Source organism: Arachis hypogaea, chromosome 6 (genome assembly GCF_003086295.3).
Source record: "Arachis hypogaea cultivar Tifrunner chromosome 6, arahy.Tifrunner.gnm2.J5K5, whole genome shotgun sequence".
Classification (NCBI taxonomy): domain Eukaryota; kingdom Viridiplantae; phylum Streptophyta; class Magnoliopsida; order Fabales; family Fabaceae; genus Arachis; species Arachis hypogaea.
This window is the reverse complement of record NC_092041.1, coordinates 99,806,450-99,878,538: the sequence shown is the minus strand read 5'-3', so window position 1 is coordinate 99,878,538 and position 72,089 is coordinate 99,806,450. Positions and strand designations below refer to the sequence as shown.

The 72,089-nt window shown below is 37.3% G+C and overlaps 1 protein-coding gene, 1 long non-coding RNA gene and 1 other non-coding gene across 3 annotated transcripts; all 3 read right to left on the bottom strand.

Annotated features, from left to right (window-relative positions):
• Nucleotides 1–16,212: 16,212 nt before the first annotated feature.
• Nucleotides 16,213–22,559, bottom strand: LOC140173371 (uncharacterized). The gene is made up of 3 exons (XR_011862000.1): nucleotides 22,404–22,559; nucleotides 22,052–22,180; nucleotides 16,213–16,367 (listed from the first exon to the last, which is right to left on the bottom strand). It is a non-coding gene; the product is annotated as an uncharacterized lncRNA (long non-coding RNA).
• A 1,941-nt stretch (nucleotides 22,560–24,500) lies between these two features.
• On the bottom strand, nucleotides 24,501–28,111 carry LOC112697132 (protein AUXIN SIGNALING F-BOX 2). The gene is made up of 3 exons (XM_025750169.3): nucleotides 26,431–28,111; nucleotides 25,460–25,955; nucleotides 24,501–25,373 (listed from the first exon to the last, which is right to left on the bottom strand). Exons 1-3 carry the CDS (start codon nucleotides 26,880–26,882, stop codon nucleotides 24,606–24,608), a joined length of 1,716 nt encoding a protein of 571 aa, XP_025605954.1. The 5' UTR covers nucleotides 26,883–28,111; the 3' UTR covers nucleotides 24,501–24,605.
• A 5,717-nt stretch (nucleotides 28,112–33,828) lies between these two features.
• On the bottom strand, nucleotides 33,829–33,936 carry LOC112700020 (small nucleolar RNA R71). The gene has a single exon (XR_003152946.1). It is a non-coding gene; the product is annotated as a small nucleolar RNA R71 (small nucleolar RNA).
• Between the last annotated feature and the right edge of the window lie 38,153 nt (nucleotides 33,937–72,089).

The window sequence follows — 72,089 nt, the reverse complement described above, 5'->3', positions numbered from 1 at the left end:
GAGGATTATTTAAGCTTCCTAATTTAGGAACCCAGTTATGATCCCAAAAACTGATTTATGACCTGTCTCCTATACGCCAAATAGAATTAGCCTGGACATCATTCCAGGACGAGCAGATTCTCTTCCACAAATTAGACTCATTCTTCCTCCTATTGATAAGAGGAACAATGTCATTTCCGCATCTGTATTTGGCCCTCAGAACCTTTGACCAGAGAGAATCTTTCTTCTTGATCAATCCCCAACCTACTTTCATCATGAACGCACGATTTAACTCTCTAGCATGTCTAATCCCAAGCCCACCAGAGGATTTCAGATTGCTCATTGTTTGCCAGTTCAACAAATGGACTTTTCTAGTTTCCGTAGTTTCTTCCCAGATAAAACTCCTGCATTTACGGTCAATAAAGTTACAAGTAGCAATAGGCAATAAAGCAGTCAGTATAGTATAAGAGAGAATGGTAGAAAGGAAAGATCTCACCAAAGTGGTTCTTCCAGCTAAGGAGAGAGAGGAAGCCTTCCAATTGTTAAGTCTCCTATTGATATTAGCTTTAATTTCCTTATATGTATCCTTCGTCACTCTGGAATGAATGATCAAAACTCCTAGATATTTACCTAGGTCGTCCGTTCTAGAAAAATTCACGAGATTTCCTATATCATTTCTTACTTGGTGCCCCCACATTCTTCGAGAAGAAGATTCTAGTTTTTTCAATGCTAACTTTCTGACCCGAGCTCGTACAGAAAGCTTCCAGAACTCTCTTAATGATGTTAGCCTGTTCCATACCAGCTTCAGAAAAAAAGGATCAAATCATCCACAAAACAGAGGTGAGATAAATCAGGAGCCTCCCGATTAAGGCGAATAGGCTTCCAAAACCCCATACTGACTGCAACATTAATAAGATGAGACAGTCTCTCCATGCGGAGGACAAAAATGTAAGGAGATATCGGATCACTGACATGCGAAAAATTGTCGATTAAGAATTTATATTGAACTAACATTGCATGTATAGTTCTTAACCAACAAAAATTTCGCATATCAATTTAAAAAGGGTTTGTCACGATTTTTAAGAATAAAATACTAGGAGTAGAAATCTCAGGTCGTCTCCCAACAAGTTGCTAAGAGAGTGCTATTTATTGATCAGGAGGTTTCTGAGAAATTTGGAGTTGGGGAGTGAAAACAAGCAATGAAAATTAACAAGAGATTTTGTTTAATTAAAATAAAAAGCCTTGACTAGGAGTAGATTAATCGAAAGTTCTATCCTTGTTGGATTTCCCAAGATTAATAATAATTGGGTGTTGTTTCTACTTAGTTAACCCTTACCGAATAAGGGAAATTCAAGTAGTTAAGCCAACTTCTATTCACAAGTCTTAATCCTCTCCCTTAGGAAGGACTAGCGTTAGTGCCTAGAGAGCCAGCCAACAACTTCCAATAACCAATTAATGCTTAAGTATTCCAACTCAAGAGTCTCCTATTAATCAACTCCCAAGTCAAGATGGGAGTCTACTCCATTGACATGGATGCCAATTCCACATACATATTCAAGGGGTAGAAAGAAGACATAATAATCAAATTAATTGGAAGCAAGCAAACAAACAATGAAATTAAATGGAAAATTGTTCTTTGCATTAATAAATCTCAAAATCAGAAATATTCATATGTAATCCGTGAATAAGACAAATGTAAATCAAAAGAGTAAGGAAATAGGAAACAAACTATAATGATAAAGACTCTACAGAGGTAGTAACTCTCTTCAATTATCCAATCCAAAATGTAGAACTAAAAAAGAAGGGTATGACTATGAAGAATCCTGGAGGAAGTAGTGTTTTATCCCAAGATTCAAAAATAAAAACTAAAAACTGAGAATGTGTGAATATGTGTTGAGTCTCTCCTATCCTCTGGCTCTAGTCTGTGTTTCTGGGCCAAAAACTGGGTCCAAACTCAGCCCAAAATTACCCCAGCGATTTCTACAGTTGCAAAATATTACGCACGTCACACGTACACGCCAGGTGCGCGTCTGCGTCGCTATGGAGTGCGCCACGTTGCACGTATGCGTGAGGCGTGCGTGCGCATCGGTCCTCGCTGGTTAGCTCCTTGGTTTCTTGTGTTCCTTCCATTTTTGCAAGCTTCCTTTCCATCCTCCAAGCCATTCCTTCCCTATAAAGCCTGAAAACACTTAGCGCACAGATCACGGCATCGAATGGTAAAAAGGGGAATTAGAGATTAATAATTTAAAGGCTTAGGAAGCAAGTTTTCAATCATAAAGTGGAACTAGGAAGATAAATGTAAAACATGCAAATTACATGCATAACTGTATGGAGAATTGATAGCAACCACTCAATTTAGCACAAAAATAACCATAAAATAGTGGTTTATCAATCACCTTGACAGATACCCCCCTCGAAGGCTGAAATTCATTTAAGGCATCGCCATTCCAAAGAATTCTCATCCTAGTAGTAGAAATGAAAGTACATATGAGCTCAATAATGTTCAAGAGGAGGCCGATGTCGTTCAAAGTCTCCTGAATAAAACTCCACTTCAACCTGTCATATGCTTTTTCTAGATCAATTTTAATAGCCAGCCATCCTTTAGAGCCCTTTTTTGTTTCTTATAGAGTGAATGACTTCCTAAGTGATGATTATATTGTCTGAACTTTTTCTCCCCAGAACAAAGCTACATTGGGTGGGACTGACAATCTTATCCATACTTCTTCTCAAACTTTTAGCCAGGGTCTTTGTAATCACCTTGTAGGAGACATTACATAAACTAATGGGTCGCATTTTCTTCAGACTTATGACTGGTTCCACTTTAGGAATAAGCGTGATAAGGGTCTCATTTACTTCCCCTACTTTTGCAGGGTTCATAAAGATTTCCTCAATAAACCTGTACAAATCAATACCCACTCTCTCCCATTGGTTCTGATAGAAAACAGCTTTAATACCGTCAATTTTGGGTGCTTTAAGGCTTCCCATCTTGAACACCGAATCCTTAATTTCAGAAAAAGAAAGCATGTTACGAATGATGTCCAGATCTTCTTGCGGAAGAATTGGAAAAGAATCCCTCAGAATAAACTCAGAATCAGGGGGTATCATTCAAATAAAGATTGATGTAGAAATTAGAAGCCATATTTTCTAGGGCAGTTTTATCACTAACCTAATTACCATTAGAGTCTTGTAGGCTTTCCACCTTATTCATTCTTCTTCTAGCTAAAGTAGTACCATGAAAAAACATGGTATTGCGATCCCCAATACCCTGTAATTGCCTCATAATTCTGTTTTTCCTTTTATGAATATTGCCAAACACATTGAGATTCCATGATTTAACAACATTCTGGAAATGAAAAATGCAATCAGACTAAGAACAAGCAAGGTTCCAACTATTGTTAACCACATTCGAGAAATCCGGGTAAGTCAGCCAAGCAGCCATAAACCAAAAGGGTCTACGGCCGTCATTCACATGGTTAGGAGGAGAAATTTGGAGAAAGAAAGGAGAATGATCCGACTTAAAGCTAGGAAGATGTTTGATATTTGCATTTGGAAACCAAATTTGCCACTCCAGGTTACAAATCCCACGATCTAAATGCTCTAACAAATGACCTCTTCTCCAAGTAAAAGGCCAACCTGAAATACACAGATAAAAAAGGCCAGACTCAGGGTTACAGGATTGGAATTCCTCACAAGCATGTCTATTACTACCTGCCCCTCCCCTGCGTTCATGATCATGAAGAGTAGCATTAAAATCACCAATCAGGAACCAGAGAAGCTCACTTTCAAAACTAAGATTACCAATAGTATGCCATAAATTCCTACGATTACTCCTTTGGGGACTACCATAAACAGCAGAGAGTAACCAAGGTTAAGAGTTACCATAACTAACTTTCATGTGAACAATTTTGTAGTTATGACTAAGGACCTCCACCTTCTAGAGACTAGAGTCCTAGAGGCACCACATACCTCCAGACTGATTGCCAGCCTCTTCAATAAATCAGCCATCTAGCCCAAATTTCTCCCATACCGCTCTACCACGGGTACCACTTATATGTGTCTCAACCAGAATTGAAAAACTAACTTTATACTCCTTTCGCAAGTTTCTGATGAGGCTAGAGAAAGCTTTTCCTCCTGTCCCTCTACAATTCGAAGCTAACAGATTCATTACAACCCACACAAAGAAAAGGGGTCATAAGACCAGAGACCATCAGCACATGGCTTTTGCCTTCTCACCCGAATCAGACGGGTTAGTCAGATTTTGATCATCCTCTCCATGGTAGAGGCTCCCTTTTGGCGGTAGAGGCACCCGTGGCTTATCCGGTGGAAAATATTCTTTGTAAGTTTAATGATTCCCCGCTCTTGAAGATGATTCCCCATGGTTGAAAAAAGTGTTCTTCATGACGTGTGCCTCCATGAACTTCTCGGATTGTGTATTGAAATCCACCAGCTGTAATTGCTCCCTTTGAAGCCTTCGCATGCTTTCAAGCATCTCTTGTTCCTTAGCCACCATCTAAGGGTTCCTCGAAGCGAACGCACTAGGTTGAGCCACGCCCAACGATTTCTTGATGCCAATAACCTTCTTCTCAGCCTCCTTTAATTTGGCCTTAGTAGTTTTCCCAGTTTTTAGAGGCCTAAGGTTAAAGGATAAGCCTTTTTTCTGAGCCTGGGGATTCTTCCCTGCACCTGTCTTCAGAACCCGTTTCTGGATTTGTAAAGATGGCCCACTACCTTTAGCTACAACCAGATTTTCTACCTGGATTGGGTTTGAGGGCTCACCTTCTTTCATATGAAGATCCATCCATGGCCCACTATGCATGGTGCTTATTTGCTCATTCTCTTCCACATTAATATCCTCCAAGGTTTCCTCTTCCTTATCATCATAAAGCACGTTATATCTTGACCCCATATCCATGCTTTGATTATTCTCAGATTTATTATCAATACTCAGATTATTCGTAATCGTCTCTTGCTTCCCATGATTGACGGCCTCCAAAACCCCCTCGGCCTCCACCTGTTTTCCTTCCTCCATCGCTGCCCGGTGAACCTCCTCCGTTGCTAAAATCTCCCCGCATGACTCTGACCGGTAACCATAGATCCTGTAATTGAAACCCTCATATTCGATATTGAGAATATTATCGAGTACCGATATTCTTGGAACCAGCTTCTTAGATAAGTCAATTTCCACACGGATACTGGTGAAACGTCCCCTTGAGTGAATAGACGTGGCTTTGTCAACTTTTAACATAGTGCCGATAGTCGACCCGACTCTCCATAGGAAATGGTGGTTGTATAACTCAATAGGTAAATTTGGGATGCGGATCCACGCCGTAATCTTTTTACATGTTGCTCTGATGATAAGAAAAAAGGTCTCCATTTCTAAACTATTAGATAATGTCCCGCCACCATTCATGGTCCTCCAAGGAGAGCATGAGAAAAATCTTCTTCTTCTGTAAAATGAACAAAAAAATAATCACGATCCATATCAATAACACTAATCTTACTTTTTTTAGCACAATCTCTGTTCAATCGTTGTTCCATGACTCCTAAATTGATTCTTTTCCCAAAGACTTTGACAATGAGAGCAGCATGCTAGGGCTTGCACCATTCTTCGAATTCTTCCTTTCAAACTTTAATCTTTGGACATGGATCAGATTCACCCTCAGTGATGGCTTCATTCAGAAAGTCGTCATCCTCGTCCATCGATCCTGGTGTAGCCAGAAGGGACTCTTTATATGATAACTTCGGTTCCGTGACCTTTTCCCCATCATTCTCAGCAAGAATTTCCATGTCAGCCCCCGACTGATTAAGATCGACGTTTCGCGCCTTAATTTTTTTTGTACTCTGTTGCACAAGATTGAGCACTTGGGTAGAAACCCTAGGAGAGCTATCGTGATTCTCCATCTCGTAATTCACATCCACAATAGTAGTTAAGACTGGGAATAGATCCTCTCAATTTTTTTCTCACATGAAAGACTTTTTGAAAAGAATTACTCGAATCAAAATCGAGCTCCTCCTAAGAAAACTAACTTTACCCACATTACATTAAGTTGGTCATAATATATGAGTAAATCTAATCATCCTTCAATAAAACAAAGTTCATTACCCTTCGTTGAACTCTCTATCAGTGAATACAACTCGAGATAGTATTTGATGGTTGTTGTGCATTGTAAACGATTATAGCAAAAGACAATCGCGTTGTAACGTTAGACAAAAAAAATAAGTTTGAATAAGAACAATTATCAAAAGAATAATAATAGAATGACTACATAAAAAAATCAAAAAAAATTATAATTTGTACCTTAAAAGGATCAACTTCGATGAAAAATGAAGAATACATTCTTATTCTATGAAGTAGTCAAGGAAGAATAATAAATTAAAAATTAAACAAAATGCTTTGGCTATCAAACTTTGACCCATGAAATACAAAAGAAATACTATATATAATCTTTAGTAGCACGAAATTAATTATAGAAATTTATTATTGATATCAATATTAATATGTCACTGATTATATTTGATTAAAAGTTATATTATAATAATTGACAATTAGAATAATTAATAATTAATATAATTAGAATGATTGACAATTAGAATTATTGACAATTAGTATAAGAGTCCTGCTAGGGAGCCAATGGAATATTTGTACAATGTGTACAATGGGTTATATGAGTTACAAAATGAACATCACCTAGAACTCTTGACCTTTCAGATCTAGATCTCTAATACCATGTCATGATACCACTCATTCCAAAAGTTTACGCTGATGAAAAAAAGGTAACACTAATGGTTATATCTCTAATACTCCATAAACTTCCATTGTACACATTGTACAAATATTCCATTGGCTCCCTATATTTTCTCTTAGTATAATTACTCATTAAATGCTAATTTTTATATAATTATAATAAAGATATTTTTTAAATAAATTTAGAAGAAAAAGGTATGCATCCTGACACCAGAACATGACACGTCAGCATTCTTAATACCAGAATACAACCTATTGTAGAATAATATAATGATATAATGATAATGATAATACAATATAATATAATGATATTATTTGTATATTTTATTCCTTAATGGATATTTAATGACTAATTAATTCAAATAATGAGATGTATGTATTTTATTTATAAATTATATTAATTAAGATTGATACACAATAAAAGAAATATATATTAGATTTATTAGAATGATTCGCAATTAGTAGAATTTTAGTCATTGAATGTTAATTTTTGTACAATTCTAAAGAATATTCTTAAAATATTCTGAGAAGTATGCATACTGGCACCAGAATGCGTCACGTAAGTATTTTTGGTGCAAGAATACTACGTGTTGTAAGATAATGATAATATAATGATAATATAATGATATTATTTATTCCTTAATTGATATTTGACTAATTAATTCAAACAATAAGATGTATATATTTTATTTAAAAATTATATTAATTAAGGTTAATACACAATAATAGAAAAAATATAAATTAGATTTATTAGAATAATTGATAATTAGTAGAATTTTAGTCATTAGCAGTCAATTTTCATATAATTCTAAAAAAGATATGTTTTTAAAAATATTCTTAGAAGAGAGAGGTATGCATACTGACATCAGAATGTGTCACGTCAATATTTTTAGTGTCATAATGTTATTCATTGTAAGATAATATAATATAATGATATTATTTATAGGTTTTATTCCTTAATGAATATTTGACTAATTAATTCAAATAATAAGATGTATATTTTTATTCATATACCATATTAATTAAGGTTGATACATAATAAAAAAATATATTAGATTTATTAAAATGATTAACAACTAGTAGAATTTTAGTCATTAAATGTCAATTTTTGTATAATTAATTCCAAAACAATATTTTCTTAAATATTCCGAAAATAGAGAGGTATGGATATTGGTATTAAAAAATGCGTTACGTTAGCATTTTTAACGCTAAAATACTACGTGTTTTAAGATAATAATAATAATGATAATGATGATTATTGATTATTGATGATTGACCCACTGAAATATAAAAAAGAATCATAATAATTACTAAAAAATATGAAATATAATATTAGAATTATTGACAAATTTTAATATAAATAATTATTAAATGTTAATTTGTGTATAATTGATTACATAATACTTTTTTAAAAAATAGTTAAAAAGAAAAATGTATGCAAACTATTATTAGAATGCGCTATATCATCATGCAAGATGTCAGAATATAACCTATTATAGAATAATATAATAATATGATTTTGAGAATTGAATCAAATCAGCAATTCAAGTAGATTAACCAATTTTTTTAACTAAAATATTTTCTAAAATAAATGTGTTTAATATATAAATATTTTATTTTATTTTATCTGATTCAATAATCAATCTAATTTTTAAAGGATTCGATATCAATATGCAATTATCCGTGTCAATAGCCAAAAATAATATGATAAGGTATAGCAAAACTTGATACTATTAGCTCAAAATTAAGGATGTATTTGGTAATGCTTCAAAAATTAAACCTAATTCAATAATTTTTATTTGTATAATCACTTTTAAAAATAATCGATTATATGACAATCAATTTATATTTGGATACTTTATTTAAAATATGATTTTAAGATAATAATATATTATGTTTGAAATCTATGAAAAAATTGCTTTTAAATAATATAATTACAAAAATGAGTATGAAATGATTACTTATTATTTGATACTTGAAGTTAAATCGGTAAAATCACTACAATTCAAAAATCATAAACATTTGCTTATAATCATAAGTTTCAGATATTACTTTCGCTTATAGCTATGAAGTACGGATATTTTGGTGAGTTGTCGTATTTGTGTATCAGAAAAATTTTTAACACAATACTCAATGACACTTATTTACACACGTATTTTCTATGTTCAATTATGTCTTAATAAAAAATACAAAATACTTCTTTGGACATACTTTGACACATATAAATAATACCATCACATGTCAGTTGTGTCCAACCTTATTTTTAATTTAGAGTAATACCCCAAATAGGTCTCCAAGGATTTTGCCACCCGAAATTGATAGATATATGCCACATACGTCCTTGCTTCAGGTTTAGCCTGTTAACCGAACACACTTTCTCTCTTACGTGGAGGTGATCAGTGTGACGTGTTAGATTAAAGGCTACGCATCGCTTCCAGGACACATTGGTCCCTGCACATGTGGCCAAAACGACATCGTTTAAGAGCTTCTTCAAACGACGTCGTTTTGAGTGGGACAAATTAGACCTCAAACTTTCTCATGTCAATGTTATAAAACGGCAGCGTTGTGAGAGGCGTAATACGTCGCTGTTTCAAAGGAGATCAACATAAAATTAGGTCTTCATCTTTAACCCCTATCTCTTTATCTTCAACTCATGTATCTTAGTATGTGAGAGAGAGTCTTTGGCTTCGAAGAAAGTGATGGCGAGTGGAGGCAGTACGTCAGTTGCAAGTCGGAGACGCGGTCGGAGAACTATCGATGATGTCTTTACTGTTGACAGCAGTTCGACTGGCTTCCGAAGGGGGCGACTTAGAAGAGAAGAACATCTTAAGTGCAAGGCAAGACATATGCCGTAATATCCAGGTTTCGCACAGTAGAGAACCCGAATAGGCTGTTCTTTGGCTGTCCTCACTTCAAGGTACTTTAGAGTGGTGGATTTTTGTGGTGCTATAGTTTTGATAATCGGGGACTAAGACTAATGTTATGATTTTTTTTTTGTTATTCTGATTGAGGAAAAGCAATATTATTGTGATTTTTTGTATGGTTTGATGAGATTTTTGGGTATCTGGTGGATGATGTAGTTGAAAGCAGTAGATTGGCCTCTGTGGAGACATGTGTGGGTAAAGAATTCGGTACAGGTTTGATTTATAGCTTGGATGAGAGAGTTCAACAATTAGAGGAGATATTAATAAAGAGGAATGTAGATAGTTCGAAACTCTAGAAAGATAGTGTTTTCAGGTTGTTTAGTAGTGTAATAATAGGTGCACTTGTAGTTGTAATTTCATTTTGTATCTATGTGGTGCTTATTTAAATAATTAGCATTGTACGTTTGTTGAAAAAATATTGTATTTGAATGGCTCATTTTAGTTAAATGAATATTAGAGGTTGTCAATGATGCTAAATTGAAGCTAGTCTATATCCAAATTAGAGTATGCAAAGTAACTTGGCCAAGTGGATATTACAAAATATAGTATATAATCCAAACCAAAATATTCAAATAGCATGCATCAAAATATTAATATAAAGTAGCATCAACATAGAGTATGTACATAAATTGTATCAAAATGTTAACAAACCAAAGAAGGTCTATTTCCTTCTACACATACTGATGTAAAGTGGTAACACAAAAAGTATTAAAGTGGAGGTCTATTTTCTTCAAAATAACAAAAAAGATCTTGTCCCTTTCACAATAAATTTCAAGAAAGCATAATTTCTTCTTAGAGAGGTTCAGTCCGCGAGTTGGAATGAATTTGAACATTCTGGAGGTTGTGCCACTACTTGCAGCTGCCATTGTCTCAGCACTCACACTTTCCTGACTCTTGGGCCTAATTATTGTCTGCTGTGGACATCTAAAAGGCTGCTGAAGCTGAGTTTGTCTTCCCTGATAGAATTGTACATAATTATGATATTCTAACATAAGATATTAGTATCTAGTGTTTAGGAATTAATAGTAAAACACATTATCAAGCATACTTACAGTTGCAACATTTACATTCATTCCAACATCTAGTACAGTAGCATTTGTGGGTGTCCCAAGTTGAATAACCTCATACACGAGCAAATATATTAGGACAATTAAATCCTTTATGATGTATATTATAAGTCAAATAAGTCCTTTAGAATTTATACTATAAATCAAACAGGTCCCTGAATAATAATATTATATGTCAAGTTGGTCCCTATAATAGAGCAAATAATTGTTGTCAAAAACCTGAATCCTAAACATATTATCACAGATCTCAAGCTGCACAATATATCACATTTAGTATAAGAAGGTAAGTGTTAATCATGAATACTTGAGTTATGGGTGCTGATTGAGAAACATGTACCTCTTCTTGTGTTATAGTTGACTTTTCCTTGGATTTTTCCTTGACTTTTCCTTTTAGGATTAGTCCCAGCCTTTGGAGCTCCCTTGCATGTCTTAGCATTGTGGCCAGACTCTCCACATTTTTCACATGTGACTCTGAAGATCTTTTTTGCCTTAGTACCCTTTGGTCCATCTTCCACTGGATCTGTTCTCCTTCTCTTTATTGGACACCCTATTGGCCTCTTAATCTTGGGAGGGATTGAGCTTATTTCTCTAGACTCTTCCCAATACTCTTCACTGTTGACAGGGCTAATGGAATGACCATATGTTTCTCTGAAAGCATCCATCTTTAGCCACTTGTGCACATATGTGTCTGCTCTGTCTCCCCTTTTAGCAATAGCAGCCATGGTATGCACACATGAAATACTTATAAGTGATTATTAACATCAATTAGATATACAATTTGCCACAATAACAACTAAAATGCATAAATTTAAGTGTTATACCTGTAAGTTGCCACATGTTACATGTACATGTACGGTTACCCAAGTGCACTCCCAGCTTCTTCATATGCATTTGTACCTCAAATACATGTCTGACATCATCGCCAGTCCATTGAGCAGTCCAGTGCTTGGTGTCATTCATAATGGCTTCCATCCTTTTTTGTTGTACATGAGCAACTACACCAATATACGTGCTTAGGGCCTTTTTGTGTTGTGCCATCCTCCACACCTCTATCATGTCATTAGTGATGCTATCTAGCTTAGGCCAGTGGCTGAATTTTGACTTAGTCCAGCATCCTAGATCCAATTTTGCAAGGTAAGCCCATGCATCCTCGTTCATCATCTTCAGCCTTTGCATGTTCTCATTAAACTCTACAAATGTTGAACTTTTGGCACAAGCCCAGACCACGTTCTTAAGTTGTGTGACCTTGTATTTAATTGTGAAATTCTTCCAAATGTGCCTAAAGCAGTTTCTATGATGTGCGTAAGGCATAACCTCCTTTAGTGCTGGCAAAAGACCCTACATCACAGTTCAAACAGACCAGAAAATATTAATGCATAAAAATGCTAAATATGAAAATAAAAAACATACTTAACAGTGATTACTACATCAAGAATACAAAACATTAAGATAGTAAACATAACAAACCCTATGAGTTAGAACATTAAACCTATGTGATATTCAGGGATACCTTCTGTTGATCGCTGATGAAGTTCCAACCATCGTCAGTGCATTGCCCAAGATCATCCTGTAACAATCCAAGAAACCATTTTTAACTTGCCTTTGTCTCACTATCAACTACTGCATATGCAATCACATAAAAATGATTGTTCGTATTTTATCCTACAGCTGACAATAATTGTCCCCCATAAAAATCCTTTAGAAAGCACCCATCTAAACCTATCAAAGGGCGACATCCAGTCTTAAACCCCTTTTTGCAGACATCTAAGTAAATATACGATTTATCAAATAACGGAGGAGATTGAGGTATGGGCTCCACTGTTAATAGTGCAGATGAACCTGCATTACTCCTGTGTAAACATATATCTTAGTATAACAAGAATTCACTTAAATACACTCTTAATACACACGAAGTAAACATTTGAGCATGCAATTTACTTTTTGCTTAAGAATCTAATGATTAAATTTTAACATGACAAATGTGCAGGCAATTATCGAATTTGTTTTACTCAAACAAGTATACTGCAATCTTATATTGAGTATTGTGTTGTATGTGAATGATCAGGAAAACAAACAGCTATAAAATTATTCTTGAATAACCAAAACGACATCTTATTTTTCCCGTTTGCCTTTTAGTTTGGGTTAATTGAAATTTCTAAACCCCCTAGATAAAAGCAAACATGCTTGAAATTCAGAATTAAATTTTTTTCCATTTTCTTATACTTTGTATCATTTATTCTCATAAGCAAAAACTGATAGAGTTCTAGACTACAACGACAAGTCAAGTTCTATTATTAGTATTTGGTGTAATGGTCCTTGCAACCACTTCACATATTCGCTCATCTAAATATAACAAATTAAAAATTTATCACAACTTAAACAAGTAATGAACACATTACAAGAACATTAAAACAAAATCCAATTTTTTAACACCAACGTTAGTAACGTTATTATGAAACGGCACAACCGAAATCACTTTACAACTCTGACTTAACCTACACTAGCAATACAGTATCTTTGATCTACTCTACACATGACATGCATGTTCATCATACTTCAATCTTCACCTCCAAATTAATTCAAAAAAAATTTACTAAACTTAGCTCCAACAATGGCGATATGCACAACACGCCACCGCTAACACCCAGTCGCCGTTTATAGACATGAGAAAAGGACGTGCGTTTTTATACCTGGTCCCCATTCACAACGATGCCGTTTTATAACATTGACATGAGAAAGCTTGGGGACTAATCTGTCCCACCCAAAATGACGTTTAAACGACGTCGTTTTGACCACGTGTGCAGGGACCAATGTGTCCTGGAAGTGACGCATAGCCTTTAACCTGACACGTCACACTAATCACCTCCACATAGGAGAGAGAGTATTCGGTTAATCGGCTAAACCTGAAACAAGGACGTATATGGCATATATCTAACAATTTCGGGGACTAGGGACTTAGTTAATTTTTCTAGGAGACAAATCTGTCGGACGGCCAAATCCTTGGGGATCTATTTGGGATATTACTCTTTAATTTATATTCTTGAGGTTAGAAATATTATATATAATTATTTATTTATACAAAAATTATTTTAAATATTTTATATAATTAAAAAATGTTAAAAATAGTTAAAATATTAATTTATATTTTAATATGAACAAAATAATAAAATATTATAATTTATCTAAACAATACTTTACATTTTATATATGAATAAAACTCTACATTCACTTAATCAAGCCTAACCAAGTTGTTAAAACCGCTTTTTAAATCACACACCTTCTCCTTCTCCGTTTCCTTTTCCTCCTCCTCCTCATCCTCCTTCTTACTAACATCTCAGTTACTGTTTTTTCTTCTCCTTCGTTTTTCTCTTTTGTTATCGTCATCCCCACCACCATCACTACCTTCTCCTCCTCTTCTCTTTTTTCATTTGATTTCTTCTTTTCATTTATTTTTCTCCTCCTTCTTCTCCATCATCGTCATCATCATCATCATCGTTATCATTATGTCATCATCGTCATTATCTTTATCTTCATCGTTATCTTCTTTATTGTTATCGTCGTAATTATTATTATTATCATTATCATTGAATTTTTGTCATATTAATGACGTTGTCTGATCCAAAGTTAATTTATATGTGTTTTTGTTCTTGATTCAGTTTTGTTTGTGTACTTGTTTTCAAACTGAGTTTGCGTGTTGCAATGATTAAGTAATTTCGGTGTAAAATATAAGAAATTTATGTGTATTCATTAAGAAATTTTGATGTATTTTTATTCTAATAAATTTTGCATAATTCAAAACTCAGCACAACGATGAGGGGTCCAACCCTTCCTTCTTCAAGATGAGGGAGAATATTATCTACAACCCGACCAAAAAGCACACAATTTATCCGATTATTCTTGCACATTAATTTGCTAAGCAGATGTCGCCGCAGTACTAAAGTGTTAATCATTCTATAACTACTTGCGTTAGGCCATGATAAATTAATCTAGGTGTTGCAACTATTTCTTCTTTTTTTTTCATCATCGTCATCTTTTTTTTTTCATTTTTTCTTTCTTGTTTTATCTTTTCAAGTTTTTTCTTGTTTTACTCTCTTAATAAGAATAAAAACAATGAACCTACATTCATTCAACTAAAAGAAAGAAAGAAATAAAAAAAGAAGAAAAAAATGCAGCATTAAATAAGATATTTTTGTACTTTTGTAGCAAAGTTTTGGTGTAAAAAATAAGAAATTTATGTGTATTTGTTAAGAAATTTTGGTGTATTTTTATTCTGATATGTTATGCATAATTCAAAACTCTTTCTTCTTTCTCATCTTCTGCTGCTGCTTATTTTTCTTTTTCATCATCATCTTTTTTTTCTTATTCATCTTTTCCTTCTTGTTTTACCTTTTCAAATTTCTTCTTATTTTACTCTCTTAACAAAAATAAAAACAAAAAAATCAAATAAAGAAGAAGAAACACATAATGCTACAAAATTACTAAGAAGAGGATAAATCTACATTCATTCAATTAAAAGAAAGAAAGAAATAAGAAGAAATGAAGAAAAAAATACAGCATTAAAGAAGATATTTTTGTGCTTTTGTAGCAAAATTTCGGTATAAAAACTAAAAAAATTATGTGTGTTTGTTAATAAATTTTGGTATATTTTATTCTGATAAGTTCTACATAATTCAAAACTTTTCCTTTTTCTCCCTCCATCTTCTGTTACTTCTTCTTCTTCTTTTTCATTATCATCTTCCTTTTTTTATTCATCTTTTTCTTGTTTTATCTTCTTAGTTTCTTCTTATTTAACTCTCTAAATAAAAATAAAAAATAAAAGAAAAAATTAAACAAATAAGAAGAAGAAACACATAATTTTGCAAAATTACTAAGAAGAGGATGAACCTGCATTCATTCAACTAAAAAATATAAGGAAAAAAAGAATAAAAAATGTAGCATTAAAGAAGACATTTTTGTACTTTTGTAGCAAAATTTTGGTGTAAAAACTAAGAAATTCATGTGTATTTGTTAAGAAATTTCGGTGTATTTTTATTCTGATAAGTTTCGCATAATTCAAAACTCTTCCTCTTCCTCCTCATATTCTGCTTCTTCTTCTTCATCTTCTTCTTATTTCATTTTTTCATAATTCTTCTTATTTCACTCTCTTAAGAGGAATAAAATTAAAAAAAAAAAGAAGAAAAATCAATACTGCAAAATTATTAGGAAGAAAAAGAGGAAAAGAAAAAAGCGCAGCAACAACAGCAGCAATAAAAGAACGACGATGGAGAGAAAACATGCGAACAAGAAGAAGGGACGCGACGAAGAAAAAGGAAGAACACGAAGAAGACGAAGAAGGATATGTTTACGTTAGTGAAGTACGTGTGTGTATACACTGCGTGTAATAAAAATGATTTTGGTTGAATTTGGGCCAACTTGATTGGATTTGGTTGCCAAAAAAACTTTGATGTGTAGCATATATATGACATGTCGGTGAATTTTCTCTCATCCGGAGGGACGATGCTCTCAACAGGAGAGGAACCATAGAACCTTGGGTTCTGTTTCACTTGAAACTCAATTTATAAGAGGTTGAAACCTTCCCTTTTCATTCACGAAATCATCATATACACCTCCTTCCGCCCCATTCATCGAGGTTAGCAACGTTTCTTACATTACCTGAAACAAACATAGACAAACACAAGATCATCTCTGTTCAACATATCCAGCATAATGCGTATCAACTCATATAAGGTCAGAGAGTTACCAAAATACTAAATAGTTTGTCCACAACCCTCTTTCTCTACCTCTCTAAGTCTCCTGTTCTTTTGGACCTGCCGTCCAATAGTAAACCTTCATCTTCTTCACCTTTCTCTCTAAACCATCAACCACTGTCCCTATTATCAACATAATAGTCTCTCCTCTCATCTCCTTCCAATTCTCAAACATGACCAGACCAAACATGGGTACAGATCCTATAGAAGGAACTACCATCACCCTCAATTCTCATCCAAGCCCAGGCTTCAAAGCAAACAGTTTCAACTTAATTGGAAAAATCATCACAGACAGAGAGCTGAAGTATAAGGCCATAAAGAACTCGATCCTAGGAATGTGGGGCAATCCAAAGGATGTTACCATCTCAGAAGTTGGAAGGAACAAGATTCTCATAAGCTTCAAAGACAGTCGCACAGGAAATAGATTCCTGAGGAATGGTCCGTGGAATGTCAAGGGACATCTGATGAACCTTCAAAGGTGGTTGTATGGGGAGTCTATCCTGGACGTCAGCCACGACTTTATGGAATTCTGGATACAGGTGCATGGGCTTCCTGTAGAAAGATTAAATGCTGAAACTGCCAAAATCATTGGAGATATGATAGGAATAGTGGGAGAAGTGGAAGACCCCATAAAAGAAGGCACCCTACAAAGGAACTTCCTAAGACTTAGGGTAGCCATCAACATTACACAACCTCTTCAGACAGGATTCTGGTTGAACAAAGGTAACAAGCCCAAATCTTGGATAAGCTTCCAGTACGAAAGATTACAAGACAACTACTGCTTCAAGTGTGGAATCATTGGCCACGAGAAGAGAAACTGTGACAAGCCTCAAGCCATGGCATGCTGGGACCCTACCAAACCAAAGTATGGCGTAGAGCTGGGAACAGAAAGGGCAAGGCCACTGCACTCACCAAGAGAGGAAGAAGCATTGGAGCAACAAATCAGGGAGAACGAAGCAGCGCGTGGAGATCAGACGCTGGAGGATGAAGGTGTCAATAGCAAAAGCACTGAAAACGACCCTAAGAACCAATGGGTAAAAGAAGTAGAAGAAATAGAGGTCACTTCTGGAGAGATTAAAATAAAAGAGACAGATGGAAGAGGCGGCGAAAAGATGGAGGAGCAGAGAGGAGATATCCCACTGCCACAAGAAAGATGGCCAGAAGATAGAGACATACGCCTCCTGAACATCCTCGGAACAGCAGCTCACAACTTACGAGGAATAAAAGGAAGAAGTGTGATGGGAGGAAAGGAAGTTTCAAGAAAAGAGAAGTGGACAGGGCCGGAAGGCATATCTCAGGAGAAAACTAGGATCCAGGATGGGCCATCAAACTGGATGAGGCCCAACTCACCACAAGTCCAAGATAACAGAAGCAAAGAAATGATAGAAGGAAAATCAAATGATAAGGGCCTAAGTAAACCTCAATACCCAATAAATTTAATTCACCCAGGGCAGGATACCATAAGGGCCCAACGAGGAGGAGATTGCCAATATGATCATCCAGCCAACCCTCTCTCGGGCCCGTCGAAACAGGAAATGGAAAAAGAAGGTAGGCAGAATGAAGAGGGCCAAGAAGGGGACAAGAACAACGTCAACCTTAGATGGGCTACAAGAGAAGAAGCCGGAAAATGGGAGAAAAAAATGAGCCAGGAGAAAAAGCAAGCATACAAAAACCAAGATGGAGTCACCTACTATGTTGAATTGGCTCCGGAAGATGAGTTTGCAGAATCTGAAGCAAGTAACAAGGTTAACAAGGACATGAAGATATGGGAAGAAATACTCAGCATAGGTATGCAATACAATTTGAAGATCAAGAGGAAAAGAGAGCACTCAGAAATCAAAGCACTTACCAACTCCAACTGGGATGATGACCAAGAGTCAAGGAACAGCAAACGAAACAAAGCAGTGGCACAGAAAGGAAACAACATGGATTTGGACGAGCAAGAACCAACTTATAAGGCTGAGGAGGCGAGCCCACACATGCCCCCACCCCAACCATGATTATCCTAAGTTGGAACTGTCGCGGTATGGCGGCGACTGCGACAGTGTCCGAATTAAAAAATATGTGCAAGAAGCACAAGCCGGCCATAGTCTACTTAATGGAAACTAGATGTAAGGAAAAGAATGTAAAGAAGTTTGCTAGGAAGCTTCAATTTAAGAATAGTTTTTGTGTAGAACCCTGGGGCTTGTCCGGGGGTCTGTGTCTTTTATGGAATGAAAAATTAGTATTTCAGTTTATTCTTGGTGTCAAAATTATATCATTGCAGACATAAAGAGCAATAACAATCCAAACTGGAAGTGTTGCTTTACATATGGCAATCCAATTTTCAAACAGAGAAGGAGAACTTGGCAAGCAATTAGTGAGTCCAAGGACCTGATGGATGAACCAAGTTGCTTCATAGGTGATTTCAATGACATCCTTCATCAAGAAGAGAAGATCGGCAAGCACCCCAAACCACGCATACAAATAGAAGAGTTCAGGAATCTAGTGCACAAGAAGAACCTCATGGACCTGGAACTCAAAGGCAGTAAATTCACTTGGTTCAGTAACCCAAGAGAAGGCTTTGTGACAAGTGGAGACAGATCTTCAACCATGCCAAACTGATAGCTCTACCTGCAATATCTTCAGACCATTGCCCATTATTACTCAACATAGAACCGAATCAGAGGGTTCCAAGGCAGTTCAGATACGAGGCCTACTGGGACGATAAGGAGGAGTGCAAGGAAGTCATAAGAAAGGGGTGGACATCCAAGGCACAAGGTGGAGACTGGAACAATTTCATGGAAAAAACCAGCAACTGCATCAAAAATCTCCAAGAGTGGAACCGCAAGAGCTTCAAAAGAGCCGACGAGGAGATTACTAGATTGCAACGTAAAATCCAGAATCTCCAAAACTCCCATCACAACCCAAGACAGCAGCACCAAATTGAGAATGCTAAACAAAGAATTAGAGAACTATGGAGACAAGAAGAAAAATATTGGGCTCAAAGAGCTAGAGTGAAATGGCTCAAATGGGGAGACCGTAACACAGCATTCTTTCACGCTTCAACCATTCAAAGGAGAGATAGGAACCGCATCGATAGGTTGAGGGATGCAGAAGGGAGATGGGTACAAGAACAGGAGGAAATCTTACGACTCATAGAAGACTACTACTCCAAGCTTTTCACTTCCAGCGGGCAACCTAATTTAGAGGAATGTATAAAAGAGGTTCCCAAAAGAGTCACTGAAGAAATGAATACAGATCTCCTGAAAGAAGTCACAGAGGACGAGATCAAACAGGCAGCGTTTAGTATGGATGGTTCTAGAGCTCCAGGGCCAGATGGATTAAATGGTCTTTTTTATCAGAACCATTGGAGCACCATAAGCAACGATGTATGTGCTGTGGTTAAAAATTTCTTTCAAGGAGGCTCCATACCAAAACAAATCAATGAAACACAGGTGGTGCTCATTCCAAAGATTAAGCAAGCAGAAACCTTGAACCAGTTGAGACCCATAAGCTGCTGCAACTACATTTACAAAATAATATCTAAGGTGTTAGTGGCTAGATTACGGGGAATCATAGATAAGATCGTTTCACCAACCCAAAGTGCATTTATTAGTGGAAGACTCATTCAAGATAACATAGTCATAGTCCAAGAAGCAATCCACAGAATAACAAGTAAAGGGAAAGAAGCCACCAAGGACTTAGCCATCAAGCTCGATATGAATAAAGCTTACGATAGGATGGAGTGGAAGTTCATAGAAGAAGCGCTAAAGGCCTTCGGGTTCCATCAAGAATGGGTGAAGCTCATAATGGAGTGCATCAGAAGTGTGACATATAAGTTCAAGATCAATGGAGCTCTAACCAAGGAAATCATTCCACAAAGAGGACTAAGACAGGGAGACCCCCTTTCCCCTTATCTCTTTATCTTAGCTTCTGAAATTTTTACCATTTTAATGGACAATGCCCTAAACAAAAAGATTATCTCAGGAGTTAAGCTAGCACCTAAAGCACCAATTATCACTCACTTACTGTTCGCTGATGATTGTATCATATTTTCAGGGGCAGAAGAGGAGGAAATCTATCAACTAGTACAGATCCTGAACCAATATACCTCGGCCTCGGGACAAGTGATCAATTTAGAAAAATCAGGAATAATCTTTGGTAACCAGATTCCGATCCAAACCAGAGTCAACATAGAAGACATTCTCAACATTCCAACTTGGGACAGCCCAGGGAGATACTTGGGACTCCCGGCTCAATGGGGAAGGGCGAAAGGCAAGGCTCTAGAGTGGATCATGGAAAAAGTGGAAGGAAAAATAGAAGGATGGAAAGAAAGCCTGTTAAATCAAGCTGGTAAGGAGGTCCTTATAAAAGCAGTCATTCAAGCAATTCCAACATACGCCATGAGCATTCTAAGGTTCCCCAAATCCTTTTGCAATAAATTAAATGCCAAAATCGCTAAGTTTTGGTGGAGAAGTCAAGGAAGAGAAAGAGGGATCCATTGGAAGGCTTGGCCAAAGCTATGCAAGAGTAAGAAGGAAGGAGGACTCGGTTTTAAGGAGTTTCACCACCAGAATACGGCGCATCTAGCCAAACAGGCTTGGAGAGTGATCAGGAACCCGGAAGCAAAATGGGTACAAGTGCTCAAGGCTCTATATTTTCCAGATTGCGATTTTTGGGAAGCGTCAAAGCATCGGAAGGGCACATGGATATGGAACAGCTTACTGCAAGGGAGGGAGCTTATAAAGAGTAAAGGAAAATGGAGCATAGGCAAAGGAAGTGGAGTGAAGGTATGGGGTGATAACTGGATTCATGGATTCAACGAGCCACTCAAAAGAGGAGGAAGTGACAATCAAAGAGTAGAAGAACTACTAACACCTTCTAGAGTATGGGATAGAGCGAAAATCCAAAGGAGTTTCCCCCCAGTTGTAGCACAAAAAATACTCCAAACTCCAGTAAGCAGGATCTCTAAGGAGGACAGATTATTGTGGCCCTTCAGGAAGGATGGAGAATTCACAACCAAAACAGGGTACTATGCGGCAAAAAAAGAAGAAGACGAAAGAAGTCACTACTATAGCCCATCATCAAGCTCAGTGTTCGAAGAACTATGGGAAGGGATTTGGAACATAAAGGCACCCCAAAAAATCAAAATGTTCCTGTGGAAGGTCGCACACAACATCATACCGGTAAGGGCAAATTTAAAAAAAAAGAGTTTATTGACAAATAGTGTTTGTCCGATCTGTGCGCAAGAGGAAGAGACCAGTGAACATACTCTCCTGCTCTGCGATTGGACCAGAGCAGTGTGGTTTGGCTCACAGTCACAATGCACGCCAACAAACCAAAACGTCAGATCAGTGGGACAATGGCTACAACAAATGTACATAAAGTGTAAAGAAGCCAACAGAACGGAAGTGGACCAGAATTGGAGTAGAATTGGCATCACTATGTGGACAATTTGGAAGGCTAGAAACAACTACGAGTACAACAACATAGAGCCTAACCCAGAGTCTACCATCAATCATGCAAGAATAATAGAGAAAGAATACAACAGCCTAATAAAAGAAAACATCTCCAAAGTCAGAGAAGACAACAAAGGGAGATCATTACCTGTCATTTGGAGACCTCCTCCTCAGAGCTGGCTCAAGGTAAATTCTGATGCTGCTTTTTCCATTGGAACTAAGACAGGGGCAACAGCTTCAGTGATCAGAGACCATACAGGAAAAATCCTGGGGGGATCTGCAACAGTGATTCAAGCAAACTCAAGCCTATCAGCAGAGGCACAAGCATTAAGGGAAGCTGTAATTCTAGTGGAAAATTTAAATATTCAAAGAGCCATCATTGAAACAGATAGTCTGCAGATTGTTCAGACTCTCAAGTCAGGGGATACAATTTGGGAAATAGACCCAATCATTCAAGACATAATTTCTATTCAAAAAAGACTCTCAAACTGTGGTTTCACCTGGACCCCTCGAGAAGGAAACAGACTGGCTCATTCACTAGCAGCTCTGAAACTCAAAAATCTACTTCCTGCTAGTTGGCCAATAACTCCCCCGCCTCAAACTGCAGACATCATCAGAAGAGAAAGAATTGGACTGCTTCTCCAAAATTCTCATCAGCAAACCTGAATGCATAATTAGAGCTGTCAATAGAGCTCACTTTGCAAGCATGGCCAGATCTATGTTATATATATATAAATAACTATATACTCTCATATATATATATATATATATATATATATATATATTATCTTTAAAAAAAAAACTAAAGATAAGATATTCCTTTCGAGAATTGGATCTTAGTCAAAAAAAAAAAAAAACTAATAGTATAATATATATATATATATATATATATATATATATATATATATATATATATTATTATACAAAATAATATTTATTTTAAGGAAAAGATGAGGAATGGTTAATTGGCAGGTTAAGGGGATCGAGGATTGGAGCAATTGGGAAGGGAAGGCACCTTTACCGCATAGAGCATCAAACCAACCAAGCTTGTAGGGATCCCATCAGACTTCTCCTATGCCAAAGTGCCGCTTATCTAGGTATCATTTCTATCGGAGCTTGTTTCGTCGCAAGCGGCTTCCAGCAGCCTAGCTTCTGTGAGTCGGAGTAGCGCTCCTCAAAAACTATCCGCCTAAAAGGGAATGAACAGGGGAGCAACTCCGTCCTTCTTCTTCTCCGGAGAGCCGGATCGAACTGGGTCTCCGCCTTTGGCCAACCTGATTCAGAGTCATCCTCTTTTTCTCGAGTCGTTAGTTCTGGAATTTGCCTCTTCTGGTTTAGTGCGTTAAGTGAGAGTGGTTGGTTGAGAGAGAGAGAGAGGTTATCTGTTGTTTGAATTAGGATAGTTAGGCGGGCGGGTGTGGGGCTCGGTTCTGTTAGGGTGTGGGCCGGGTGTCCGGCCTACACCAGGTCCAAAAAAAAAAAAATATATATATATATATATATATATATATATATATATGACATGTCCAATATCTTATAAAAAATTAAAATTTATGTATTTACGTATCTCGTGTTGTATCGTATCTTGTGTCTGTGTCAGTGCTTCACAGCTTATATGCTATTTTTAGCTTAAAAATATTAGTTTTGGTTATAAACTATCTTCTTATTACAACTCAAACATTATTATTTTTTATGTAAAATATATTTTTGAAGAAAACAGTTTTTTTTTAATGGGTTCCAAACATGGTCCAAAATTGAGGCGTCGAATTTCCCATTCCAACCAATTGATTAGTCATGTTCAGCTGCTTTAAATTAAGATAAGTGGATACCAACCATCATATCTGGATCCAACTTTACTTATATGCTAATGGATCTGAACTCTACCCCAAAAGAGGGCTCTAATTAAAAGTTATAATTATGCTCAATCCTCATTTATCAAAGGCTTGGATGCTTGTTGATAAAAAGAATATACCTTAGAATACAACATGATATGGCGCTGCTTCAAGGCCATAGCATATAATCAAATTATACTCACCAAACAGTAAATTGTTCTGAAATGACATTGAGAAATTGTGGAAAAATGCATACCGTTCAGTGTTTGATCAAGTTGATTTGTTATAAAATGTTAGACGGACCAAATATTGCAGCTTGATGCCTATTTTTGTTTTGGATAAATTGTGAAAAATATAATTTCACAATAACCAGAGAAGGAGCACTAGAAATTTGTTTCATAGAATACTCAACACTTGTCCAACTTGCCGTGTAGTATAAATATTTTTCAAGATTCAAAACTTTAAGTTTAGCACACTTGAATATGTTGAGGAGTAAATATACCATTTATTAGGAGAAATAACTAAACGTAAAGTTTTATATAATTTATAATTAAAACTAATTTGATTTGTGCTTAACCTCTTGATGGATATAAAGGTCACACTTTACCCTCTGAAACTAAAGTAACGTCTCATCCTACAAGTAGAGAGACGCTCTAAATCTATATAACAAGGTGGAGACATTATTATGGAATAATAATGATTAAGAACTAGGAAGAAAGTTAAGGCATCTAATATTTATGCATAAATCTAGCAAATGCAAGGAAATAACAAACCAACCACTACACAAGGCTAAAATTGCATTAATAAGTCAGCCTAACGTACAAACTGCTCAATAATAACAATAAAATTAAAATTGACCTAAAAATGCACCTAAAGGGTCCATACATATTCCGGTGCATCTTTCCTCTTCCCAGCCAATGTCCGGTACAAGTACATCTTCTCCACCTTCTGCACATCATCCGGCTCGCAGTCGGCTGGCTCATTCTCGTTGAAGATCTCAACATTTAGCCTCGGCATCTTCATTGCTAGCACCTTGCATGCTCCGACGGTTACTTCGCACGACGACATCCAAAGGGATCGCATTGTTTCATACTTCCCTACGTCTGTCAGAAGTGCTGTGTTGCCGAAAGGGCAGTCCCTGATCTCAAGCTTGCGGAGCTTCTTGCATCCATTCAGAACATAGAGCATCCCCTTGTCACTCTCCCCGGCAAAGGCAATGGACAACATCTCAAGCTGCTCAGCATACATTCCGATGTAGAGGAATACCTTATCAGTCAGCTGGCCAGAGAGGGAAAGCCGCCTAAGACGCCTGCAAGATTGCACAATCGCCCCAAAACCTTCATCCAGTGGCTGATTTGTGTCGGGGTCGGGTTTTGTTGCGTCAAGGATAGCCAACCTAAAGCGGATAAAATTTGGGCAGTTCTTGGCCACAGTTATTAGGGCAGCATTTGTCATCTGGTGGCAGAAGTAGAGCAATGAGTGAAGTTTCGGGCAGCCCATAGATATCGCAACCAATCCCTTCTCTGTGACAGCCGCATGCTGACCAATGTTGTCAGAAGGAAAAACCCTCAATTCTTGCAATTCCTTACACGTGTTAGCTACAACACCTAGCCCTTTATCTCCAATGGAATCCATTATCTGCACGCAATTACAAAAGTTATCAGCATCCACCAACAAAACAATATACATATAATTGGAAAAGATTTTGAGACTGATGTGTTTACCCATAAGCGCTGAAGTTTCTTGCAGTGACGAATCAATTTTATCAAATCACTGCCTGGAATGCCTGCTGCATAACTCAAGTTTAAGGATGTTAATTTCGGAAGAATAGGATACATAGCTGTGAGGCAGCGAGGAGTAACTTCCAAAAATCCCGACAAGCTTGTTATTGACTTGCACTTATTCATGGTAGTCATTAGCTTGGCGAAGGTCTCCATAGCTGGATCATGGACTAATGACCCTACTCCCAAATCTACTAGCTGAGGGGCTCGCGCCAATATCCTCTGGAGTGCGTCAAGGGGCACAGAGCGGTTTAATCTTAAGCTCTTAAGGTTAGGAGATCTTGCAACAAGTCTCTCAAGCACTCCAGTATTAATCTCTCCTTTAAGGCAAGCAAAATTAAGAGAGACAAGCGACGTGCAGCTGTCGGGGAAGCAACTAAGCCACTGACCCTTGTGATCATCAACTTCATTTTCTTGAAGGTCAAGTTCTCGAAGCCACCTATATTGCAATCCCAAACAAATAAAAACAAAATGAAGAGTCAAGAACACACTTTTATCATCCTCCATTTCTATTGTATATAAGCAAAATAGATTTCTTAACATGTTCATCCATAACCCCAACAAATGCACAGCAAACAACCTATCCTAAAACAGAAGACAAAACAAAAATACTAATAATTAATAATTCACAAATTTAAACAGATCAATGTAGTACTCAGTAAAACATGACAAGTGAATAAGTTCACTTCAAACTTCAAAGCCATTCAACCACTTTTTCTTAAAGAGTACAACCAAATTATCAATTATCAACTGAGAAATATTCATACATAACAAAACTAAAACACTATAGCTACCAAACCAGCTAGAACCATCAATTTGTTACAAACAAAAAAAGCAACACAAGATCAAAACCAAACAAAAACAACACAATCATCAAAAAAATATTCACCCCAAAAAGAAGAATCATTTCTTACTTGCAATTTGCAGCTATAGCAGCAAGACCATCAGTAGTGAACTCTTCACAGCTAACAAGAACAAGACTCTTGAAATTAGGGAAAGCACGAGAAAGAAGCTCAAGGCTCTCATCAGAGACAACCATTCTCTTCAACCTAAGCTCCTCCAACCCAACCTTCCCCTTAGCAAGTGCTTCAATCCATGGATACACAAATCCACCCCAGCCATGAGGGACCAAGCTGAAGTCAGCAAAGTGAGGCTTCCCCTTCAAAGTTAGAGACTTCAAAGAAGGGAACCTCTGAATCAACCTCTCAGGGGTTATAGAGTAGCAGTTACCAATGAACACTTTCTCTCTTGTGCATCTCTCTATTCTGTACCAGCTCCTGCACACTAAAGATAAAGCGTTCCTATCACGGTGTGAACCTACATACTCAAATATATGCTCTATTACCTCGTCTGGGAAATAATTCATCTCTTATTTTCTTCCAATTTTTCTCTTTTCTTAACTTAGCAGCCCAAACCCCCCAAATTTTCCGGGAAAGTTTCCATCTTCTTCGAAAGGAAGGGGTAAAAAAGGAAAAACAAAACAAACAACCCAAACGGCTTAATCTACACCATGGTGGACCTAAGATCTGAAACCTGAGGGGGAAAAAACAGACCTTGGTATGAACAATGGCGAGAAAAACAAGATCTCTAAGTATAGAACATCATGAGAGATCTACAGAAGAGAAAAAAGGTACCGATAAAAATTGAAAATTTTACATTTCACAGAATAGATCTGCTTGAAGGGTAACCAAAATAGACACAAGTTTTCTCTACAGAACACAACTGGAGTAAGAGAAAATCGGGAAATGATGGAAAGAAAAGTAAAAAAAAAAACAACAGGAAAAAGAAGAATTTTTCCGAATCAAATGGTTATGATGACGACGAGGATGTCGGTTAAAAAAAAAATAAAATGGATAGATAGATAGATCTGAGAAAATCTAAGGTTGTTTTGCACAGATCGTAGTTACATTATAGACTACAGAGAGGAACACACCTCAATAGCGGAAAGAAAAAAAACGAAACCCTTTTCTTCTCTTTCTGCCACTCTCACATGCTTCTTTCTTTGTTAAAGCTGAAACCCAAAGTCAGAGAGAGAGAGAGAGAGAGAGAAAAGAGAGAGAACGGTTAGCTCAAAACCCAATTGGTTGGGTGTGGATTGATTTATTTAACCATGGTTGGTTACCTGATCCTAATTCCTTAACTATGATAGGGTTTAGGGTTGGGCTCAGAGGTTAGAATGAAACGTTCAGCGTCGATTTTGATGATGGGATTTTGAGAGAATCTTGGCCGTTGAGTGCGTGAACATGCATGTGTCTTTGTCACTGCTTTCGAAGTGAACCCCCCTCACCTCACCTCACTACTTTCTTGTTTCTCTCTCCCCTTCTGCCAATGTCTTTGCAGTAATCAAGTACAAAGAGATTTAAAAATTAAATAAAATTAGTGTTTGGCTTTAACCAACTTAGTATGAAAATGAAACTTGTTATTTTTTTAAGTAATCATATGAAATATGAATGTGATAATAATATTGTTCCTACCTTTTGCAGAAACCACAATTTAATGAAATTCGAAGATCTTAATTTGAACAATATGGATATCAGTTCGAGAAGACAACTTACGGAAATCTTAATTTTCCTTTTTTTTATGTTTTTTGATATAATCGTTATTAGGTATTTATTGTCTTTAATATATGTTTTTAATACTATGATTTGATAGCTTTGTGAGGTAATAGTTTTATTCATTTTACAATATATTCATTAATTTTTATTAATATCTTTATTCGGTCACTTACGTTCGAAAAAATCTTTTCGGTTTGATTCATTTTCTTTCTTCTTTTGCTGCAAATTTTAGTCCTGTCCTCTTTTTTTTCAACGTAACCATCATTTTCTTCTTCTTATACCTTGCCTTTATCTTCTCCGTCGAATTCGTAACTGACGTAAAATTAATGGGTATAAATCTAAATTAAAAAATTTGCTGAACCTGGTCAGACGAACATTTTTCATGATCCGTCGCCGTGTTAACTGTCCTTACCTGCTCTTCCACAGATGCCGAGGTAACCACGATCACGTTACATTCACCTGCAACATATCTAAAGTAATTGCACCTCTCACATATCAATTGTAAACATTCATATTTCATGCTATATTCATAGTCGTCTACAACCACTTTCCGAACAACCGGCTACCCCAAATTCACTTGAACACAAGTCTGAGCAAATTTTTCTCTCTCCGCCAACTTAGTTGCAAGGTCTATCTTGACTGATTTACCTACAACGGAGGCAATATGCATAATCACTTTCTCATGGTAATATTATATATTCAATCTTGCAATTTTTATCCAAACACTGGTGTTCCCAAAGGAGGCCTCACATGGTTTAAAATTCGGAGGCCATAGCTTAACCGTGATATAATGACCTAACATCATCCATGAACCCCTAATAAAATATTCTCCCTATCTTTCCTGAGATCAAATTTGAGGAAGAAGTAATTGAACCCAACATCCAAAATTTCATAACTACCTTTAAGCCTCCATACCCCGTTCAATTTATGTACCAAAACCATATAGCTGAAGTGTTTCGCAAGAACCTTAATCACCATGGCCTTCTTGTAAGGTTCTGATAAAGTGTTCCTAGCTTCTTCGGTAAAGCTAATCTTCAGAGGTGTTGGATCACCTTATTTTTCCGTGGCTATTGCCATCGTATCACCATCCAAGACATCAACCCTATCAAGTCCGAAGATTTCAAAAGACCCGATCACCTTATCACAAAACGAAACCTTATTAGTCACCCTAGCATTACCCTTACGTAAGTCCTCCTTGTCACCTGAAGCAACCCTTTCTGCACTCTCTCTGATAATCTCCTTGATTGGTAAAGTCTCATCATGTTCTTCCCTCAAACACTCCACCTAGCTCTCACCAGTCACTCTTCCGTCGCTCATGTTGTACTCTCTCCAAACCTATGCGAAGGGAGAACATACTCCTAAAATCTTAGTAATATGCTTATTCAATTATATTAAGCATCAATTCAAGGATAAAAAATTTTAATATAGATTTAAAACATGGTATTTTAAATATATTGTCTTTTTTGTTTTTTTTTAATATGAAAGACTATTTAAAAAAATGAAATCGAAAGATCTCATTTTAATTTTTAATTTTTTTATTTCCTGAAACCAGAAATCGGAGGGTATAGTTTTAATTTTAAATTGTTAATTTTTTTTAAACAAAAATTAAAATATCGAATTTTAATATTTTAATATTTTTAATTTTAAATTGTATTCTTCTATATTTCTTTCTTATACATCTAGATTGTTTTATTTTTTCTTTTGAATTTTATATTTTTTTCTTTCACGAGTTAATTTTTCAAAACTTCACATATTCAAGTAAAATGCCTCAAGGTAAAAAAAAATATCTTATATCTTTTGTTGATTTAGTTGTTATTCTATTATTTGTATCAATCAAATAAAAAAAAGGAAAGCCAATTTTATACAAAGACATTGATGAGCGGATAATTTGTATGCTTTTTGGCATTGTTTTTAGTATGTTTTTGGTAGGATCTAGTTAGATTTTAGTATATTTTTATTAGTTTTTAGTTAAAATTCACTTTTCTGGGCTTTACTATGAGTTTGTGTATTTTTCTGTGATTTCAGGTATTTTCTGGCTGAAATTGAGGGACCTGAGCAAAAATCTGATTCAGAGACTAAAAAGGACTGCAGATGCTGTTGGATTCTGACCTCCCTGCACTAGAAGTGGATTTTCTGGAGCTACAGAAGCCCAATTGGCGCGCTCTCAACGGCGTTGGAAAGTAGACATTCTGGGCTTTCCAGCAATATATGATAGTCCATACTTTGCCCAAGATTTGATGGCCCAAACCGGCGTTCAAAGTCACCCTCAGAAATCCCAGCGTTAAACGCCGGAACTGGCACCAAAATGGGAGTTAAACGCCCAAACTGGCATAAAAGCTGGCGTTTAACTCCAAGAAGAGTCTCTACACGAAAATGCTTCATTGCTCAGCCCAAGCACACACCAAGTGGGCCCGGAAGTGGATTTTTATGTCATTTACTCATTTCTGTAAACCTTAGGCTACTAGTTCTCTATAAGTAGGACCTTTTACTATTGTATTTGGAGACTTTGGTAGCTATATTCATTTTTATGCTAGCTTAGATCATTGGGAGGCTGGCCATTCGGCCATGCCTAGACCTTGTTCTTATGTATTTTCAACGGTGGAGTTTCTACACACCATAGATTAAGGTGTGGAGCTCTGCTGTACCTCGAGTATTAATGCAATTACTATTGTTCTTCCATTCAATTCCGCTTGTTCTTGTTCTAAGATATCACTTGTTCTTCAACTTGATGAATGTGATGATCCGTGACACTCATCATCATTCTCACTTATGAACGTGTGACTGACAACCACCTCCGTTCTACCTTCGATTGGGTGAATATCTCTTGGATTCCTGATTGCACGATGCATGGTTGATCGCCTGACAACCGAGTGCTCGCCTGACAACCGAGCCAACCATTCCGTGAGATCAGAGTCTTCGTGGTATAGGCTAGAACTGATGGCAGCATTCAAGAGAATCCGGAAGGTCTAACCTTGTCTGTGGTATTCTGAGTAGGATTCAATGATTGAATGACTGTGACGTGCTTCAAACTCCTAGCAGGCGGGGCGTTAGTGACAGACGCAAAAGAATCGATGGATTCTATTCCGGCCTGACCGAGAACCGACAGCTGATTACCCCATGCTGTGACAGAGCATAGGCAAACGTTTTCACTGAGAGGATGGGAGGTAGCCATTGACAACGGTGAAACCCTACATAAGCTTGCCATGGAAAGGAGTAAGAAGGATTGGATGAAGACAGTAGGAAAGCAGAGAGACGGAAGGGAAGGCATCTTCATGCGCTTATCTGAAGTTCCTACCAATGAATTACATAAGTACCTCTATCTTTATCTTTATGTTTATTTCGTTCATCATCATATCCATTTGAGTTTGCCTGACTAAGATTTACAAGATGACCATAGCTTGCTTCATACTAACAATCTCCGTGGGATCGACCCTTACTCGCGTAAGGTTTATTACTTGGACGACCCAGTGCACTTGCTGGTTAGTTGTGCGAAGTTGTGTAATGCCAAGGTATTGAACACCAAGTTTTTGGGGTTCATGACCGAGGATTATGAGAGTTGTGAAAAGTATTGTTCACAATTTCGCGCACCAAGTTTTTGGCGCCGTTGCCGGGGATTGTTCAGTTTGGACAACTGACGGTTCATCTTGTTGCTTAGATTAGGTATTTATTTTTTTCGAAATTTTTGAAGATGAATTCTAGAGTTTCATGATGATTTATTGAAGTCTGGCTGGCTGAGAAGCCATGTCTAATCTCATTGGACCGAGGTTTCAACTTATCATCACAAAAGCTTGTTGATTTTTATCAATCTTGCTTTTGGAGCAGTGATCTGCTAAGGCTTGGCTGGCCTTTGGCCATGTCTAGTGTTTTGGACCGAAGCTTTCTTTGAGAGCTTGGCTGGCTGTGAAGCCATGTCTAATTCCTGGACCGGAGTCTTAGACTAGCATTGCACTGATTCCTGGAATTCTCATTAAGAATTTTGATACCTTTATTTTCTTTTTCCACTTAATTTTCGAAAAACACAAAAAAATTTACAAAAACATAAAATCCAAAAAAAAAATATTTCTTGTTTGAGTCTAGTCTCATTCTAAGTTTGGTGTCAATTGCATGCATTCATTCATGTGTCTTAAGGATCTTCAAGTAATTCTTGATGATTTCTTACTCTGATCTTTGAATTCTTTTGACTTGAGTGTTTATGTGTCTCATATAGTGTCAGTAGTATACAAACTACTAAGTTTGGTGTCTTGCATGCATTGTTATTTGATTCTTGTTGCATTTTGATTTTTCCTTATTATTAAAAATCCAAAAATATTTTTAATTTGTGTCTTCTCAAGTCAATAATACAGAGAATTGAAGATTCAGAACATTCAGCAGAGGAATTGCACAGAAAAAGCTGGGCGTTCAAAACGCCCAGTGAAGAAGGACAGACTGGCGTTTAAACGCCAGCCAGGGTACCTGGTTGGGCGTTTAACGCCCAAAAGGGTATAGTTTTGGGCGTTAAACGCCAGAATGTGCACCATTCTGGGCGTTTAACGCCAGGATGGCTAAAGGGGGAAGATTTTGTTTTCAAATCAATTTTTTTCAAGTTTTCAAAGTTTTTCAAAATCAAATCTTTTTTCAAATCAATTTTTCAATCAAATCTTTTTCAAAATCAAGTTCTTTCTATTTTCAAAGATACTTACTATCAATTAATGATTTGATTCAACACTTCAAGCATGTTGCCTTTTCTGTTGAGGAAGGTTTAATGTTTGAATCATATCTTTTCTTGTTAGTCAAGTTTTTAATTTTCAAAATCAAATCTTTTTAAAATGTTTTTCAAATCATATCTTCTCAATCACATCTTTTTAAAACTAATCATATTTTCTTAACCACATCTTTTTCAAAATAGTTTTCAATCAAATCTTTTTTATTTCTAATTTTAAAATCTTTTTCAAAAATCACTTGATTTCTTTTCCACTTTCATTTTCGAAAATCAAGTAGTGTTTTCAAAAATGTTTTCAAAATCTTTTACTTAATTTTCGAAAATTACTTCCCTCCTTCTCACATCTTTCTATTTATGGACTAACACTATCCCTTAATGCAAAATTCGAACTCCATCTTCTTTGATAAAGTTCGAATTTTCTACTTCTGTCTTCTACTTTTCTTTTCCTCTGACACTTTAAGGAATCTCTATACTGTGACATAGAGGATTCCACATTTTCTTGTTCTCTTCTCTTTCTTATGAGCAGGAGCAAAGACAAAGGCATTCTTGTTGAGGCTGATCCTGAACCTGAAAGGACCTTGAAGAGAAAGCTAAGAGAAGCCAAAGCACAACTCTCTTTAGAGGACCTGACCGAATTCTTCAAAGAAGAAGAACACATGGCAGCCGAAAACAACAATGCCAACAATGCAAGGAAGGTGCTGGGTGACTTTACTGCACCTAATCCCGATTTCTATGGGAGAAGCATCTCTATCCCTGCCATTGGAGCAAACAACTTTGAGCTTAAGCCTCAATTAGTTTCTCTAATGCAACAGAATTGCAAGTTCCATGGACTTCCATTGGAAGATCCTCATCAGTTCTTAGCTGAGTTCTTGCAAATCTGTGACACTGTCAAGACTAATGGGGTTGACCCTGAGGTCTACAGACTTATGCTATTCCCTTTTGCTGTAAGAGACAGAGCTAGAACATGGTTGGACTCTCAACCTAAAGAAAGCCTGGACTCTTGGGAAAAGCTAGTCAATGCCTTCTTGGCAAAGTTCTTTCCACCTCAAAAATTGAGTAAGCTTAGAGTGGAAGTCCAAACCTTCAGACAGAAGGAAGGAGAATCCCTCTATGAAGCTTGGGAAAGATATAAACAATTAATCAGAAAGTGTCCTTCTGATATGCTTTCTGAATGGAGCATCATAGGTATTTTCTATGATGGTCTCTCTGAACTATCCAAGATGTCTTTGGATAACTCTGCAGGAGGATCTCTTCATCTGAAGAAGACGCCTACTGAAGCTCAAGAACTGATTGAAATGGTTGCAAATAACCAATTCATGTACACTTCTGAAAGAAATCCTGTGAACAATGGGGCTAGTCAGAAGAAAGGAGTTCTTGAGATTGACACTCTGAATGCCATATTGGCTCAGAATAAAATATTGACTCAACAAGTCAATATGATTTCTCAAAGTCTGTCTGGAATGCAAAATGCACCAAGCAGTACTAAGGAAGCTTCATCTGAGGAAGAAGCTTATGATCCTGAGAACCCTTCAATGGAAGAGGTGAATTACATGGGAGAATCCTATGGAAACACCTATAATCCTTCATGGAGAAATCATCCAAATTTTTCATGGAAGGATCAACAGAGACCTCAACAAGGTTTCAACAACAATAATGGTGGAAGAAACAGGTTTAGCAATAGCAAGCCTTTTCCATCATCTTCTCAGCAACAGACAGAGAGTTCTAAACAGAATAACTCTGACTTAGTAACCATGGTCTCTGATCTAATCAAAACCACTCAAAGTTTCATGACTGAAACTAGGTCTTCCATTAGAAACTTGGAAGGACAAGTGGGTCAGCTGAGCAAGAAAATTACTGAACTCCCTCCTAGTACTCTCCCAAGCAATACAGAAGAAAATCCAAAAGGAGAGTGCAAGGCCATCAACATGGCCGAATTTTGGGAGGAAGGAGAGGCAGTGAACACCATTGAGGAAGGCCTCACTGGGCGTCCACTGGCCTCCAATGAGTTCCCCAATGAGGAACCATGGGAATCTGAGGCTCAAACTGAGACCATAGAGATTCCATTGGACTTACTTCTGCCATTCATGAGCTCTGATGAGTATTCTTCCTCTGAAGAGGATGAGTATGTCACTAAGGAGCAAGTTGCTAAATACCTTGGAGCAATCATGAAGCTGAATGACAAGTTATTTGGAAATGAGACTTGGGAGGATGAACCTCCTTTGCTCACCAAGGAACTAGATGACTTGTCTAGGCAGAAACTGCCTCAAAAGAGACAGGATCCTGGGAAGTTTTCAATACCTTGTACCATAGGCACCATGACCTTCAAGAAGGCCTTGTGTGACTTAGGGTCAAGTGTAAACCTCATGCCTCTCTCTGTAATGGAGAAGTTAGGGATCTCTGAGGTGCAAGCTGCAAAAATCTCACTAGAGATGGCAGACAATTCAAGAAAACAAGCCCATGGACTTGTAGAGGATGTTCTGGTTAAAATTGAAGATCATTACATCCCTACTGATTTCATAGTCCTAGAGACTGGGAAGTGCATGGATGAATCCATCATCCTTGGCAGACCCTTCCTAGCCACAGCAAGGGCTGTGATTGATGTTGATAGAGGAGAGTTGATCATTCAAGTGAATGAAGAATCCTTGGTGTTTAAGGCCCAAGGATATCCCTCTGTCATCATGGAGAGGAAGCATGAAGAGCTTCTCTCAAAGCAGAGCCAAACAGAGCCCCCACAGTCAAACTCTAAGTTTGGTGTTGGGAGGCCACAACCAAACTCTAAGTTGGGTGTTGAACCCCCACATTCAAACTCTAAGTTTGGTGTTGGGAGGTTCCAACATAGCTCTAAGCAATTCTGAGGCTCCATGAGAGTACTCTGTCAAGCTAATGACATTAAAGAAGCGCTTGTTGGGAGGCAACCCAATGTTATATTTTATCTATTTTATTTTGTTATTTTCTCTTTTTTGTAGGTTGATGATCATGAGAAGTCACAAAATTAATGAAAAAAGCAAAAACAGAATGAAAAACAGGAAGAAAAATAGCACACCCTGGAGGACGCACCCACTGGCGTTTAAACGCCAGTGAGGTTAGCTGTTGGGCGTTTAACGCCCAGTCTGGCACCATTCTGGGCGTTTAACGCCAGAAAGGGGCACCAGACTGGCGTTAAACGCCAGAAATGGGTAAGAAGCTGGTGTTAAACGCCAGAAATGGGCACCAGCCCGGCGTTTAACGCCAGAAATGGCTAAAAACGTGATTTTGCTTGCCATTTGGTGCAGGGATGACTTTTCCTTGACACCTCAGGATCTGTGGACCCCACAGGATCCCCACCTACCCTACCACTCTCTCTCTTCTTCACCCATTCACCAATCACCTCAACACCTCTTCCCCAAAAACCCTTCACCTATCAAATCCCATCTTTCTCTTCACCACTCACCTCCATCCTTCATAAAACCCCACCTACCTCACCATTCAAAATTCAAACCACTTTCCCACCCAAACCCACCCTCAAATGGCCGAACCCTACACTTCCCCTTCTCCTACATAAACCCTCCTTCACTCCTTCATTTTCACACAACATACACACCACTTCTCCCCTTCTTGGCCGAAAACAAAAGCCATTCCCTTTCCCCTCATTTCTTCTTCTTCTACTCTCTTCTTTCTTCTTTTGCTCGAGGACGAGCAAACCTTTTAAGTTTGGTGTGGTAAAAGCATTGCTTTTTGTTTTTCCATAACCATTTATGGCATCCAAGGCCGGAGAAACCTCTAGAAAGAGGAAAGGGAAGGCAAAAGCTTCCACCTCCGAGTCATGGGAGATAGAAAGATTCATCTCAAGGGTGCATCAATACCACTTCTATGAAGTTGTGGCCTTGAAAAAGGTGATCTCCGAGGTCCCTTTTTCACTCAAAAAGGGTGAATATACGGAGATCCGACATGAGATCCGAAGAAGAGGTTGAGAAGTTCTTACCAACCCCATTCAACAAGTCGGAATCTTGATGGTTCAAGAGTTCTATGCCAATGCATGGATCACTAAGAACCATGATCAAAGTATGAACCCGAATCCAAAGAATTATCTTACTATGGTTCGGGGGAAATACTTGGATTTTAGTCCGGAAAGTGTAAGGGTGGCGTTCAACTTGCCCATGATGCAAGGAGATGAACATCCTTACACTAGAAGGGTCAACTTTGATCAAAGGTTGGACCAAGTCCTCACGATCATATGTGAAGAGGGCGCCCAGTGGAAGAGAGATTCAAGAGGGAAGCCGGTTCAATTGAGAAGGCATGACCTCAAGCCCGTGGCTAGAGGATGGTTAGAGTTTATACAACGCTCAATCATTCCCACTAGCAACCGGTCCGAAGTTACCATAGACCGGGCTATCATGATTCATAGCATCATGATTGGAGAAGAAATAGAAGTTCATGAGGTTATAGCCCAAGAACTCTATAAGGTGGCGGACAAGTCCTCTACCTTGGCAAGGTTAGCCTTCCCTCATCTCATTTGTCACCTCTGTTATTCAGTTGGAGTTGACATAGAGGGAGACACCCCTATTGATGAGGACAAGCCCATCACTAAGAAGAGGATGGAGCACACAAGAGAATCCACTCATCATGAGATCCCTGAGATACCTCAAGGGATGCACTTTCCTCCACAGAACTATTGGGAGCAACTAAACACCTCCCTAGGAGAATTGAGTTCCAACATGGGACAACTAAGGGTGGAGCATCAAGAACACTCCATCATCCTCCATGAAATTAGAGAAGATCAAAGAATCATGAGAGAGGAGCAACAAAGACAAGGAAGAGACATTGAGGAGCTCAAGCACACCATAGTATCTTCAAGAGGAAGAAAGAGCCGCCATCACTAAGGTGGACCCGTTCCTTGATTTCCTTGTTCTTTATTCTTCTGTTTTTCGAATTTTAGTGCTTATGTTTATCTATGTTTGTATCTTGTGATCATTAGTGTCTTAGTGTCTATGCCTTAAAGTTATGAATGTCCTATGGATCCATCACCTTTCTTGAATAAAAACGTGCTTAAATTGAAAAGGAAAGAATTGCATGAATTTTGAATTTTATAACAGTTTAATTATTTTGATGTGGTGGCAATATTTTTGTTTTCTGAATGTATGCTTAAACAGTGCATATGTATCTTGAATTTGTGGTTCATGAATGTTGGCTCTTGAAAGAATGATGAAAAAGGAGACATGTTATTGAGGATCTGAAAAATCATTACAATGATTCTTGAAGCAAGAAAAAGCAAAAAAAAAATCGAAAAAAAAGAGAAAAAGAAAAGAAAACGAAAAAAAAGAGAGAAAAGAAAGAAATAAAGTTGTGATCCAAGGCAAAAAGAGTGTGCTTAAGAACCCTGGACACCTCTAATTGGGGACTCTAGCAAAGCTGAGTCACAATCTGAAAAGGTTCACCCAATTATGTGTCTGTGGCATGTATGTATCCGGTGGTAATACTGGAAGACAGAGTGCTTTGGGCCACGGCCAAGACTCAATAAGTAGCTATGTTCAAGAATCATCATACTTAACTAGGAGAATCAATAACACTATCTGGATTCTGAGTTCCTAAAGAAGCCAATCATTCTGAATTTCAAAGGATAGAGTGAGATGCCAAAACTGTTCAGAGGCAAAAAGCTAAAAGCCCCGCTCATCTAATTGATACTGATCTTCATAGATGTTTTTGGAATTCATTGCATATTCTCTTCTTTTTATCTTATTTGATTTTCAGTTGCTTGAGGACAAGCAACAATTTAAGTTTGGTGTTGTGATGAGCAGATAATTTGTATGCTTTTTGGCATTGTTTTTAGTATGTTTTTGGTAGGATCTAGTTAGATTTTAGTATATTTTTATTAGTTTTTAGTTAAAATTTACTTTTCTGGGCTTTACTATGAGTTTGTGTGTTTTTCTGTGATTTCGGGTATTTTCTGGCTGAAATTAAGGGACCTGAGCAAAAATCTGATTCAGAGACTAAAAAGGACTGCAGATGCTGTTGGATTCTGACCTCCCTACACTCGAAGTGGATTTTCTGGAGCTACAGAAGCCCAATTGGCGCGCTCTCAACGGCGTTGGAAAGTAGACATCCTGGGCTTTCCAGCAATATATGATAGTTCATACTTTGCCCAAGATTTAATGGCCCAAACCGGCGTTCAAAGTCACCCTCAGAAATCCCAGCGTTAAACGCCGGAACTGGCACCAAAATGGGAGTTAAACGCCCAAACTGGCATAAAAGCTGGCGTTTAACTCCAAGAAGAGTCTCTACACGAAAATGCTTCATTGCTCAGCCCAAGCACACACCAAGTGGGCCCGGAAGTGGATTTTTATGTCATTTACTCATTTCTGTAAACCTTAGGCTACTAGTTCTCTATAAGTAGGACCTTTTACTATTGTATTTGGAGACTTTGGTAGCTATATTCATTTTTATGCTATCTTAGATCATTGGGAGGCTGGCCATTCGGCCATGCCTAGACCTTGTTCTTATGTATTTTCAACGGTGGAGTTTCTACACACCATAGATTAAGGTATGGAGCTCTGCTGTACCTCGAGTATTAATGCAATTACTATTGTTCTTCCATTCAATTCCGCTTGTTCTTGTTCTAAGATATCACTTGTTCTTCAACTTGATGAATGTGATGATCCGTGACACTCATCATCATTCTCACTTATGAACGTGTGACTGACAACCACCTCCGTTCTACCTTCGATTGGGTGAATATCTCTTGGATTCCTGATTGCACGATGCATGGTTGATCGCCTGACAACCGAGTGCTCGCCTGACAACCGAGCCAACCATTCCGTGAGATCAGAGTCTTCGTGGTATAGGCTAGAACTGATGGCAGCATTCAAGAGAATCCGGAAGGTCTAACCTTGTCTGTGGTATTCTGAGTAGGATTCAATGATTGAATGACTGTGACGTGCTTCAAACTCCTAGCAGGCGGGGCGTTAGTGACAGACGCAAAAGAATCGATGGATTCTATTCCGGCCTGACCGAGAACCGACAGCTGATTACCCCATGCTGTGACAGAGCATAGGCAAACGTTTTCACTGAGAGGATGGGAGGTAGCCATTGACAACGGTGAAACCCTACATAAGCTTGCCATGGAAAGGAGTAAGAAGGATTGGATGAAGACAGTAGGAAAGCAGAGAGACGGAAGGGAAGGCATCTTCATGCGCTTATCTGAAGTTCCTACCAATGAATTACATAAGTACCTCTATCTTTATCTTTATGTTTATTTCGTTCATCATCATATCCATTTGAGTTTGCCTGACTAAGATTTACAAGATGACCATAGCTTGCTTCATACTAACAATCTCCGTGGGATCGACCCTTACTCGCGTAAGGTTTATTACTTGGACGACCCAGTGCACTTGCTGGTTAGTTGTGCGAAGTTGTGTAATGCCAAGGTATTGAACACCAAGTTTTTGGGGTTCATGACCGAGGATTATGAGAGTTGTGAAAAGTATTGTTCACAATTTCGCGCACCAGACATAAAGATCGATCCTATGAGAAGAGAAATATGAAGGACAATAGCACACTACCCTTTTCACCTTTTGCACCCATCACTTCATCACAATAAAATCTTGAACTCTCCACTATCACCTTTACCATTCATCATTCATGTATATCTCACCTTAGTGATCTAGTCAATTCTCACCTCTTATCTAAACAATATCACCTTCAACTCAAAGTTTCAAGTATGGTCATACATGCAACACCTCACTTATGCATTTCACTAATTTATAATCTCTCTACTCAATCTCCACTAAAACCTTCACAATATACACATATAACCCCAGTTACAGTATCTCCTCACCTCATACAACACCTTAATCACTTATACCATCAATCCTTTAAGTGCCAATAACCATTCACTAACCAATTTAGGAGCTTATTTCAAATAAACAAATCACTCAAAATCTTACATTCTTTACCCCTTTTAATACTAGCAACCATAAGTTAGTTTATCTTTTCATGAACCCTTAAGTGAGAGATAGGTGTAAGAGAGTCCAACTTGATATTTTATAACCCAAGAAAATTCATAAAGACTAATGGTTAAGAGTTTTCAAAGTGGTTCATATATATAAGAACAGTAAATTACAATGTATATTTATTTTTTCTAAATTTAATGTTTGGTGTTGTTTAAACGAATGTATGATATAACACATCATTATGCATTCGAAATTCTTTATGGGCTAAAAGATGACAAAATATAAATTTTAATGCATTTTTATATAAGAGGATCGATCCTACAATTTACTATACAAATTGATCCTCTCAAAGAAAACTTTGTGAAAATTAACACAAAAATATTGATTTTCAATATTCCAGTACAAATTTTGAGGACCACTTTTCATTATTTCAACAGTAAGGATTCATTCTCGATGTTACAAAAAGGACTAATCCTCCCTTTTTCAACAACATCACTATTATGTACTAAAACTGAATCTTTTCAATAAAACTTAACATGAGTTTAACTAAAAACCTCATCAACCATGGTTTAAAATCATAAATGATACTTGTATCTATACATGGTTGCATATACATATGGTTACAATGCATAGAATGAAATAGGCTTGTCGTTAAAAGTACAATGCCAGGATTAAGATTATCTATCGGTACATCTATACCCATCCTTATTGATAGGATAAGGTCGAGATTGGTTGTCGATAATGTTTGTTAAGTGACTGAAAAATCGATTTTTGAGCTCATAGCCAAAGCATGTAAGGAAGCATATGATATGTGCATTAGATCATTGATTAATGATATGTAATGATTGACTACATAAATATTAATTTATGAATAAACTATATATGAAGTATTACACTAATCTCTATTGGGAATCATTTTTCGATTCTCACTCCTATGATATCTTGTGGTGTATTTCTTTTTATGCTCAGTTGTGTAGATGATGACACTAATAATATTCGTTGAGATATCCAAAGACGAAGGAATTGGTGTAGATCCAAACAATGAAAATCTATACATAGTTGAAAGATCTCACATCTATTTTTATTTCTTGCCACTATACAATCATGTCAAGAACCTTTGTTAAGTCTTCTCTTCCATCCCATTGCACTATATGACTTTTTTCTTGCAAACTTACACTCAAATTCACCTCATCCCTAACCACGATACTTATCATCATCACACAACTCATCCCTCTAGTATTCTTGACAAAGCAACCTATCTTCTTTTATTTCTAACTCTTATTCAATACCACTCAAAGAGCTCCTTTCTTCTTTTGTTCAAGGAGCTTCTCTGACTAATCCTTAAAACCTTCCAAAACTTCTTTTGTCATAGCAACCACCAGTGCAAAATATATGATAGACTTTCTTATTGTTAACAATGATGTATTTTCAAGTGTCTTGTCTTTTTTTCCGTGACAAATTAATGTTTTGAAATGAACGCTTATGTATATATTTGAAGTACTAATTAAGTATTTTACTTACACTGCAAGAAAAACGTTGAGTACCACCAGATTTACCGGTAGAAAAAAAAAGAATCCATTAAAATTATGTTTACTGGTGCATGTTCCGTCAGATTAAATCTAACGGTATAAACCTTGTCGGTAAATATTTACCGTTGGATTTTAATGTCCGCTGATAACTTGCAGTGAATTTAGCGTCGAAATATGATGGTTCATGGGCAAAGATCTGATAAACATTACCGGCGAAAAAAATTCGACGGTAACGTGGCACCATAAGTTGAGCATTCGTGCCATTTTACCGTCGAAAAAATTCGATGGTAAATTCGACGGAAAATGTTTTGTTATTTTTAAAAAAAATATAAATGATCGGTCGGAATTTTCCATCGGTAAATCCGCCAGTAGCGTCAATATTTTTTTATTTTTTTCAATCTATGATAAACGACGATAGTTAACAATTGATAGTCAACTCTCAATTAACAATGAATAAATTAGTATTTTATTTGAAAATAGTGATTTGTATATAATGTAAAATAGCAAATATACAGAATGTAAACATAAAATGAAAGTTTGACAACGAGGTAATTTTCTGATCATCAAACTCATCTTCTTCTTCTTTTTCGTCTCCATCAACCCCATCTTCTTCTTGAAGATCGTCGCCGTCCAGTGTTAGTGTGTCATTATCTACCATATGGTCAATGATATCATCATCCATACAGCCGAACTAAGGGTGATCAGATCACCAGTATCAACTACCATTTTTGATGGAGTTGGGTCATGAATTTGGAAAGGTTCCTAACCCTCTATTCCATCAAATTCGATGCGACCTCTTGGCTTAATCTTAACCACAACCCCTCAATTAGACTTGCATGACCCTGAATAAGGCAAATAGTATATCTATCGTGCATTTTGAGGTAGAATAAAAGGATCGTAGTGCCTATATTTCCTGGTCACATTTACTTTAGTGATGTTATAGTCATTGGTGCTTTCGTATTCCTTGCCGCAAACTTGGATCATACCATTAACATTTAAACATGCACACTTTGTACGTAGTGTGACCAAAATACTCTAATTTAATTATATTATGCAACACATGTAACACCCCTTATTTTCGAAAAGTTTAATTATAAATTAGTTATTTTTATCTTACTAAATTGAGCTTTTTATTATAGAAAATTAATTGATTTATTTCTAATTTTTAAATTAGAATACTTATTTAAAAATTATTTGTAAGTTGGTAAATAAATAGTTTTCTCAAGAATAATTATATTTCATTTTCAATTACTACTTTATTCTTACATTTTTTACCAAACGCTATTCCTAATTCCAAAAACCAAACCTACATTAACCCTAACACACCCACACACTTTCCCTCACAATCACCTAGTCGCCACCCACACACACGAAAGAGAGAAAGAGATGCAGAGAGTGAGAGAGCTACAAGGAAGAAGAGTAGAAGAGAGGAGGGGACAACACCGGCTGGGGCCTCGTTGCCGTTGTCGGGGGAGGAGAAAATCGCGTTGCCGTGATTCTGGCCACCAAAAACAGCGCTGTCGTCGCTGGAAGCCGCCACCAGAGCTACTGCTACTCCATTCATTTGTTCTTCTTAGATTACAGTAAGTATTCTTGTTCCAAAACCCTCACCGTTAGTATTATGTATTAGTCTGTTAAAGATCTTGAGGTGTTGATGTCGTAGGATAGAGTTATCGTAGTTGCATGCTATGTTTGTGGTTGTCGCTGCTGCGGGAAGTCCTCAGAAGTGCTAGAACTACAACCGTAAGCCATATTCGATGATGTTGCTACCATGGGAATGGTCAGAATTTGCTGCCGCTATTGCGAAATAAGAATAAAAAAGAGTTTGTCAGGTAGTTGAGTCATGATTGAGGTATGAGCTTTTTCTTAAACCCATTTTTGTTTCTAGGAGTTGTTATAAATCGATATCGATGTGAAAAAATATATATTTGTATATATTAATTCTTGAGAATATAAAAGTGTTGTGATGATTTGTATGTATGTACATATAAAAGAAAAGTATTATAGTTATATATAGAAGAAAAGTCAATACAATTTTCAGGTAAAGGTTCCTACTTATTATAACTATATATAGAAGTGATCGTAATTTGCTCGATATCAGAGTGATACAGCCAGAAGTGTGACATTCTGGTGGTAAGGGTATTACAACGCACCATACCAATCAGAATGACCACCGCCTGAATTCTCACGAACCCAGACCCCGGTGTTATCAGTTTTCTTTCTAATCGACCATTGTAAAAAATAGAACTGATATCCATTAAAATTGTATATCGAGTAGCTTATGCCCTTATTCATTGGACCCCAACTAATTGCAACTAATTCTAAATCTATTATGTTAGCTAGATGCACTTTGAAGTATTCTCTGAATCAAGGAAAAAAATTGTTCATTGATGTATCAGGATTTATTTCTTGAAATAACCTTTGATACAACAATAGCATAAATAAAAAAATCTAGTATAACGAAGTTTTGATTAAATGATGAAGATAGTATCTTACTAAATACAACAGCTATAAAGACTTAAAAACTCACATCAGGTAGGGTGAAACCTGGTCACAGTTAAGCAACACATACATATGTGTAATATTCTTTAACTAACATTCACTACCCGCGCCCATTGCAACTCTTTCCGAAACAAATATTGGATACGTTGGTCCTCCTGACGACGATTTTTCTCTCTCATCATTCCTTCCTACTCTTATTTTACGTGACTCAATATGAAGCCCAAAATAGAAGGAGCAAAATGCGGAGGTTTCTTTAGTAAGGAATGCTTTGCAGATACTACCCTCGATCTGAACTCTATTCTTCATGGTGCGCTAGAATGATCCAATCATCCTCTCAAACGGGTACATCCTGCTGAATTGAATTGGCTCACATATTCTTGCTTCTTACGACAGGTGGATTATTAAGTGTTCTATGACATCAAAAAATCTGGGAAGGAATATCCTCTCTAGCTTGCAAAGTATGATCAAAATGTTCTTCTCCATGACTGTGAGATCATTTACGTTAAGTTTTGTAGCACATAAATTCCTAAAAGACTCACTTATTTCTGTAAGGGATTTTTAGATGTTGGTAAGAAGCTCTCATAATGCGACAGGAAGCAATAACTCCATAAAGACATGACAATCATGACTCTTCAACCTAGTAAGTCTATCTTGTGAGACGTTTGCACACCTGCCCAAGTTAGAGGTGTAACCATCGGAAAACCCCAATCCTCTAATCCATCTACAAACTTTTTTCCCTTGGTCCTTCGTTAGAGTAAACACCGCCTTTGGTTTAGCCCATTGGCCATTATCAAGTCTCGTTAAGTTCATTTCTAGCTATCTGCAAATGTCCACAAAGTCTAACATTATCTTATCATTATCCTTTGTCTTCTCATCATCCATTACCGTGTGTGTTCATTTCACCGTGCATCACGTCAAGATAATGTCGAACCAAATTGTCTTTCTAATAAGGTAAGTCCCAAAATATACTTTGCTTGGTCCAATTATGCTCCTTACCATATCTCGGAGGTCTCATACTTGCCCCATTATCGACGATCCTTAGGATTCTACTGACAAGATGCCAAAATTGCAAACTACTCAATCTCACAAGTGCTTCTTTTTTTTTAGTTCTATTCTTCCTAAACGAGTCTTTGTTGCACTAAAAATGATGATCAATATCGAGTAACCTTCAATGACAATCAAACCACAAATTCTTACCCTCATTCATCTGCCAAAATGCTTTTGTATCTTCCATATAAATGGGACACGACATTCTGCTCTAAGTGGACTAACTTGATGACATCTTGTATGTAGAAAAGTTGTTAATTATAACACTTCCACCACCATAATGTCACATTTTCGGGTGCACCACTTCGATAGTTAGGATATCATGAGTTTATAAATGAAGGCAACTCAACTCAATAGCAAGTTTCTAAAAATTCAAGGACCACTTTGATGTATTAAAACAAGTTTAGGCTCACGTCAAAGAGTACATGATTCATGAAGAGAAGTATAATAGCAAAGATAGATGTTCCTAAATATTCAAGCAGTAATTTACAAATAAGATCAATTAAGGATACATGCGAACAAAAGAATAGGATTGGAAAATAATCAAATTATTTTCCAAGAAAGGAATCTGAAACAAGGAAATATATATCAAGTCACAAGATACAAGCAAAGATTAAGATTTGAAATTGAGCTATCCTTGAAAAGCAACTTCTAATGTTCTCAAACCCCATGATTTTCATTACCTATTACTCATATTTCATCTATGATAACCTATTAGTGTTCTCATATACATAAACCATTAGCGTTAAGTTGGCCAAACTTAATACCATGAGGTATGCAATGGTAGACTAACGACATTAATCAATAGAGATTCATGTGCATAAAACTCTAACTCTTATCATCCGAACAAGATCTACAACATGACATATTCTCAAAGTATGTAATGAAGCATAGTCAATCTATTTCTCAGGCTCTACAGAAAAAGACTGATCTGATACCATATGTAACACCCTCACCATCAAAATGTCACACTTTCAGCTGTGCCACTCCGATAGCAAGGATATTATGACCACTTCCATATATAAAAATATAATAAGTAGGAGCCTTTACCTGAAAACCGTATTGACTTTTCTTTGAAAAAACGAAAATACTTTTCTTTTCTACGTACATACATACATACATACAAATTACACTCTCAAGAATAATATATACAAACATATATTTTTCACATCGATATCGATTTATAACAATTCTTGGAAATAAAAATGGGTATAAGAAAAAGCCCCTACCTCAATCATGACTCAACTACGCGACAAACACCCTTTTATTCTTACTTCGCAGCATCGGTAGCATTTCCGACCATTCCTGCGGTAGCAACATCATCGAACATGACTTATGGTTGCAGTTTTAGCAGTTTTGAGGACTTCCCACAACAGTAACAACCACAAATGCATAATGCAACTACGGTAACTCAACCATACAACATCAACACCTCAATATCTTTAATAGACTATAACAGGACACTAGCAGCGAGGGTTCTGGAATAAGAATACGTACTGTAATCTAAGAGGAATAAAGGAATGGAGCAATAGCAGCTCCGGTGGTGGCTTTCGGCAACGATAGCGCCATTTCCGATGGCCAGAAAATCACAGTAACGTGGATTTCTCCTCCCCTGACGAGTTCCTCTTCTCTCTGTTTGCATTCTGCTTGTTCTCCCTCTAATTTAGCAGCAATAGCAACCACCATGACAACACCCTCTGTCACCAGCATACCCACGTTCGTCTTTCTCTTCGGGCTCCTTGATGGCGGCGTTGGCTCCAACAAGGATGAGGTCAGCCTCCTTCTTCCTCTCATCATCGAGTCTCTTCCTCTCTCCCTACAGCTCGATGGAGGTGATGGTGGCATCTTGGTCCTTCTCCATCGCGACCCCTTTCAATGCCTCCCTCTTTGGTGGGCTCGACAATGACAGCGACAGTGGTGAGCCCCCAGCCGGCGTCATCCCCTCCTCTCTTGTTTTCTTCTTCCTCGCAGCACTCTCACTCTCTGCATCTCTTTCTCTCTTTTGTGTACGTGGGTGACAGCTGGGTGATAGTGACGGAGAGTGTGTGGGTGTGTTAGGGTTAGGATAAAATTAGGGTTAGTGCAGGCTTGATTTTGGAAATTAGGGTTAGGATTTGGTAAAAAAGATAAGGATAAAGTAGTAATTGAAATCCAAATATAATTATTCTTGAGAAAACTATTTATTTACCAACTTACAATTTATTTTTGAATAAGTACTCTAATTTAAAAATTAGAGATAATAAATCAATTAATTTTCTATAATAAAAATCTAAATTTAATAAGATAAAACATAACTAATTTATAATTAATTTTTTTAAATAGAGGGTGTTACATTAATGGTCCACATCAACACATAATTCAGTTAAAAGTTTGTCTTGGTTGAAATATCATACATTTCTATACCATTAACCCACAATTCCATCAACTCATCTACCAGAAGTTGCAAAAAGACATTTATTTTGGCCTTTGAATTGCTTAGACCAAGTATGATACAAGTTAGGAATATGTATGGGTCCTTATGCACATTTCTGGAGGTAGGTTATAATGATTCACCTCTACAAGCCAACAAGAGTACGCGTTACCGAAATTAGAATTTGGTGCAAACTCATTAGAGAATAAAGTTGATCTAACATTTCTGAGCTCACTTGCAAATGTAGAGTGGACTTTATCATAGTGCTTCCAAGCATCTCAATGTGACGGGTGCGTATACAACCATTCAAACAATAATCAATTTTCATCGAATTTAGACCCAATTTCAAAAGTAACTTCTTTGCTTCGTAGTGGCTCCGGGGGATGCCACTAGTCCCGACAGGTAGTCAGGTACTAATTCGCTGCAAAGGGTGGCCCACTTTTAAAAGAATCTTGATTTGAATCAGACTTAATACTAATCATTCTAACACATTGATAAACCCCATTTGTAGGGTTTATCTTGTATTGATTTTAGGGGATTTTATAACCTTTTACCCACATTTATTCAATGAAATAGCATGGTTTTGTATATTCTCCTTTAATTGTGCTTAAGAGTGAAAACATGCTTTTTAGGTCTTAAAATAGCTAAATCTAATTCACCTTGATTCCATTAGATGCCTTGATATATTTTTTAAGTGATTTAAGGTTTAGGAGGTAAAGATTGGATCAAGGGAATGAAGAAAGAAAGCATGAAAAGTTGGAGAACTCATGAAGAAATGAAAGAACCGGAAAGCTGTCAAGCCGATCTCTTCGCACTTAAACGACCATAACTTGAGCTACAGAGATCCAAATGATGCGGTTCCAGTTGGGTTAGAAAGCTAACATCCGGGGCTTCGAAACGATATAAGATTTGCCATAGTTGCTACACGTATGGTGGTGCGCATGCGCATAGTACGCGCACGCACCGTTGCTGCCACCTGGTTCACTTAAAGCAAAACGTGGCCAGTGAATTCTAAAGCCTTGTGGGCCCAATCCAACTCATTTCTAATGCTATTTAACCCAAGGAATAAAGAAGGAAACACATGTTAGTTACCATTAGTTCATTTCCACACATTAGGATTAGTTTAGAAGTAGTTTCTAGAGAGAGAAGCTCTCACTTCTCTCTAGAATTAAGATTAGGATTAGGATTAGTTCTTAGATCTAGGTTTTAATCTTTGCTTTCTTCTACTTCTACCTTTCAATTCTTTGTTGTTACATTCATCTTCTTCCATTCCTTTGTTGTAATTTCCTTTATGTTGTTCTTATGCTTTGTTGTAGATCTACTATTATTCTTTCCATTTTCTTTCAATTCAATAAGAGGTAATTCATAATAATTGTTCTTCTTTGTTTTTCTATTGTTGATTTCTTGCCTTTGTAGTTAGATTCCTCTTTAATTCTTGCAATTTATGTTGTTTACTTTTATTGCCTTTTATGTGTTTGTTAAAATGCCTCTTCTAGATATAGTATAGATTTTGTTCCTCTTGGCCTAGGTAGAGTAATTAGTGACACTTGAGTTATCTAATTCCTTTGTTGATTGGTAATTGGAGAGATTGCTAATTGGTTTGGAGTGCACTAAAGCTAGTCTTTCCTTGGGAGTTGGCTAGGACTTGTGGCTCAAGTCAATTCATCCACTTGACTTTCCTTTATTTAGTAAGGGTTGACTAAGTGGTAGCAATGGACAATTCTCATCACAATTGAGAAGGATAACTAGGATAGAACTTCTAATTTTCATACCTTGCCAAGAGCCTTTTATAGTTGTTAGTTTACTTTCTTGCCATTTATCTTTCATGTTTCTTATTAAAACCCCAAAATAACTCACAACCAATAACAAGACACTTTATTGTAATTCCTAGGGAGAACGACCCGAGGTTCAATACTTCGGTTTATAAATTTAGGGGTTTGTTTTAGTGACAAACAACTTTTTGTATGAAAGGATTATTGCTTGGTTTAGAAACTATACTTCGACGAGATTTTATTTGAGAAATTCTAAACCGTCAAAAATCCGTTCATCAAAATGGCACCGTTGCCGGGGCATTGCAATGGTGTTGTGTTATTGGTTATTGTATATATGTGAATATTGTGAATATGTTTGCTTTTTTCTTCTTTGTTAATTTTTAGTTTGTTCCTATTTTTTTGTTTTTGCCTTCTCTTGCTATCATGAATTCTCATTTTGGCTATGAGTGTGATTACAACTATGTTGTAGGTGATGAGGACTATAATAGAGATGTGTATCAAGGATGGGACAACCAAAGGTGGGAGGAGCCATATGCATATGATCAATCTTCTTGGCAACAACCTCCACAAATGCACTATGAAGAAGAGCCATTTTTAGATGCATATCAATCCAATGGCTATGGTGAATCTCCTTGTGATTCAAGAACCACCACCATATGCCTATGAGTCATATCCTCAACATGAACCTCAACTACACTCACAAGCCTATTTTCAACAAACACCTCCATATGACCATGATCCTTACCCACCATACCAACCTCCTTTTGAACCATATGAGCCATATATGGAACCACAATTCCAAGATTACTACTCCCAAGAACCACCTCAATACACACCACCACCTTACCAAGAAGAACCACCTTCCTATAATGAACCCTTTCTCCAAGACAATGAACCCTCTTATCCACTCCAGTCCTCAATGGATGAAATTCTTAGCCTTATACTTCAAGGGCAAGGAAAAATGCAAAGGGAGACACTAGAATTTATGGCTACCTTGACCAAGGTAGTAAGCATTTTAGCCTCCCAATGCTTGAGCACTCAAAGCACTCCCATGGTCACATGTGGAGAATCAATTAAAGAGCATAGCATGAAGGAGAGATTGGAAACCCCGATGGAAAATGAGGAATGCCACTTTGTATTAGAACAATTGGAGAAGCCTATGATTATTGAAGAAAAGGAAGAAGTGGTTGAAGACTTAGGAGATGCGGAACTTCCATGGGAACCTAGAGTTATAGAAAACCCCTCCAAGAAGATTGAAGTTGATGTTGAGGAGGAATGTGCACAACCTCCAAGGCATATCCCATATGAAGACTTGGAAGGAGTAAAGCAAGAATTGAGTTCCCTTGGTGATGAAGATCATGCATCCAATCTTCTTGGTGAAGAATCCTTTGAATTTGAAGAACCTTCTCCCAATGAATTTGAAAGTGATATGGAGGTAGATTTCTCTCAACCTCCCATTTATGACTTGAGTGATGGAGAAGAGTTAGATGAAGTTGATGAACAAAGGATTGAGAATGAAGAAGTTTATGAAGAGGTGGAGATTGACAAGGAAGCAAACAAGGGAGTAGAGCTTGCAAGCACATTGGAGATACCTCTCCCCAAGCCACCACCATCCATTCTCTCATTCAAGTGGGTAAATTCCTTATACTTAAGCTTTGTTATTCCCCTTGAATATGGTTTGCTTGAGACGGATGGTCAACTTAGAAAAATTAGTGGCTTTAAGAGTAAAAAGGAGATGATTAGTGGTTAGAAGCATTATCCTAGGTTCATTATGGTCACATGTCCAAAGCTTGATAGCAAAGGTTGGTGTATAACTAGAGTACATGGGTCTAGAAGGATGTTTGGTCACTTTGTTGAGAATTCACCTTGCTCACCACCCACATGGATTAATGATAATCAACTTGGAGATGGGTGTGAAGACAAAATATGGGATCCGGGAACACATGAGGATCAACATTGGGAGCCCATGATTTGTGAAGAACTCCAAGTTGATGGAGTTCGATTATCTTTAGGTTGTAATGGGGCTAGGGTCAAGGTAGGATGCATATTTGGTTAAGTGAGTTTGAAATTTGAATCTTTGATAAGCTTAAACTTCCCACCTAACCTATGACATGCTATACAATTAAATTCCAACCTAACTACCCATTTTTCACTCTTTCACATACTCATGTATTCCTTTTTAATTTCACAACACCTATGCATTGATTTTATTGTACTATACTTTGATTTGGGGCATTTTGTCCCCTTTTTATTCCTTTCTTTTTTTTCTTTTTCTTTCTTTTTTTCTTTCTTTTTCTATATTTTTTTCCATATTATATTTTTTTTCTTTTGTTTTTCTCATTTTTTTTCTATATACAAGAATCTCAATGCATAAGATTTTACAATTGATCAATACATGAGTATGTACCCAATTCCCAATATTTTCAATAACAATACAAAATTACCCTTTTATTCACCCAATGTCCCAAGATTCCCACACTTGATTGGTACTCACACACACTAGTCTAAGCCAATCAAAGATCCAAATTAAGGACATTTATTGTTTTTCACTTAAAGGCTTGTAATGTGCTAAAATAAGAACAAGTGGGTTAAGCGTAGGCTCAAATTGGCTAACAATTAAAGATAAAAGGTAAGGCTATTTGGGTAAGTAAGCTCAATGAAATGATGGCCTCAATCATATAAATGCATGAATACACAAAATAATGGACATAAAGGATCAAACAAATCAAAGATTACAGTCATAGAAAGAGAATAATGCACACAAGAAGGAAAATAAGTGGTTATAGGATGTAACCACACCATTAGGTTCAAATCTCACTTGCTTGTGTTCTTAGCTCAAAAACATGATCCACAATATATATAATTCAAGCAAGTTCTATGAAAAGTTTTTACTCAAATCAATTGGTGCCCTATAGATAGAATTCTTGAAAAATTTCATTATTTTGACTAAGCTTATTGTGTATATATATATGCAAAAATTAAGAAAATGCAAGTAAAAATCCTAAAATGCAAGTAAAAATCCTAAAATCCTAGAATGAAATGCAAAAGTGTTGGAATTAGAAACTTGTCACCCAAAATCGCCGATCGGTCGGACGACCTCCTCACACTTAAGAGTTTGCACCGTCCTCGGTGCATTGAAGGATGAGCAAGGGGGTATGGCGAGTCTCCAGATTGCTGTGTGTTCTTAGTCTTTCTTCGATGTTTGCTTGTGGTGCATTCGTCATGAAAAACAAAAATATAACACTATAAGATGAGAAGATATAAAAGCAAGGAAGCATACATTGTTGGAATGAGGAACTAATCACTAGAAATGAGTGAGTGGATTAGTGTGACATGAATGACAAATAAGTGTGTGAATTCTAAATTGCGCGGTTTAGAACACACATTAGCCTAAAAGTGATGTCACAAAAGAAGCATGCTTTTCACTTATCCTAGTGTGCTTGAGACGCTTTAAGTAAGCTTGTAAGGTAAAACAAGCATTAGAGAAGCATGGAAGCATTCAAGCTAAAACATATGGATGCATATGATCATGAAATACAATGCATTAAGGTAAATGCACAACATCATCCATCAAGAAGTTGCCTAATTACAAAATAAGGCTCAAATCACATGGTGGCCAAATCATGCAATTCAAAAAGAGTTACAAGCTCGAAGGCAATTCTCATCACTTGGTATTCTTAAAAGGTAAGCATGAAAAACTCAAAACCAAGTAGCAAAATATAACCTCAATAATAGAATCCAACAAAGATTATCTAAAAACATTCATGCTAAAATAGCATTTAGGCAATAAGGGGCAGCAATGTATAGTAAACAAAGTCAATAATCCAACACTTATGATGAAAAGAGAGAAAATAAAATGAAAACTAAACTAAAGCTATCTAACAAACTAACTAACTAACTAATTAACTAACTAAAATAAATGGTTATCCATGGTGTTTGGAAGTGTTGGATGAGGGGTAGAAGAAGGAAAGAAGAAAGGAGAAGGAAAGAAATGGAAAGAGGAGAAGAAGAGAAATGGATGGAAGAAAGGACATCCACGCGTACGCACGCATGGCGCGCGCGCATCGATGGCTTATTTCGAGAGTGGCGCGTACGCGTCATGTGCGCGTGCGCGCAAGTGGTGTTTGTGCCAGAGGCACAACGTTGACACGGCATAAGCACAACTCTCTGGAAAATGTATGGAATGTGGAACTTCTCAATCCACGCGTACGCGCCATGTACGCATGCGCGTGGATGGTCGAAAACGGTTGATGCACGCGTACGCGCGCGATGCGCATACGCGTGGATGGTACTTTGTTTTTCAAAAATTTTTTTGCTGTGTTTTTGCACCAATCCAAGCATTTCAAACCTCCAAACAACTACCAAAACAACATAAAACCTTATTTAACATACTAAACTACCAAAGATACTCAACTAACTAAACAAAACACGGAATTAAACTAATTTTTACCAATATTTACAAAAAGGGAAAATGAAAAGAAGTTACCATGGTGGGTTGTCTCCCACCTAGCACTTTTGTTTATTGTCCTTAAGTTGGACTTATGGGGAGCTTCTCTCAAGGTGGCTTGTGCTTGTACTCATCTTGGAACTTCCACCAATGCTTGGACTTCCAATAAGCTCCATCATTCAAGATTAATATCTCCAAGCTTTGATGGAGTTCTTCACAAACCATGGGCTCCCAATGTTGATCCTCATGTGTTCCCGGATCCCATATTTTGTCTTCACACCCATCTCCAAGTTGATTATCATTAATCCATGTGGGTGGTGAGCAAGGTGAATTCTCAACAAAGTGACCAAACATCCTTCTAGACCCATGTACTCTAGTTATACACCAACCTTTGCTATCAAGCTTTGGACATGTGACCATAATGAACCTAGGATAATGCTTCCAACCAGTAACCATCTCCTTTTTACTCTTAAAGCCACTAATTTTTCTAAGTTGACCATCCGTCTCAAGCAAACCATATTCAAGGGGAATAACAAAGCTTAAGTATAAGGAATTTACCCACTTGAATGAGAGAATGGATGGTGGTGGCTTGGGGAGAGGTATCTCCAATGTGCTTGCAAGCTCTACTCCCTTGTTTGCTTCCTTGTCAATCTCCACCTCTTCATAAACTTCTTCATTCTCAATCCTTTGTTCATCAACTTCATCTAACTCTTCTCCATCACTCAAGTCATAAATGGGAGGTTGAGAGAAATCTACCTCCATATCACTTTCAAATTCATTGGGAGAAGGTTCTTCAAATTCAAAGGATTCTTCACCAAGAAGATTGGATGCATGATCTTCATCACCAAGGGAACTCAATTCTTGCTTTACTCCTTCCAAGTCTTCATATGGGATATGCCTTGGAGGTTGTGCACATTCCTCCTCAACATCAACTTCAATCTTCTTGGAGGGGTTTTCTATAACTCTAGGTTCCCATGGAAGTTCCGCATCTCCTAAGTCTTCAACCACTTCTTCCTTTTCTTCAATAATCATAGGCTTCTCCAATTGTTCTAATACAAAGTGGCATTCCTCATTTTCCATCGGGGTTTCCAATCTCTCCTTCATGCTATGCTCTTTAATTGATTCTCCACATGTGACCATGGGAGTGCTTTGAGTGCTCAAGCATTGGGAGGCTAAAATGCTTACTACCTTGGTCAAGGTAGCCATAAATTCTAGTGTCTCCCTTTGCATTTTTCCTTGCCCTTGAAGTATAAGGCTAAGAATTTCATCCATTGAGGACTGGAGTGGATAAGAGGGTTCATTGTCTTGGAGAAAGGGTTCATTATAGGAAGGTGGTTCTTCTTGGTAAGGTGGTGGTGTGTATTGAGGTGGTTCTTGGGAGTAGTAATCTTGGAATTGTGGTTCCATATATGGCTCATATGGTTCAAAAGGAGGTTGGTATGGTGGGTAAGGATCATGGTCATATGGAGGTGTTTGTTGAAAATAGGCTTGTGAGTGTAGTTGAGGTTCATGTTGAGGATATGACTCATAGGCATATGGTGGTGGTTCTTGAAAATCACAAGGAGATTCACCATAGCCATTGGATTGATATGCATCTAAAAATGGCTCTTCTTCATAGTGCATTTGTGGAGGTTGTTGCCAAGAAGATTGATCATATGCATATGGCTCCTCCCACCTTTGGTTGTCCCATCCTTGATACACATCTCTATTATAGTCCTCATCACCTACAACATAGTTGTAATCACACTCATAGCCAAAATGAGAATTCATGATAGCAAGAGAAGGCAAAAACAAAAAAATAGGAACAAACTAAAAATTAACAAAGAAGCAAAAACCAAACATATTCACAATATTCACATATATACAATAACCAATAACATAACACCATTGCAATGCCCCGGCAACGGCGCCATTTTGATGAACGGATTTTTGACGGTTTAGAATTTCTCAAATAAAATCTCGTCGAAGTATAGTTTCTAAACCAAGCAATAATCCTTTCATACAAAAAGTTGTTTGTCACTAAAACAAACCCCTAAATTTATAAACCGAAGTATTGAACCTCGGGTCGTTCTCCCTAGGAATTACAATAAAGTGTCTTGTTATTGGTTGTGAGTTATTTTGGGGTTTTAATAAGAAACATGAAAGATAAATGGCAAGAAAGTAAACTAACAATTATAAAAGGCTCTTGGCAAGGTATGAAAATTAGAAGTTCTATCCTAGTTATCCTTCTCAATTGTGATGAGAATTGTCCATTGCTACCACTTAGTCAACCCTTACTAAATAAAGGAAAGTCAAGTGGATGAATTGACTTGAGCCACAAGTCCTAGCCAACTCCCAAGGAAAGACTAGCTTTAGTGCACTCCAAACCAATTAGCAATCTCTCCAATTACCAATCAACAAAGGAATTAGATAACTCAAGTGTCACTAATTACTCTACCTAGGCCAAGAGGAACAAAATCTATACTATATCTAGAAGAGGCATTTCAACAAACACATAAAAGGCAATAAAAGTAAACAACATAAATTGCAAGAATTAAAGAGGAATCTAACTACAAAGGCAAGAAATCAACAATAGAAAAACAAAGAAGAACAATTATTATGAATTACCTCTTATTGAATTGAAAGAAAATGGAAAGAACAATAGTAGATCTACAACAAAGCATAAGAACAACATAAAGGAAATTACAACAAAGGAATGGAAGAAGATGAATGTAACAACAAAGAATTGAAAGGTAGAAGTAGAAGAAAGCAAAGATTAAAACCTAGATCTAAGAACTAATCCTAATCCTAATCTTAATTCTAGAGAGAAGTGAGAGCTTCTCTCTCTAGAAACTACTTCTAAACTAATGGTAACTAACATGTGTTTCCCTTTTTATTCCTTGGGTTAAATAGCATCAGAAATGAGTTGGATTGGGCCCACAAGGCTTTAGAATTCGCTGGCCACGTTTTGCTTTAAGTGAACCAGGTGGCAGCAACGGCGCGTGCGTGCACCACCATACGTGTAGAAACTATGGCAAATCTTATATCGTTTCGAAGCCCCGGATGTTAGCTTTCTAACCCAACTGGAACCGCATCATTTGGACCTCTGTAGCTCAAGTTATGGTCGTTTAAGTGCGAAGAGGTCGGCTTGACAGCTTTCCGGTTCTTTCATTTCTTCATGAGTTCTCCAACTTTTCATGCTTTCTTTCTTCATTCCCTTGATCCAATCTTTACCTCCTAAACCTTAAATCACTTAACAAACATATCAAGGCATCTAATGGAATCAAGGTGAATTAGATTTAGCTATTTTAAGTCCTAAAAAGCATGTTTTCACTCTTAAGCACAATTAAAGGAGAATATACAAAACCATGCTATTTCATTGAATAAATGTGGGTAAAAGGTTATAAAATCCCCTAAAATCAATACAAGATAAACCCTACAAATGGGGTTTATCACACATGCAGACAATTTCGAATGAACAATTCCCTCATATAAGAATTTTATGGTAGATTCTAACAGAAGATAAAAGCTCTTTGCTTCCGGGTTAGGCTCTTAGTTACCCTCTTAATTTATCCCTTCCATGTTTGGTCCTTTAACCTCCCAAACCCTCATTGATTAACCCCCAGCCATATTGAAATTTGAGGTAGACTGGTTGATTTCCTACTCATCCACTTTTCTGTGTTTTGTCTACATCTAATACCCATCCTTGAACCCATTACAGTAGAAATGAAGTGTTATATCCGAATGTCCTAACTACTTGGTCAGCCAACACTTATAGCACGGACACCTAGATACCCCCTTGAGACATAAACGGTTCCATATTGAAGATATACGCACAAACGCGCCAACTATCTCAAAGAATTCAGGTTTTAAACCCCCGGTCCACTATTGTCCCTATCATGCATCTATAGACGATGACTTGGATTCATCCTTCGATAAAACACCCTATAATTCATCCAACAACACAACCTATTAAAATTTTTAGAAAATTCGACAGGATATCTCTTATAATTAAAATCTCCAACCATATCCAACTATCATTTTCTCATAAACCAAACATGTTTTAAACAATTTAAACGAAATATTTGCAGAACTTTTCCTTTATTCAGAGACATCCACCAAATAAATTTAACAATTTTCATAGAAAAAATAGTTGTAGGCATAAATTAAAACAAATACAAATTCAATAACATATCAAATCCTCACTGTTCTAGTACACAACCCCTTATAACTGAAAACCTATATGGAACACAGATACATAGAATATGAAAGAAGCAAACTCTAATTGATTTCAGAGAAATAACACCGTCCTAATGAAAAAGACAACTTATTAAATTTACAAAGTGAAACTAATTCAACAAACTAAACAAAGTCTTCAACAGCTCAAGCACTCTTTTTTTCACCCTACTTAACCTACCTTAACTTAATTTAATTTCTAATTAAATTAACATAAGAAATTCTAATAACAAACTTCATTACACTAATTTAATCAATAATTTGATAAAATACCTAACAAAATCTTAAAGTCACAAAAAATCTGAAAAATAAAAAAATTATACCAAATTCTAATCACAAACTTCATTACACTAATTTAATCACTAATTTGATAAAATACCTGACAAAACTCTAAAATCACACAAAAATCTGAAAAAAATAAAAACTATACCAAATGCTAATTACAAACTTCATTACACTAATTTAATCAATAATTTGATAAACTACCTAACAAAACTCGAATCTCACAAAAAAGTCTAAAAAAATAAAAAAATTATGCTACAATTACCTCTGATGGTGACTGCAGGAAGGTGGAGGCGTGGTGGTAACAGGAGGCGGCAGTGACGGCGACAATGTGACCATCACTGATGGCCACGAATGCGAATAGTGGTGGCATTCTTGACAGCTCCAACAGTGATCGACACCTTCAGCGGCGACAATGTGCAGCGGCGGTGGCAATGAAGGCTCCAGTTGGTGATGACGACGATGGCAACTTCAAGGCCAAAGAAAGAAGGCGACGAGAGGAGCGAGAGAGAATAGAGATAGTGAGTTCGCATAAGTGAGGGAGAGGGGTTCGCGTTTGAATTTTATCCTAATTTTACCATCGAATTTACCAATTGCCTAAACATAACATTCACTAAACTGATATACCGGTGGTTGAATCCGACGAAAGATCTGCAGGTAAAATTGGCGCTACTAAAATAAGATTTTGTACCATTGACTATAGTCAAATTTAGTGGTATAACATAAAATCTGACAATAACTAATTCTGGAAACTAAATCTTGCTTGTATCCGGTGTAAAAGTGTCGCTAAATTTGATGGTAACGACCACCACTAAATTTGACGGTAAATTCAACGGTATTCAACGTGTTTCTTATAGTGTTACCATCATTTGATTGTCTCATACAAACTTATAAAAAATAGACATATATGCTAACTGAGCATAACATCCCACTTAGTATTTTAAAGATTTTGCAGGCAGTAATGCTACATTTGATTTTAACTAAGGATAACAATTGGTATTTGTGGGACTGGGTACTCCTCTCTTATCCCTATTTCCATTTTAAAAAATGCCTCTAGTCCCCATCCCATCTTATTACAAGTCCCTGTTTAGTTGTCTTTACGGGAAAGATAAATACTTGTGAATATTCATGGATATTATCTTTAGAAGTAAAAAAAAAAAATTGAATACAAAACCAAAACATAACCCAATACAATTTAACAAAATTTAACATAATATAACACCACTAAACACAATTTAAAATAATCTAACATACACATTAAATATCCAACATATAAATTAAAAGAAAATAAAATTTAAATAGTGTGCAACAAATATAATAACATAATTCTTCTTAGTAAGTGAGGACAATTTAATAAATTTAACTTTGTGGAGATTTAGTTGATCTCAATGGGACTAATACCTCTATCCGCATCCCATTTATTTGTGGAAACAAATTCTTGCAACTATGGAATTTCTCATATCCCTATTTAATTTTCTGTCAGCAGATGGTTTTTATGAGTATTCACTTTTATGTGTTTTTTATTGTTGTCATCCCTAATTTTAACATATTTTTAATATATGCAATTATATCTGTATATGATATCTACAAAACTAAATCATATAAAAATAAAATAATAACAATATAAACTCATTTATCTGAATATATTCTTAATATTTGTTTTTCCTTAATACACTAAAAGTGAGTTTTCATCCAAATATCATAGGTAAGGTGTTATATTCTTATAAGGGTTAAATACTTTTTTTGTTCCTAAGATTTTGAGACAAAATCAAAATAATTTTCGACCTTTTCTTTTATTAACATCATCCTCAATGTTACAAAATATTATAAGAATATGTGGAGAATGTGCGGCACTTGGTTGACGGCGCTCGGGGCTCCCTTCGTGGTGGATGTGTTCATCATCACCGGCAAGTTGATAAGCGGTGGTTTGCTGCAGATGAAAGCTCTTTGGCACCGGTTGAGAGGCAACGGCGCAGCTGCATGGGTGAGAGAGATGAGAGTATGTTGATGAGGGAGGGTTAGAAAAACTAATGATGATGGTGGGATGGGATTTAATTTTTTTATTTTATAATTTTTAATTTTATAATTAATTTTTATAAGAGTAAATTTGCTTTTTAAGGTGAAAAGGATGATTTTATAATATTTTGTAACGTTGAGGATAATATTTATAAAAAAAATTCGGTACGATTTTGATTTTGACCTAAGATCTTAGGGATGAAAAAAGTACTTGATTACAAAATAACTCACAACAAAGGAATCAACTCACTATAAAAAAAAGGAAAACTTTCTAAAGTCTCTTTCACAAACTCAAAACTAAAATACAAGTAAAAGAGTAGGGGTGTAATAAGGTTGGGTATAGGCTTAGGTTCAACCAAAAAATATGCATAAACCAATCAAACTATAATTGCATTAGTTTGAATTGAATTAATCATTTTTTTAATTTATACAAAAATCGAGCCAACCTTATTAAAATTAATTTGGATGGCAAAGGAATATGCTCATCCCATCTCACTCTGCCAAAGCTCGTCACTAAATAAAGTGGGTCGACCTTCCCTTGCCAAAAAAGGTGGTTTAAAAATTCTAGCTTACTCCACTTTTTGTGGATTAGCGAGTTGTCCCCCAAAAAATTTTTTAAAAAATTATTTTTTATCAAAAAGAATGTTGGCTTAAACCATGGTGAGAGATAGTTGCGACGTAGCCATTAGAACAAGGACCAAACGCTATGGTAGGTGAGATGATGTTGCAAAACTTTTGACTTAGTATTGAAGCTGCCGAAGATGACGCTAAAACTGAGTTTGTTGCAACTAAGATGGTGATAAATAAAATCTTTGTAACGATGAAGACACTCTACAAGATCACAAGCTTAGAAAGAATGAAGGAAGCAAAGAGTCTAATTGAAGGTTTGTGAAAATAAGGGATGATACCGAAGAGTGTTGGCTTATGGTTGGCAATAAAGATGTCAAAATAACTTGAAATCATTTTGCCAACCTTCCAAATTTGCCAACAAAGATAAATTAGATTAAGATTTGGAGCTCGCCAAACTCCCATCGCTAAACCGACGGATTTTGGTAGCATGGGTCGGCCCACCAGGCCATTTTTCTATAACAAATTTTCAAACACACTTCTTTCACACTTTTCAATTTTTGTTTTTTTTGTTATTTTATTTATTTATTTATTTATTTTTCAATATTATTTATTTATTTTATTTTGTACTCGCATACATTACTCCAAGCTATGTGATTTAACTTGTTTTTCAAAATAGAGATAGTTCTTTTATTTTCTATCATAAAATTCTCTATTTTTGTGTTGTATTATAATGTAAACATTTTTATTATTTCAAAATTATTTGTTATTTGAAAATTAAGTTTAAGCTATGTTATTTTTTTCTTTTGTAGTAATTTGAGAATTGATATTATGATGGACAAATTTATTGATGTTGAAAATTTTGAAGAAGATTGTGAAAAATATGATGAAATTAACTATTTTTAATTTTTTTATCCTATTTTTATGGGCAAAAAACCATTATAAGCTAATGCTATGTAGAATTAACATATATAAGCCAAACAGAAAATGGTTTCAGTAATGCGCTAGGTCATATATTAATATAATTCGAACCAATGTGGTTCGAACTGCATGTGGTAGTAATTCGAACCGGATCAGTTCGAATTACAAGTTGGTGGTTGTTAATAAATCGAACCAAGTTGGTTCGAACCAGGAATGCACGTAATTCGAACCTACGTGGTTCGAATTATAGAGAGAGCATCCGGCCTTAGTAATTCGAACCAGGATGATTCGAATTAGCAAACCATAATTCGAACCGGCGGAGAGAGAGCTCTATATAACCGGTCTAAACGTGAGTTGGTCTCATTAGAGTGAGTAAGATGGCTAGTGAGGAGAGTTTTGTTATTTTGGTTCACCACAGAGGATCCATTAAGAGGAAAACTCGTTCCGGAGTGAAGTTCACAGATAAAGATCCTCTCTGTATTGTTGTTACTCCTAGGACGAGCTATGATGACCTTGTTAGATCTGTACTGATGAAGCTCAGGCTGGAAGATTCGAAGAGGGTTAAGAAGTTTTTCTATCGCATTCCAATCAAAGTGCTCCAGGATACCGTGAAGTATGATTGTTTCACGATTAGTAGTGATGAGGACTTGCAAGTAATGTTCCTTTGTCGGCAGCAGTTTCCGGAGGTCAGGACCCCAGAGTTGTTGGCAAAGCTGGTTAATGTGGTATCCAGCTCAGGGGGTTCGAACCGGAATACCACCACTTTAGCCACGCCAGCCGGTTCTAGTTCCCGGCCTGCTGTTGCTTCTTCCTCCGTCCCTGTTTACCAGCCAGTGGTCCATGTTGTCGCCTCCTCGTCTTTTGCTGTTGATCTCAATGGCAGCGTAGGTGACGACGTAGGTTCAAGGGAAAATCTGCCGGATGATTTACTCGACGTTGCACCGCTTGGTGTTGGAGACGGAGTGTTGGGTGATGCAGATGAGGATGACGTCGAGCCGGATATGATTGACGATGACAGCGGCGATGATATTAGAGTGAGTGAGCCTGCATTGGCGGTAGGTAGTTCTAGCACTGGTACACAGCAGTATCCACCACATTTTTCCTCCTTGGACTTGAATGCCATGAGGCAGGAGGGGGTTTCTGGGCATTCTGTTGGATTCGGAGCTAGAGATGCGGAAGGGACTGCTGGTCTGACAAAGTTCCAGGTTGGTCAGCAATTTCAGGATAAAGATGAGGCTCTTTTAAGTGTGAAGACTTACAGCATCCGGCGAGGGGTACAATACAAGGTAGTGGAGTTTGATTATCGCAGGTATGTGGGCAAGTGTTCAGATTTTGGGAATGGGTGCACATGGTTGATTCGACTTGAGTCTCCGGCAGCGCAAGGGCATTTGGGAGGTCAAACGGTACAATGGACCTCACACCTGTCTTGCCACCTCCATCTCTAGTGACCACAGGAGTTTGGATTATCATGTGATATCGGCGTTCATTATGCCAATGGTTAGGACTGATGCATCCGTAAGCATAAAGGTGCTCCTGAACGCCACGGCAGCACACTTTGGGTTTAAGCAGACTTACAGGAAGGTCTAGATGGCAAAGCAGAAGGCAATCGCCCTCATATACGGTGACTGGGATGAGTCATACAACGAGCTACCTAGGTGGGTGTTGGGTGTCCAGCTGACGATGCCTGGTACTGTTGCAGTCCTAAGGACGAGCCCCGTTCGAGTTGGAGGACAGGTGGACGAGTCTCAAGCGTATTTTCACAGACTTTTCTGGACTTTTCCTCCGTGCATCGAGGCATTCCGTCATTGCAAGCCGCTATTTAGCATTGACGGCACACATCTGTATGGGAAGTATGGGGGAACGTTGCTCATTGCGATTGCACAGGATGGGATTCTGGACCCACGACGGGCCCACGGTGATTCCGGACCCTGACAAGAGGCGTGCGAGAGAGGGTTGTCCTAGATCCACTAGGATACGGACGAACATGGACGAGGTAGATCCGAACCGGCCGAAGAGGTGCGGCCTCTGTCGCCAACCCGGACACACACGACGTAGTTGCCCACAGGTTGGAGGATCGTCTCACACAGGGGGCCATTAGTTGGCATCTTGTTAGTGTTAGTAGTTATTATATTTAACTTTTCCTGTTAGATGTTATGTTTGAGCTCTTATGTAATTGGTTGATCTTTCTACATTGTACTGTGATTGTTTCGTATAGTAATGAATATGTTGTGTTTCACTTTCAGTATTGCTACAAGTCCCATAAATACAAAATTTAATAAGTAAATGTAAACATTAAACTGTTACATGATTCATTGATTATAAATACTCACAGTCCCACTAAATAAACAGCAGTTTTCAAAGTACAATTCGATGAACAAACAACAAAGGAAAAGTACTCTAAAATAACAACAAAAGTACAATGTCTGACATACATGAATAAACCCTAAGGGACAAAATACATGATACATGACTCATCTAAACAGATGCGATTCCGTACCGCCACGACGGGGTACCCGTGCCCGCTGACCTGTGCGGATAAAAGGCTCCTCATCCTCGATCTCATCCCCATCCTCATCCGGGCCAGGTTGTCCAGGTGGCGTAAAATGGGAGGCTGCTGCAGACGGCCCGGCAACAGACTGTGATGCAGCAGCGTAGGCGGATGGTGGGGTGCCTCCCAAACTAAAATGATCAACAACGGATGCTGTAGGAGGCTCGTCAGATCAACGTCTAAGGGTGTCTGAGTGCCTGACGTCTCACCACGCCTCCGGGCCCGCACGTCCTCCTGCATGATAGCGGTAATGTCTGCTAGAAACTGTGGACCCCCAAAGTCCACATCAAGCGTATTTGAGCCAAGGAAATCTGACCACTGTGATCCCGGAATAACCCAAGGGGTACCCTCCTGCTGAGGCTGGTCATGGGCGGGTACACCGACGAAATAATCCCCAAGAGACACTCCTCCAAGTCCAGTGTCACCAGGCTCAGTCCCATCACCCATACCCGACCCATACCGCTCTCCTCCATGTCCGCCATCGTGGGTACTAACACCACCAACTGCAATAGCCCCTGCACCATTCCCACCCACCGGACCATGCTGATCGTCGTCATCGTCGTCGGCACCATGCCCTCTCCGTCTCCCTCCCTGGCCTCGTCGTCCGCCTCTAGCCGCACCAGCATGGTTATCATCGTCTAAAGCCGCATCAAGCCACCTCCACTCACGCTGGCTCCGTCGTGTGCCCACACGAGCTCTCCTCTCAACCCTGTGCCTGTCAGGCACGTCCTCAGGACGATCCATGTCAGGAACTCGCCCAGCACCTTGCTGTGAGGCCTCAACTGGAATAGGAACAGCTCTCGGATCCCCCAACTGCATATCCGGAGACAAGAACCTCTTTCCATGCTGACTCCACCACTCCAGAAACAAATGCGATGGTCCAGGGTCGGCAACAACATCAAACCTCAGCACCGTGTCCGCACACGACTCCCAATACAGATGCCACTTCCGAAGCTCGTACGGAAACCAACGATCGCCGCCTCTGCCGTCCTTCGACATCAGAAAGTCGATGTTCAGTGCGGGACTCGGAGGGGGCTGCATCCCTCTGAACTGCGGAAGAACCCTATCTATCTGATGCCACTCTATGACGGCAAAGTAGATCAGCGCCGTCACTGACCGCCACAACGCCATATGCCGAGGCTCCAAAACCTCTGGATGCACAACCTGAAGTATGTCGGGAGTGGTGTACGGCATCCAGATAAACTGCACTGAAAACTCTCCATTGTCAGGCCAGGTCATAAAGTTTGGTTAAATAAAGAAACTTATTAAGTAGCGTACTCACCTCCCCGTGCTGCAACCGGTCTATCCTCAGGCTCCACATCTCCACTCTAGGACCCTTCTCGCTACCAGAAGGGTTGTATCCTGACCACCTGCATCATGCATGTGTCTTATGGCAACTTAATTGTGTGTTTAGGGTTTTTAATACATTATTAATGAACATGCAGTTATTTATATTAAAATGAAATAGAGAAGGCTGAGTAAAGTACCTCGAAGCCAATGGCCAGCTGAACGTCTCATATCCAGAAGGTCTAAACCGAGGAAATCGCTAGAAGATCCAAGACTGAAGTAGCTAAAGTGGGCCCGCTAACTTGACCACATGTCTATTCGCCACTCGGCACATGCACTGGTACAACCATGCCAGTGCTACAGAACCCCAGCTATAGGTACCCATCTCCTCCAGCCTGGCTACGTAGGGAAGCCATCTGATGTGTATGCGGTTGCCAGACTTGTCCTCAAACAGCAGCGTATCCAACAACATCATGATGTACGCACGGGCATATCGCCGCACAGTCTCGTCATCTGCTCCATCAGGGTACTCACCAAAAGTCTCCTGAAACCAGCTGCAGTTCACTGCGTACTTCTGAACCTGGCTGGGAGGAGGTACCACTCCAAGCAGCTCCTGGAACCACACCCAGGCTGGACGGCCATCCTGGATGTATAAATGAAACTCTAATAGGCAGCCGCTCACGTAACGCCCGTCCACTGGCAATCCCAACTGGTATGCCACGTCCTGAAGTGTGATCGTGTACTCTCCAAACGGCATATGGAAGGTGTGCGTCTCCGGACGCCAACGCTCGACAAATGCACTGACAAGGGCCTCGTCTAACCGGAACCATCTATCGTTCAGCCTTGCAAGATGGTATAGACCTGCCATCTGCAAGTACGAAACGTATCTGTCATCTAGTCGCATGCCCTGCTACCGCCGTATGCTCCTAATGCATCGCTGGGGCTGCACATAACATTCACCGCATTGTTATAATCGGATTCATAACCAATGACAAACATAACGAAATCGATAACTCTCCAACAAAACATCATACTAAATAAGACCGCATAAAAAACGATGAAGGAGAACCACATGCAAAACAACTACCATAGATCACGCAACTAAACGACTACAATAAAACAACTTAACTAGAACCGCTAACATAAAACAGCATAAGTAAAACCATTAACATAAAACAGCATAAGTGAAACCATTAACATAAAATAACTAACACAAAACAACTAACACAAACCACTCACATAAAATAGCTAACATAAACCACCAACATAAAACAGCTAACATAAAATAACTAACACAAAACAACTAACACAAACTACTAACATAAAATAGCTAACATAAACCACCAACTTAAAAACAGCTAACATTAAACAACTAACACAAAACAACTAACACAAACCAGCAACATAAAACAGCTAACATAAACCACCATCTTAAAAACAGCTAACATAAAACAACTAACACAAAACAACTAACACAAACCACTAACATAAAACAGTTAACATAAACCACCAACTTAAAAACAGCTAACATAAAACAACTAACACAAACTACTAACATAAAATAACTACCTTTAAACCACCAACTAAACCGCCAACTAAACCACCAATATAAAACAACCAACATAAAACCACCAACATAAAACAACCAACATAAAGAACCAACATAAACCGCTACCATAAACCATTAATAGAAACTACATATATAAACCACCAACTAAAGCACCGTCAAACATGAACCGCCACCAAAACCACATGCAAAACCACTAACTCACAAATACCACTACCACGAAGTTATATCTGTACTAACCTCCTCGTTAATGACCCCCGGCTATATGAGCGACTCCGTCCAACCCATATAACCGTGTCGGATTGTCCCCCATTCAGCAGAGTATTCCGTTCAGGTCTTCCTCGGAGAGAATCTGGGTCGTTTTCTTTGGGATTTGGTGGGGTAGGGGAAGGGAAGAATGGTTCGAATGAGGCTGATTCGAACCCCTTATATAGCCGATTCAAGAGTAATTCGAACAAGGTTGGTTCGAATTACCTCTCCTTAAATCGAACAAGATTGGTTCGAATTACATGCAATGCATTCCAAGGTGTAGTTCGAACTACCATGGTTCGAATTATGTGCATTATGAGTTCGAACCACCTTGGTTCAAATTATTCTCAAGCAATTATGTCCCTATTTCGAACTAAGTTGGTTCGATTTATTGGGTTATGTAGTTCGAACCACTCTGGTTCGAATTATATATAAATATCCCTTGGCTTATTACTGAAACGATTTTCGTTTTGGCTTATTTACGTAGCTTGATTCTGGTGCTGGCTTATTATAATATTTTGCCCTATTTTTATTTGTGTTTGAATTATAATTAAATTTTTATTTATTATTTTTTATTAAATTAATTTTAATACTTTGAAAAGAAAAGAGTTTAACTGGATCAACTTGTTAATTTGCCATAAAATAGAACTAACAAACTAGCATTTTAACCTAATTTTACTTTATTAGTGGGTCAAGTCGATCCTTCTCATTTATTATAAACAAGTGAATGATGTCTTGCCCAAAAAATTTTTTAAAAGGATTTTATAAGGAGATGGATGGAAAATAAGCAAATTATATAACTAAAATATTATATATGAAAACTTAAATAAAGATAAGAAAAAGTTTGAGTCATAATAATAATATTAATCTTGAGTCATGTCGAAATGTATCTAGTCACATAGTGCACTCAACAAACAATGTCATTCTAAAATTGACATTTGGTTAGAATTTGTAAATGGAGTTAAACTTTGATGGTTATTAAATTTAGAGTAAACATCCAACTCAGCTTCGATTCATTTTTCAGAAGGACCAAGTTATCCCTATAAAAAAAAAGGTACGTCTCGACTTCTGTCTTTGTGTTCCGTGAGACATGGTGCCCCTAGTATTAAGAACAAACAGAATTAATATATGTGTTACTTAACGGTGATGAGATGACCGTCAGGTGTCCATTAAATGCCAAGCTGGCAAGTGAAAAATGAACAAGCCTATTTTCCAACAAAAAACGTTGTCGTTTTAAGTGGGGATGAAATGGTGTATTAAGTGTGTGCTTTGGATTTCCATTCAACCCTTCTTCCCTTTCCCCTAATTACAGAATACCCAAGAATCTTTTCATCTTCTCTCTGAAGATGACAAAACCATGATGTTGTACTTAGCTGTGGCGCTAAGTAAGACGCTGATAGTGTTGTTGACAATGCTCCAAGTGAAGCTTCAGACGGCACCACTAACGGACTCTCTGATAACGTTGATAGAATTTCTTAGTGCAAATTTTTGTGTAAGTAACGGATTCTTCAACTAAAATATTAGTGACATTGTGTATTGTTTCATTAGTTTTGAGTAGTAAGTGTTTGCATTTTTTTTTAGGTTGGTGTTGCATTACACAGATAGAATTTGGTTGGGGTTTAATGTTACTAATTTTGAGCATTTTGCCATCAAGAGATAAAGATCTTTTCCCTTCCTGCAATGGAATTCATATATAGAAAATAGGAGGTAACCGTAATCAGAATGCATCAATTTGCTTATATTCAAATCACAAACCCTATATATAACAACAAATCCTACAGATATAGTTATTATTATTCAAATTTCAATAGTATATATATAAACATTGCTATGATTAGTGTTTATAAAAGAGTTCACAACAGCTATATATATATATATATATATATATATATATATATATATATATATATATATATATATATATATATATATATATATATATATATAAACATTGCTATGATTAGTGTTTATAAAAGAGTTCACAACAGCTTTCTATTAAAGTTTAAGACAAATATATACCCCACAAATGTTTATGTACTCTACTGAAATTTGATTTTCCCATAGAAAAAGAAAGTAGCAAATATATACCTACCTACTTTGACTATATTACATCATGTATGGTAATAAGTTTAGAATTTTTTTTGTTTCTCCATATGTGCATTACTTCATTGCTGAACTATTATTAGTTGTGGTTTGATAAACTAATTAAAATCACAATTATTTATTTAGAGGTTGTAATTTAAAATATCAATTACTTTGTTTGTCTCAGATGGATGATTTTATGGTTGTTCTTGTATTTTATCATAAAAGAAGTTTTAAGAGAAATTCAGAGGAGGTATTATGTTATCTTAATAGAAAAGTGCATAAGTATCTACCCATGGATTTAGACTATGTTAACTTTTTTGATCTAGAAACTTTATTTAAGGAGTTAGGTTATACAACATATAAAGAGATGTATTGGTTTGACAACACTACTAATGACATGGAAGCTGGGCTACATGTTATCAAAGGTGATGCTAAGATAAACGAGTTGAGGGATGCTCAGAGGAGAAATAAAGGCAATAATAAATTTTATCTTTACTTTAATCACCCGATAAATGTCCTAGATGTTGTTGATGATGGTGTGGAGTGTGATACTATTGTGCTAAGTAATTCATCATCATCTTTAGAGGATGCATACAAGATCACAAAAGATGAGCCTTATAAGCCTCATCCTCTTGGATTTGAGAATATAGACAATAGTGATGAGAGTTTGAAAAAGAGAAAAGATATTCAAAAGAAGAATAAGAGAGTTTCACCTAAAAAAAATCTAGGGGCCCAAAAGTTTAAGATAGGGCTAGCCCAAATGTGGAGGTTGGCACTGGCCTAAATGTGGAAGTTGAGGCTGGTTCAGGTGAAAAGGATAGTATGGACACAGCTAAGAAAAAGTCTGTCCAAAAAAATCCTTCTAAGAAGTATAAGAAAACTAGAAGGAAACATATTATGAGAAATGGAAGGTATAATGGAAGTAAGAGTGGGACCATAGGTGGTGGTTTAAGTGGTATTGGAACTAGTTTGGGTAGCACATCCGAGAGTCTTGGGCCAACTATTGAGGAATTAGATTCGAATTATGACGAGCCATATGATTATAAAAGTGAAGCATTCAACAACTCAGTGTCATCTGAGGACGAAGGGAGGACTGCATATGATGCCTTTAATGAAAAAACTGAGTACGGAGGTTGAGTTTAAAGTTAGACAAACCTTCACTACAATGGAAGCATTCAAGAGTGCGCTGAAGGATTATTTCGTATACGAGAGTAAAGATGTTATATATCTAAAGAATGAGAAACAGAGGGTCAGGGTAGCATGTGCTGATGAAAATTGTTCGTGGCTAATATTAACATCATGGAATAGTGCACAAGGCTGTTTTCAAGTAAAAACTTTGTTCGGTGAGCATAATTGTGGGAGGGATTTCAGCAGCAACCTTGCAGATAGACAGTAGGTAACATTGAAGTTAGTTAAGAGGCTTCTTACTCAGCCAAAAATAAAGCCAAAGCAGGCTATGAAATATATGATCAAAGATTACAACATCCAACTAAGTGGTAAAATGATAAGCAGGGCACTTAAGACAGCTAGGGAGGAGGTAATTGGCGACGAAGGAGCACAATATGGTAAGATTAGGGATTATTTCATAGGACAAACCCTGGTTCAACTACAAGATGTGATACCTCAATCAGAGTCTCTTTCTTTGTTTGATAGACTATATATAAGCTTGGATTTTTGCAAGAAGGGCTTTATAAAAGGATGTAGGCCTTTGATTGGCTTAGACGATTGTTTTCTTAAGGGCTATTACGAGGGTCAGCTACTGTTTGTAGTGGATCAAGATAGCGATAACCGTTTCTTTATTATTTCATACACAGTTGTGCCAAATGAGTGTAAGGACACTTGGAAATGGTTCTTAACACAACTTTAACATGACTTAGGTGATAGCACAAAAAGGGACTGGAACTTCATTTCAGACTAGCAAAAAGTAGTAGAAAAAGCTATTTTTTAACA

What these genes read in the sequence shown, in the direction of transcription:
- LOC112697132 (XM_025750169.3), bottom strand. Translation starts at nt 26,882, where the DNA reads ATGAATTATTTCCCAGACGAGGTAATAGAGCATATATTTGAGTATGTA. An exon ending in GCTATAGCTGCAAATTGCAA is followed by an intron (nt 25,956 to 26,430) that starts GTAAGAAATGAT and finishes ATTGCAATATAG; the next exon opens with GTGGCTTCGAGAACTTGACC. An exon ending in AGAAACTTCAGCGCTTATGG is followed by an intron (nt 25,374 to 25,459) that starts GTAAACACATCA and finishes AATTGCGTGCAG; the next exon opens with ATAATGGATTCCATTGGAGA.